General features: G+C 46.2%; 1 protein-coding gene across 1 annotated transcript; it reads left to right on the forward strand.

The window, feature by feature from the left end:
- The first annotated feature begins 13295 nt into the window (after positions 1 to 13295).
- Positions 13296 to 43138, forward strand: LOC144179982 (phospholipase A2-like). Its single transcript, XM_077708396.1, has 3 exons — positions 13296 to 13326; positions 40106 to 40283; positions 42976 to 43138. Exons 1-3 carry the CDS (start codon positions 13296 to 13298, stop codon positions 43136 to 43138), a joined length of 372 nt encoding a protein of 123 aa, XP_077564522.1.
- The last annotated feature ends 28951 nt before the right edge of the window (positions 43139 to 72089 follow it).

The following is a 72089-nucleotide window of genomic DNA, read 5'->3' on the forward strand; positions in this document are numbered from 1 at the left end:
TTACTATTACACTACAGACTTTAGAGTTGCTGCAAAAAAGAGTGTGGCACTGCGGAAAACAGAGAGGTATGTAAAAGCACGAGTGTACGCTATGGAAAAAAGAACGGAGCTACTATTTCTGAAATCTGAAAGAATTAACTGATAAACTATGTACGATAAACACGAAACGGAAAGTGAACAAAGAAATTCGAAAATGGTGTGCAAGTTTAATGAACACTGAATAGGTACTGCCACTTGACATGTGGGGATTTGTCTATCGCCTTGGGTCAATTTATATTAATTTCCTTTATGTCTGTAAGCTTTCGAAGTCGCATTGACTTGTACTCCTGTAAGTGAGTGGGCTATTGGTGTATTCCTTTGATAAGAGTTACTCGAACATTCAATTTCTTTCGATGATTCCCTGGGAGCAAGAAGACACCCCTATTGTGTGTGTGTTTTATGTTTTGTGTTGTTATGTACTGGGAAGTGTTCAGTGTATATACGCAAGTATTATTGCGTTACTTTTCATGAAATGTAAATAAAATGTGTTGTTTCACCAACTTCCTGGTCACTTTACAAGCACTACTTGCTTAGATTGACCACACAATTAATTCTGTGCAGAGGACGGATAAATACAGAGTAAATAATTGAAAAAAAAAACGGAAACTATTTCGCGTTAGGTTGGCACCTTCCGTAAAATTTCAATCATATGTTACGAAGTATCTTGCGAGGTGTGTTGTTCTTCTTTATGATATTTAAGAGTATAGAAACGAGCTGACGGTATTTTCTACACCAGAATGAATGAAAATCAGTCGGCATCATAAGCTAACAAGGTTACTCTGCTGTTGTCATTCTAGGTTTTCAGTTTTGTTGCGGCGCTGCAAAAAGTACGGGCTGGATCGGACACGACCAAAGCGGTGGCAAATTTTAAAACCGAGAAACTTCCGAAAGGATTTCTTCAAGCGGAAGTTGAAAATGTTAATATCATAAATTCCAATTTTCCTTCGCCTGTCGACGCTTTCAAGGTATTCAGGGAAGAGGCCATACAGCGACTCCTGACTGTTTATTATCTCTGTTTTTATTGCAATGAAAATAAAAGCGTCGTGTAGAGATATCTTGTCCTTCACACTCTCTGGCTTAAAACTTCTAGATTATAGCGGCTGCGAATAAACTGCCGTGTCTTATCTCTGCCTGCGACGTCTATTGTGGCAGTATTTTTCGAGGTTACCGGTGAGTGCTGCTTGTGACATTTGTGCGAATTCAGCGCGTCGACTCGTTGAACTATGCTTTAACGGAAGGGTTATCAAAGAGAACTATTTAGGTAATTTAGATTAGCTCTATTAAAGTAGTTGAGGTTTTTCGGCGAACATTTTCCTTAATATCCGGACAAGATTTGCTCGCGCGTAAATAACCTGGCTCCGAAACCAGTCTTGTCTGGATATTACGGACAATTTTCGGCCAAAAAACCTAAACTACTTTGCTAGAGCTAAGAACACACAGCCAAGTTTCACTCCCAGGTGGTTAACGTGCGAACAAATCTGCAAGAAACGCAGACCAAGCGTTCCATTAACAACAAGATTTCTTGAAAGCAAGGAGACTCATTGCATACCGCCGAATAGTAAAACTCGAGAACGTGCGCGCAGTTACATAATTCCCAGTAAATTGTACAAGAATAAAACAATTTAAGAATAATTTGGTGCGAGTTTGGAGCTAATACTCACGATATGCTGCGCAGAACAGGCTTGAAATAGACTACGGAGGACCGCACAACCAGAAAGGTCTACTCGTCTTCCCTCAGAGTGTATGACAAAGCTTTGCAGCTCCTATATTCTCTTTATCAACCACAATCATGACATGCAATCTCTGTACTATGTGATACAAGTGGTTGGGGTGATTTTAGATAAGATCGAACAAACGATGGCTTGTCGACCTCTTCAGTTTGCTTGAAAAGTTTAATATCGTTCCCTGTATATTTTAATGTATAGATTCACCGATTTTTCCTTTGAAAAAAATATGTTTAAAAATTTTTAGGACACTACAAGTGGACCCCCTCACCCCCCTCCCCCCTTTCTGGACGGCTACATGCCCGGGCGCCTAGAATTCAGCCGTGTCTATCTGCGAAAATATTCATTAGGGACAATTCGTAAACTTTAAGCTCATCTACGCCTGAGGTACGTTTCTCAGAAGTTTTGTTGCTGGAAAGAATATAAAAGCTTCGCAATTTGAGTGCATCTCCAGTTTTATAGGCACAGTGAACCTTATTGGCATCAACAAACGCAAAAGATCCGTGCAAACACAGAAAAATGAAAGAGCGATTACCTATCAATGCTTGCTTGCGCAATGGTGTGCAACTTTTGTTTGTTTGCAAACTGTGGTACGTCAAGCAGGTGTCGCATAGTTCACGCGCAAACATGAAAAAGGTGCATCGCATGTTTACTATTTTTGTGTGGGCCTCAAACAGGGACACGCACAGCCACGCAAACCTGCTCACGGGTGTAATGAAGCGGGGACTGCGATATTTTTGTGCGGCCGCTGTTTGATACATTTCTTTTTCAGGGGATGTAAGAGCTCCTAGTCTTCGAACAGTGTGCTAATTAAGCATGGGCATTGTTTTTTCTGACTTTATTACTACCCAGTGTATGCCTGGGGGTAATTTTGTTTGTTTTTAAAGTCTTTGATAGTGTAGTTCGTGAGAGAAGGTCTTCGGAAAAGCATCTAAGTGCGGTTATGCGCAAAAAGCTGTATCATGTAATTGTTCATGTTCTGTTCCCTGTGGACATGCACAGAGCTATATACTAAGGTTGGCCCTGTGCTGATGTGTTTTAAAAAGTTAAAATATAGCAGATTCAGTCAGTGGTTAAGTTTGTTGTTTACGTACATACAGGACATTATATACATGGACTAATCGCTTTAGCTGTAAATAACCACAAACGGTAGATCACGTTTTTTTCCATTGTGGGAGCGGGTATATTTTTGGGACGCGCTACGGAGGAAACCTTCCAAGAGTTGTGCATAAATTCTTACGCTGTACATTTCCCTAAGGTGAACAATGACGTTGCAGTGCCTTACGATTTTCTCACGGCAGTGAGCCTCCCCAGTATATAGCGCTCGCGCACAGGAAGGCTGTACAGCGATGTTGATGCGCTTTATGCAAGGCAATACTTTAAAGAGCCTTGCGCGATTCACTGCAGATAATAAATAGCAGGAGGTATTGTCCTCCACGTATGTGACCAACTCGTATGTGCTCAATTTTACGCTTCTCAAGGGTAATGTCTTTTCCAGACAAAAGAAAAGTGTCAGAATGGCGCAATAGAATAGACGTCGGCTTCGTAACGCGAGCGACCCAGGTTCAATTCCGAATAGACGAAGCACGTTTTTCCTTTCTTGACCCATCATGATCAGAGAAAGTTGGCTTGCCTGCGGTGAGTTTATAGTGCGCAGGGACGCCATCAGTGTGACATTGGAGTCTCTGTTTTAAAGTTCCGAATGCCGCCTTTGCCCAGTCCTGGTACTTCGTTAATTGATCGTCAACACAACGAAACAAAAGAATTGAGGAATGCCATAATTTGGTATTTTTTTTCTGAGCAAATTATGCATTGTACGAGTCGTAAAGAAGCTGGAAACTTTTAGGAAATCTGCTACTTCCGAATAATAAAAAAAGAGAGATTCAGCCTTTACCGTTTCCTTAGTACAAACTAGATACAAGAGTTTTTTAGTTGCAAGTATGTAATTTTTCTTGCAACCACAGAGATTATCTTTACCCAGTGAGGGTGAGACGGTGGCCGTAACAGCGAAGCGAGCATAGATTACTGCAATTATATGTTCCCCAGGCAAGAACTCCAGCAAGGAATTATATTCCAAGGCTGCAACTTTTTTCAACTTAGCCGCATACATTCAGCTGCCTCGAAGAACCCTGTGGACGAAATTTCGTTTTGGTCTCCCATTTAAAATTTTTGTTGCCCTGGAAGACTACGCCCCTATAATTGCGTCTTCACCCTATAAAAAACAAATCCGTACGCTCGTGGATATATCATAGTGCCAGCTGCATTGGATTTATTGGGGCTCCTTTTTCGACATGCGTATGTTGCCATTTCTGTTTCGCGGTTCGTAGACCGACGGTATCATAACGTGCGCGCCGCAGGGGTATGAAAACAAGAACGAGAAAACAAATGCTTTCGCCTGTTCGGATGTTCTCACTATAAAATCCAGGCTACTTTGCTTCTAAATTCGGGATCATAACCACCAAGGTACGATGATTGGTCGTGAAGATTTAATGGCTGGTTTCGAATTCAAGCTTTCTGTAGTGTCGGAAATGCCATGATGCATAAAAAATCACAGTGACTTGCAAATAGCAGCTTTACAATGTATGTAGCTACGTCTCTATACCGTGATTACACTTTACATTTTATATCCGCACCCGGGGACTGACAACATTTTTTGTGGTCGATTGAAGAATAACTAGCCTCTTGGCAATGCAACATATTGATACGGTACAAATACCTGCAATTTGGTATTGTTGTTTTAAACCAAGAATATTCTGGCATCCAGCATAAAATAATACCTTTGGAGGTCCATCATTAACGGGTCGCAAGTCAAGTGCTGCTGCTGTACACCGTATGAGGTTGGGGCGAATGTACGCGAGAGTTTTTCTTGTTCTGTTCACAATGAACCACTACAGTTTCCTAACAGCAAAATATTGTTACGTGGCGGCAGAAGAAATAAGACCAGCTGTGAAATATGGACGATCTATTTATAGTACGTGCACGGCAGCCATGAAAGAGCTCGCGGAGCCTGCACTCCAGCGACTTCGTCGTCGTCGTCGTCGTGGATGGTGCGCCATGGCGCCGTGGGGCATTGTCCACGTATGTCCCGTGACCTCCCCCCTCCTCCCAGGCTGAGGACGACCGTCAAGGTCGACGCCGCAATACAAGGGTGACAGCGGGGACACTGAAAGGTGAGAGGAGAATAAACAGTGAATAACTCCTTGCCGTCAGAGATGAAGGTGAGTAGGTGGACGAACCACAGCCCCAGAGCAGCGATGCCCACAAGTGCAGCTCGAAGCTTTGAAAACCCTTGGAGACACGCGGGAATACTGAGCGGAGGTGAAGGGGCGTTGTCATCTGGTCTGGCAGCGGGGGTAACGCCACGGCTGGTATCATTGGGTAATCGGCAGGGGACAGGAGTCTGGGAAGATGGGAACGGCCATGGAATAACAGTGCTGGGGAGAGCCGGCGCGTAACAAGCACCTACAGAAGAACGCTACAGGAGCCTTGATGGGGAGAGGCTGGACGTCCCCAGAACGCTCCACCAAAACATTGCGTGGCAACAGAACAAACAGGACGAAATCTGGGAGATGTGGGCGATTTATTTACAGTAGGTACAAGGCGACCATGAGATAGCTCACGCCAGCTGTACGCTAGTCACTCTCCGTCATCATGGATGGTGAATCATGCCCTGGGCTAATATTAGATTTCAGTGGGGCGCCAACTGCTTCTGGGACGGAAGATAACACTACGACATTTACGTAATGCAGTCTCTGCGTATATATTTCTTCATACCTCTCCGATTTTGCAAATCAACCCGACAACGTCAGCCCTGAAGCCGGGAATTCCTCTCAGACTCATATAAAATTTTGAAAAATAAAGTGTTCGCGAATGTGCGAACGCAAACATTCAGCGTGATTTCGCTGCGATGTTTCTAAAAAACGTTGCCATTGAAAACCAAATATAGAGGACAACAAGTAGCTTCATCAAAACAGGGGGTATTACGAAACTTTACAATCAAGAATTGCGACCTTTCAATATTTTTTTATTCCTCATCCAGGGCATCGATTGCTAACTCTTCTGATTACGTTCAGGGAACTTTCTCGGAGTATCGTAAGTATGTAATTCTATTTGACAAATTACAGCAGCAAAAAACTTTCAAGAGGGTACCCTGTTTTCAGTTGACCTGGCGACGCGCTGAAAGGCTCTTTTAAAATCATTGCACAGCCGAGCTATTATAAGTTGGGAACTTTTTGCATGGTTGAGAGTAAGTAAACTGGTGCGGAAACTCGAGAACTGGTTGAAAGTGCGGAAGCTTGGCGGAACCTTAGCACTGTTGCTGCGCACACAAAAAAGTCATTCCAGTATTCATTGACTTTCGCGTACTGTGCATTAGGATTTGCTTTTTCTTAGAATTACCATACAGTCATGTAAAGAGCATAGATATCATGAATGGGTCGAACAAAAAAAAAAAAAACAGTGGCGAAATTACGGTTCATGTTACGGTGATTTTGCGTCGTCCCGGTTCAGTTCGCGTGTGACTAAATCTCGCACCGAACCTGCTTAAAAAACTGGTGAAAACTATTAGGCCAGATATTGGGTAAAACAAGATGAATTAGTGATGATTCACCAGCCACATTTATGCCCAGCCGTCCGGTCGTCCTTGCGGGGTGCTTGAGATTGTTTGACGAGATGGGACAGCTCTGTCCTGTCGACATTTTCAATTTGAACAAAAAATATAGCTCCTTGTACACAAGGAACAAAATAGCTGATGTTAACTGGCAAGAAAAAACTTTATTTTTCTAGAAACACCAATACGAGCGCCGGCTCGGGGGACAGGTGAGTAGACCGATCGCGCGAAATTTGAAACCCGTACTTGTGTATCGAAACTTTTACCTGTGTAAAACAAAAGCTTTTACACATGTCATAGGAGATTTATTTTCTAGACTTTTACTACCCTTCAGTGAATAGTCGTTAACGTATCTATATTTGGTCTGCGGAAGGAATTATTTCCAAAAAAATACAATTATGACGGAGTTTGAAAAATTGCCAAAATGTCGCGTACCGTTTATCGCACTTAGCAAGAGAAAAAGTTTATTTTTTAGTATGAGTTGTCTATCACTTTCTATTCTCCGCCCCAGTTCAAATATGTTGCAAAATGCTTCAAGCTAAAAAAATCAAGTGCACTGCTGATAATTCATTCGCGAATTTTGTTCTAGTTTTGATAGCCGGCATGAAAGAGGGTCATATTAGTTTGTTTTTCAAATGTGAACAAATCGAAGCCACTGTTGTCCTTTTTACTTTCTTGACAAACATATGGCATTATTTGTGTAGTTTTGTAGCCTGGGAGCCCCAGCTATGACCTTAGTGGCCTCACTGCGGTGACATACTAGAGGGGTTCGGAACAAACTTCTGACGTTAACGCGAGGCGACAAATACACGGTACACACTTGTCTGCTATACACCTCCTGAGAAACTAGCAATTTTACCAGGCATTATGGCAGTGATCACAAATTGGGTATCTCAAAGGCAGGCAAAGAAATGAACGTCTAGGGAAAACTACGTCTTTTCTTTTTTTTTTGCTTAGTAAATGGGTGGAGGCAGCGACAAAAACCACAAACTATTCTTGTATGAACCCTGCACGAAATGACTGAAAGTCAGGTGATGAGCTGTTTTTTTTGTTTTTCCGCGGAATTACTGTTCTAAAAAAAATATAGCCGCATTTTATTCTTTGAAGGTATGACTTTGCTATGGGACGCGCCCTGTATTGCAAGGCGAGAGAAAAATTTTGACTGCCTGGGATTGTTTAACGGATGTGGCGAAATATCCACCGATAGGCGTTTTGGTTTTTCGGTTGCGTAATAAAAACGGCTGTTTTAGAGGTGATCGAATAACAAACTTGTCAGTGGTTCTTTATCTGAACTACTCCTTCGTATAACACTTGGCAGGTACTTAAACATTCAACATATGTAAACTTTTTAAGCAAAGTACCAAATGCAACAAGGAGGCGCATTTTGGGGTGTGGGCCTTGGCCGTTGCGCAGAGCAGCAATCACGTGGCCTGACTGCTCCTACATAAAGTCGCAGGGAACGAAGGGCAAAGTCTATCTCTTATATCGCCAGCAGAATACCGAAAGTGTGTCATTTCTTTCGTTCAGCCTTGAACTCGGCACGCGCGACTACCACCAACATACCATTGGAACATTGCGGAGCATACCTCTTCCCATTTTTCACGGTGAAGCGGTAACCGTTATTTATTTTTTTGAGTTCCAATTCCGATTCAAATTACTTTTCGGGTTCGGGCTCAGATTCAGCAGAAATACCGGTGCGGTTACGGCTTTTGGTTTTGACCTTTGGTTTTGCTTTTGGCTTTTGGTTTATGGCATTCGTGGTAGTCATCACCACCAAAATGATCTTCTTCATCATCATAATCTTCAACGCCATTAGTAATGATCATCGCCATCATAATTATCCAAGAAGGTTCCTCGGCGAAAGCTTGTGCAATAGGCAACTAACAACTGCGGCGCTCTGCAAATTCACCATTGCACCAGATTACCTTGTCTAATGTCTGCATCGAGTTATGTGTTTTAATGTACTGATAATCTTGAGTCTTCGTAGCCGTTCTGCAGCCATCATGCTCCACCAGATATCCGTTCGCAGCAATAAAAAACGGGCAGAACTTCACTCCTTTGTCTTAGTTTTGAAGTTACCATTGTGTTCCGTCGATCAGTGAATGGCGTTTGCATGCACATAATTTCCCCATCTTATTCGCAGGGCAGCGTCGCTATGAACCACAGCATTTTACTTTCGTTTTTAATATTTTTATCATTGTGTAAACCGCCTTAACGCTCTCATCACCCACTTTTTCGTAATTATGGATACTGACCACGCCGAAAGGTACGACAAACGGTGTCCGAAAAATAGAGTCTCGTCTTGCCAAGCCTGAATGCATTTTGAAAGTGCTTCTCTTGTGAGGAGCAAGAACTGTACTGCCCTACTTTTTATCGGCAACTGTATCTACTTCCTCACACTCCAGGGACATCACAGGTGGCATGACGTTTTCGCTGAACTGGTTTTGATGTCCTTCGCACTGTCTAATATAGCACGCCACCTGGCAACCTGGAAAGCACGACCAACTTTGTAGATAGCGATCTGCCCATGCACGCTGATTCCGTTTGCCGAAGTTGTTATCGCTTGTTTCGCCTTTTTTAGTTCTTTTCACGGCACTGCAATGGCTTGCGCTGCATTTATTACCCTATTCTCCGCTCCTTACGCGTTTGCTCGGGATGCCATCGTTGCTATTTTTGTCTTTCTCTCCGTCCCTTGTTCTCATTCTTTGTACATTCGCACTGGGGGAAGCCGCACACCTTCTGTGGGCTCGACAATGTGCCCAAATAAGTATTTTTTCACGCGGAATTGTTACTTGGCTAGACCAGTGAAAGCACGCACCTGGCCGGCGTCCACAGAACGCGCGCCGACCCTGATATCGTCCGCAAACAACTGCTAGCTCTTTGCTAGCGCGTTCTATGGCGTTCCACGCCTTCGAAAGCGCACGTCCTTCCAAAGGAATAAAACCCCCCAAAAATTCAGCGTTGTTCAACAGAAAAAAATTCAGCAGAAAACGCGAACATTAAGAAGCACTTGCGTGCACTGTTTAATATAGTGCATCAAAAGAAATAGGATAAACAGAAAGAAACACTCGGAGCGCGATCAATTCTCATTGTTTCATAACGCATAGCAAAGCTGTAGGAAAAAAAGAATACCAGCGTGCATCAGAAGTTTCCCACGGCGACTTGGTTGGCCCTCAGCTTATGTGGAGGACATGTAGCAGTAGCATGAGTAGTGATTCTTGAAAAGGTAGCGACAGTAAGTCTGATGCCGAGGTTGCAGGCTATAGTCGACTTATGCAGGAGCCTCTGCGACAAACCTATCAAAAAGAAGTGAAATAATATGCTGAAAGATCCTGGAATACTTTTGCATCGTACTTTCAGTGAACATAGCATGCGCGATCACATTTGTTGCTTTCACCTGAGCCATCCCGGCAGGCGCAAGGTAAACGCGATTTGTTTTTACCAAATCCCGACCGCTTCGTTACGGAGGCAGTGGCTCAACAAGGTATCCCAAGGATAACTGTGGTTCTCCCCGCAAGCATTGACCGGGACGGCTGATGTACCTAACTTTGTCAAGCGATTACGACGGGGCACCCACACACGTGGCCCAATGGTGCAAACACCGCAGCCGCTGAACAGGTTGCCGTCAATTAGTGCTCCCTTCTCCGGAAAAAAAAACATTATGATTTCCCGCAAGAATGGCGGTGCTTCCACGCACAGAAAACCTTTGTTGAGGTGTTTATACGAATTGGAGCCTTCCCTGTGAACTTTTGCACTTGCATACACGCGCTTCATGTCATAAGAAAGCTCGCCGACGTTAAGCGAAAGTCGGCAAAGCTTTAACTTGTATATATGAACACAAAAACTAAAAAAACAAACAAGGCTAGTTACGCAGGTGGATATAGCCAGAAGTAGGGTTTACGTGTGTACGTCGGCGTTAGCATACGTAAGAAACAGGTCTAGACTTAAGCTATTAATTTTCGTTGCTGGCCGGTGGTGATTAGAACAATCGGCATTGATTAGTCCGACCGCTAGGTTTTATGCGAGCATTCGCAGCACGCTGCGATCGAAGCGAAGCGAAGTGAAGCCTGCGAGTTTGGGAATTAAACTGAGCCCTTTGTTTTGGAGCACACCGTTCCTACTCGGCATTTTTTTGGCAAGCTGGATCCCATTCGCGCCAGCTGCCTTGGGCAGGTCACTATCTATAAACCTGTTGCGCTGTAAGGTACTGTTTTTATTATTTTTTATGTTTCAAAAAAAAAAACGTTGATGCATATGTTTCCGATGCAAAACATACAACTGAAACGAGGTCGTGAGTCTCGTGCTCTGAAAGAGAAGTTTTAGTGAGATTTTTCTCGACATGTGGTGGAGCTTTTATTACGCTGACCCCGATTTTCACACAGCCAAATCTCTATGTAAGAACGCATCGTTTCACGCTTTTTATATAGGGTCCGTTACGTACGCGCCGAAGAGCAGGGTGCGCATGCCCACGTTTGTGCGCACATTACAGCTAGCAGCTCGGATGTAAGCATGGCTGCGGAACGCGGCAGCACAAACCGATAGCTGAACGAGATGAGGTTGCAAGAAACACCCATTAGCTTCGTTGAGGGAACCTCAGATGTAAGTTTCACGACGGCAAGAAAGTACACCATCTAAAAAGGAAACAGCCCAGGTTTGGTAAGTGGCAGATGCTTCCAGTATTTATCCTAGGTTCAGCTCGCAGAAGTGCTCAATTATCACTACAGGAGTCGCGCAGAGCTTTGAAGTAAGTTAACAAGAACGATCCGGTGGTACCTGATGCAATCAAAATATATTATTGTTTGAACATGTATGGTGATATGGTCGAAAGTACATTACTAGGCCGTCATCTGGCATCAGTTCTTTTCAAATAATATAGTTGCAACCCAACTTTTTTTTTATTTTTTATTCGAAAGCTTGCCCTGCGGCATAACGGTGCACGATTCACAGGTACACGAACAAGTTTGCTTTTCGTATAAAGTGCAGAAGGTGCCGATGAAATGGTCCATTAACCCAGCGCTGCAGGTCTGGAGGGCGGCCAGGGTGGAGGCCGGTTGCACGAAGGTGCCGTAATCGGATCTGGTGTAGTCCGGGGCAGGTCCACAGCAGATGCTGCACATTCACATTCTGTAGGGCGGATTCAAAGAATGGGCAGGTAGAGTTGTATGGGCCGCGGTACTGCGATGGCCAAGAGGCTCACAGACGGCATAAGAGCCATCCCAACACGTATTCTCCGCAGCGCAACCTCCTCTCGGCGAGTTAAGTCACCAGGGAGGTTTGAACCACACGTGGGTATGATGGTTCGCGTGGTGCGCCGGAGAATTTCATTCTGTTGTGCCAGGTTTCCACTTGGATCTTCGGGGAAAAGTGGTAGTGGTCACATCAAGGTATGCGGGTGACTAGCCGTGTCTGCCTCCCTACTGCCGGGTACAGCTGAACGGGGTACCCATTCTATGCGGATATGCAGTACAGTGCTTCGTGATAAGTGGTGAATGGCATCCGCGAACGCTGTAGCTTGTGTTACGCGGCGGATGTCGTAGATGGCTTGCGTAGAGCCTGTGCGTATTATTAGTCGAAAGTGTGGCCCTGCCTGGACAATAGGCAGTATTGCGGCCATACCATCGTGTATCGCTGTTAGTTCAACAAGATACGCTGGTGGCATCGGGTTAGCCTCATAAGAGCAACATTGGTCCACATATGAGTGCAGTGTGCACCATGCCGTTTTTGACGCTGGCGTCTACATATGCAATTGCCGTTTCGGCGTCTGGGCTATGTAGGACTTGGGCCATCGCCTGGCGAGGCACCGGGTGACGGAGGCGACCGATTGGTTTGTTGTCTGTTAACTGTGCTCGCTGCCACGGAGGAATGTTTAGACCTTTCATAGTGGTACTTGGTACATCGTGCGCCATGTTCCGGGCTAGCACAGCGGCGGCACCGGTCACCGAGGCTTTACAGGCCCGGGCAGATGGCGTTGGTGCACCAGCTCATGAATCGTATTGAGTTGGGCCTCCCCCTGCTGAACTGGTGTCGGGGTCATTCGGGGTAGTCCAGTAATGGCCCGCATGGAATCCCGGTTGATGGCTTCGAGGCGATGCCAGTCCCTCATCGTGAGATGGTGGAATGAGCCTGGTACACGAGTCTGGGTTGCAACACCGACCGCACAAAGAGGCGAGCAACGCTGGTGCGCGACCCGCCAGCCTTTGTCGCCATTCGACGTATCAAGTGTATTATTCGTGCGGCGCGATCCTTCGCACTCTTCGCCCATGGAGCCACGGACCCAGACGAGGCAACATCAAGGCCCAGCACACGAATAGTTGGGACCTCCTGTAGAGGTTGTTGATGAATAAACAACTGTACAGGGCGTTTCTAAAGTCGGCGTCGCCCACGTTTGTTAGTCACTGACATGTATGACGTTTTTTCTTCCGATAGTTCAAGTCCTACTTGGGCGCACGAGAAATCAGTCATGTTTAACGCCGTTTGTAGCGCATTTTCTCGGACAGAGATGTCAGGATGCACGGACCACACAGTAATGTCGTCAGCATACATGATGTATTACGCGTCAGGTATCTCCGCCAACCGCCAAACTAGGGGAAGCAAGGCGATATTGAACAATACCGGCGCTAACACAGAGCCCTGTGGAACACCACGGTGCGATGTGAAGTGCCCTGTAGCCTTCCCGGCCAAGCGAAGGGTGAAGGTGCGGTCCCGAAGAAAGGCGTTCACAAATGTGGAGACACGGCTGGGCAGTTTAATCCACTCTAGGATCCGAACAATGGCTTAGCGGCTGACATTGTCGTAGGTCTTCTTAATATCCATTGCAAGGACGGTCGAATCCTGCGAGAGCAACCTCCGATCAGGATCATATCAGAAAAGTGCTGCAGTCCGTCTTAGACGCCCCACTGGGGTCGGAATCCAATTTGGGCGGGATGGTACCAGGAATATCCCCCAAGTCACCAAGTAAGACGTGTAGCTAGCATGCGCTCCATCAGCTTAGAAATCGTTGATGTCAGAGCTATTGGCCGAAGTTGAGAAATCCGGCCTGGTGTTTTGCCGGGCTTCGGGATAGCAACGATATCCGCGTGACGCCAGGAATCAGGAATCGCGGCTGAAGTCAACGCTGCATTTATGGCTTCAAGTATGGCGTCAAGTGTACTGCCTTCCATGTTCTTAAATAGCTCATAAGGGATGCCATCAGGTCCCGGTGCAGTGCGCGGCCTGGCATGGTCGATGGCTGTCAAGAATTCCGCCATTGTAAAGGGGTCCTGAATCCCTTAAATGTCGTTGCATGTGGGCAATGGACCGGCAAATGCCGGTAGGCAGTTTGGAATCGTAAAGACAGCTGGTGGAGTGTCGGCTTCCTGCCACAGTGTGCACCATCGCGCCAAGTCTATGTGGGTTTGGGGAAAGATTGACCGGGCATATACGGCTACCGTTCCTGGAGGGACATCAGACATTGTGGTTCGACGATCCAGAATGGACGGAGATTAATAAGCTTCATATCCAGGAAGGGAAGAGAGGCCACTTGTTTCCTGGAGTAGTAGTGCCCATACATGTAGCTTTCCGTACAGAATGCGTTGTCTAAGCTCTCCAACCTTGCCCGATATACCCCGGCAGTTCCATTGCAGAACAGCTTGTGACGAGCCTACAGACACAGGTACCATCACAGGTGGAGGTTAGCCAACAATACCGAGGTGAGAGTCTGGATTTGTTTCGCGACGAAACACAGCAGTTCTTGAGGTGATATGATTGTCGACGTGGAACTCTGGATAACTGGAGGCACAGGCAGGGTCGCGGATTGGGTTTTGGTGGAGCGGTTGTTCACCCGCTGACGCTGAAGAATGGCACGGCGTTGCTTAAGACGCTGAATTTTCTTTCGTAACGTAGCCAGTGTGTTATCAATTTCAAATTCTTCCTCCATATCATAAGCAGGTGATTGTTGTAGGGGTGATGAACGTGGACGGCCAGCACGGGGCGTTTTAACCGCTGCACTATACGTTATCGTCTCTGTCGCTGGAGGTTCAGCTGCGGCCGCGTCTTCCTCCAAGGGAGCCAAAACAGCGTATCGATTGGATGTCGGCACCTGATCTGGCGGTGGAGATTCACGGCGAATTTCGTTTCTCTTTGAACGGCGCTCACGAACTTTCTTGTTTGCCTCCAACTTCGTAGGGCACTTCCAGGAAGTAATCTCATGGTCATCTGGCTTACACAGGCCGCATCGGAAAGCATGTGGAGCCGTGGCCTCCATAGGGTCTTCTTTCGGCGGATAAGGGCAGGAAGATTTCATGTGCCCTTGTCTGTAACATGCGCAGCAGTACACAACTGATGGCTTAAACGGCCGAGGGCGCAAGATGCAACCATAGTAGATGATACGGTCAGGAGGAGTAGGCGGGCCTTGCTGGGTCACGAGACAGGTGCGGCTTTTGCCCATGTATCGGACCGCGACCACTTCGGAGTACGGCAGTAGAGCTCCTGGCGAAGCTGTTCAGGTGCCTCACCGGAGTCTACGTCAGACACCACATAGTGTCTTAAGTCCGTTCCAGCTGCCAGCTATGCTTGAGGCTGTATGTAGTCAGACTGCGACACTTGTATGCTGTTTAACGACTGGAGCACAGTGGCTTGATCCAAAGAGGGCATCCATACTGATATGGTATTGGTAGGTTTGTGCACGGCAGAACCACAAAAGCCTGGGATGTTGAGACAGGTGGCCACTGCCGCTTGAATCAGCCGATTGGGTATTGGGGACATGCCGAAGCTAGTTCGGGGTTTGATGACAACATTATACGAAGAGGCCTCAGGTGCCAGCGAAGCTGTTTTTGACATAGCCGACGGGCGGGATCGTTTTGACTCGTCCTGCGTTGCATTTCGTTCCGGGCCTGTAGACTCGGGCGGCCTCTTAACCGCGCTTGACGGCGGTATCGGAGTACTCACTTGCGGTTGAGATGTGTCCATTTTCACGTCGTTGCCATGGCAGGGCTCGCGACGCTCGGCACGACGATGGAGCTGCCTTGACTGCTCCGCTGGATCCACGTGTGTGGTAGCAGGGCAGCGGTAGCGCGCTACCGCCGCCATTCTTTCCGGCGAGCTAGGCCTACTTGCTGGACCGAAGAAGAAGATCGGCCAGGCGACGAGGCAGGAGGATGCAGGAGACGACGAACCTTATAGGTCGGCGCCAGGGGTGGTTCTTGACTGTTTGCAACAGCCCATAACCGGCAGGATGCCTGCTATAATATAACATACGGTGTCAAGGCAGAGCGATGCAAAACGTGTGCGTTCGCAGCCTTGGCTTGGCTTGCTAATCGGGCCAACCCAACTCGAGCCAGCTATTTCGTACAACTTGATGAAAGAGCGTGTGACCGGTTTCGATGCCGTATTTTAGCCGCCAGTGCTCTAGAAACCTTAAAAAAAGTGGCCAGTCTTCCTCCAATGCTAACGCCTAAAGTGCAACTTTCCTTCCTTTACTGACGTGTGAACACCCAGTGCCCCTCGTTCATGTCGTGATCTTCGAGAGCTCTCTAAGGGCGTCTCAGCAATCTAGATGTGTTGACGGCATTTACTCGGTGAGTAAGACAATTCTTTCCATAAGTATTAGGCTTGCAGGCTTGGACAATCCTGTCAAGATGAGAGAAAAATCTTTCTGCCCCGGCCAAAAGTCAGTTTGTTCCGGTGTATTCGCCGGCGATGAGAACCATGTCTCCTGTCTGCCGCTGGGTGGCATTAGACGGATCGAGTGGTGTAAAGATAAAAGGTATAGAAAATAATCCTTACGCCATCGGTTTCAAATATTATTGGTGAGGCTTTGCAGCTAGTACCACATCCTGGTGAGGTCATATGCAGGTAAAAAACTTCTCAGATGCCTTGTGATGGTTCTGAAGCAAAAACAGTAATCTCACAAACTATCAGCAGGTTTAATTAAGAGGTTGTAGCTCACCCGGACTCCGATGAGGGTGAACTATAGATGTGGAATTTGGGACTTCAATTGTTTCTCCAAGACGTCTCCAGAAGCGGTTCGAAGTGTACGTCTGAGATTTTTATAAAGTTTTTCGTTTTGTGAAGTTACTCGCTTAGGAGCAATTTACGCCGCAGTTAGGAACCAGATTGTGCCACGACGAAACATTATTGGCTGAAAAACGCGAGACTACTTCATTCATCATCATTCATTATCAACGTATTCGGGTCCACTGCAGGCCGAAGGCCTCCAACTGTTCCGGTCCTGCGCTGCTCGAGTATACAGTGTGCCCCCGAATTCACTTATTTCATCTCTCCATCGGATTAATGGCCCTCCCCTTCTTCTAGACCCATCTCTTGGGATCTACCCTTGGTCTCCTCGATTCGGCTACACTTTCTGCACTAGTTCACAAAAGTGCCGTGCAAGTGCAGCGCCAGTTCTTTCGCAAGCTACACCTTGCACGAGACGAGAACTCGCACAGGGGCTAGTGCAGAAGTGTAGAAGAACTGGTGCAGCACGGCGTCAAATCGAGGGCCGAAGTGCAGGTGGCGCAAGCTGCACTGGTAAATCGAGTGCGCGAGTGCTGCACCGCCTGAACTGGTGCAGAAAGTGTAGCCAAATCGAGGAGACCACCTGTTACTAATTGTGCAACGGTTGCAGGTTTGTCGTCTCGCGACATAACCAGCCCAAGCCCATTTCTCTTTCTTTGTTTGAACTATGATATCGTCAACTCTAGTTAGTTGTCTGATCCAGGTAGCTCGTTTTTTGTCCCTGAGTGTTAGTCCTAACATTATCCGTTCCATAGAGTCTTGAACCGACCGAAGTGTACTTTCTAGTTGTTTAGTAAGGGCAAGAGTTTCAGCTTCGTATGTCATAGCAGAGAGTATGCTATGGTTGTTGATTTTTCTTTTCAGTCACACAGGTAACTTACTTTTCATTATCAGGGAGTGCATGCCGAACGCTCCTAAACGCATACCTATTCGGCGCTGGATTTCTCTGCCGTAGTTGGGGTCAGCACTAACCATTTGTCCGAAGTTGTGTTCTTTTACTTCTGCTAGAGTTTCGTTTTCTTTACTGAAACGGATGCTTTTGGCTTGTATATTTCTCATTACTTTACATTATTTTATACAGTTTCAGCCCCATGGCCATGCTTTTTTATTGTAGTTCCTCAGGCATTTCTTTCGAGTGTTCTGCTGTCTCACTCAACACTACTATATCGTCCGCAAACCTCAGATGGCTCAAGTATTCCCGTTTATCTTTAATCCTGTGTTTTCCCAGTCAAGCTTTCTGTACACCCATCCAGACATGCTTTGAATAGTTTTCAGTGATATGGCGTCTCCCTGTCTCAATCCCTTTCGCATCGGGCATTTATCGCTTTTCTTGCGGAGGGTTATCCTACCCCTGCATTCATTATACATGTCTCCTCCTGCTCCTCCTGCTCTCCTGTCCCCTCTATTTCCTGGTCTTTTAGTGCTTCTAGCATGGCTGTGGTGAGTAGGGAATCATACCTTTTCCCGTAGCATATAAACGTTATGTAGAGTGGTTTAGTGTATTCTGCGGATTTTTCTATCACTCTATTGACAACATGGATGTGATCCATGGTCGAGTACCCTTTCCAAAGTGCAGCCTGCTCTCTGAGTTGTTGGAAATTCAGACTGTCACCTATGCGGCTAACTATAGCTTTGGTGAAAAGCTTCTACACAACAGAGAGCAGCTGATGGGCCTGTAACACTCCAGGCCCTTGAGATCTTCATTCTGATGAATCAGAATAATGTTGCCGTTTTTCCAGGATAGGGGAACCTTCTGAGTATTCAAGCATTCCGAAAATAGTACAGCAAGCGTTTCTAGAACAATATCTCTCCCTCCTTCGAATGCTCCAAGATTATTCCGTCGCCACCTGCAGCTCTCCCTCTTTTCCTCCCTTTGAGAGCATTTTGTACCTCATTTTTTGTTACTAGTGGGACATCGCAAGTTGAGCTTGTACTTTCACTAGTTTCCCCTGATATAACGTCGCTGGCATACATCCTCATGTAGAATTGTTCCGCTACCTTTATTTTCTCCTCTCAGTTGTCAGGTATGTTACCCTTCTTGTCTCTGAGTGCGTACATCCAGTATTTATCGATGGCTAGCCTTCTTTAGTTACTTTCAAGCTTCCCCCTATTTGCAGTGTTTTCTCGAAGAAACGTGACACTACTCAAAAGCTGAAATTGGTGAAAAGTAACCCCCGTTTCCTATTCAATAGTGGAAATACTTGCGCACGTTCTTACGGATTAAAAAGAAGCATAGGTCCTCAAGAACGTTTTGTCCATAAGAAGGCGTTGATGTGCGCTTTGTAAGCAGTTGTTATATATGGACATTGTAGTCGTTTCGTAGAATATAAGCAGGTAAGTAACACATCTGAATCCAGGTATGTGAAATTAAGAATATGAGAAATGGTTCACTATATTTTCCAATAAATCTCTGAAAACGTACACAGCAGTTTGGAGCCATATTGCGTCAAAATAAAACATTTTGACTTCGAACTCGCGGTGAAAAAGTGCGAGACTGCTTAAAAGCTAAAATTCGCTTGAGGTAATCACCATTTTTGCCTCAAAATGTGCTGAAGAACTTTTTCCCAGTAGAAGAATGCGTTTAAGTGCGCTTTGGAAGCTGTTACTTGTTATATATCGACGTTGTAGTTTCTTCGTAATTTTATAAGCAGGTAAGTAACACACCTGAATCTAGATATATGAAAATAAGAATATGCCAAATTGTTCACTGTATTTTGCAAATAATCGAAATGTACGGTGAAAACCAAAACGCCGGGGAAATGGGTCTGTATAAGATATATCTGAATTAGTTAAATTGAGAAATTTTTGAGTTCAATGTAACCGGGTTCAACAGGAGCTACACTTGAGCTACACAGTGAATTAGTTTCTGAGGAAGGCCCATTTTTGTACGTACCTGCCTCGCTACCCTCCGTGTGTTCTGGCCCTAGGTACTTCTCGCCTGCAGCGCCAGCTGCTTCAAGACATCGCTAGAAGGACGCAAGAAGAGCGGCCATTTCCGCGCATGCACCGGAAATAGAGAACAACGGTGGTACCGACACCATCGAGTGGCATCTTGGGCACTTCTACTCAAGCATATCCAGGTTTTAAAATGAATAAGGGCAGCCGTTAATTGTTTAAACCACACTGGCTGTTTTAACGACTGTATTACCAGGGCTCGCGTTCCACAACATCCTCCTGTCAGTTTTAAGTACCACCAATTAGTGAAAAGCATTTTATTGCTGAAATAAAGGTGTGAAGGCAGTACCCCTTTCTCAGCAACTATTAATGATAGGTCTGTGTGCGGGAGAATAAGTTGCGGGTATTACTGTTCTCGTTGCGACGATTATACGCTAGCCTTAAGCAATGTACTCGATTGTATAAGTTCCTTGAAACTTGTGAGAATGATCGCGGCTGTCAATTAACTTTTACTTCATACAAAGCGTACACTTTCACTTAAGAAAATTAGGACCAGATCAGGGTATCATGCTTAGCGCTCAGTAAAGTGTAGTCCTCACACAGTTGCCCTATGAAATTATCAAATGTTTTACGACGAACCAATGTGTGCCTTCGTAAATTTTCCCAAAAAGTACACCAATTGAATTCAATTATATTTTGCAACTCCCTCAAGAAATATATTTGCCCATACTTGATCACTGGACGCAGGATAAACGTGCAACTGGATTTGCTTACAATCACAAAATCCGATGTAAAACGTGTGTTTTTACAAGGCATGCACCTCAACTAGCAACGTAGTCGTGCTGTGTCATGGATTGACTGAAATAGATCATCGAGTATTGGAAGTTTTTTGCTAAAAATATGAGGACTAAAGAACGCCAACAGCTGTTCCCAGCAACATGATTACAAATGGCTATATGAATCTCCAAAATCTCAGGAAAGAGCTCGCAGCAGAAAGATCACAGGTAGCTAGCTAAGAGCTGTGTTGAAGGCCTAAGAAAAGTTTCAGAAAATCGCTTTGAGATATTTTAAGTTTCATTAACCTGTTTCCGCAATCTGAATAACCGTGCGAGGCTTGACATAAAAACAAGAATAAACATAACATTTCCCAAACATTCTGTTGCTCCGAACATATTAAGTTCAACAAAGGTAAAAACTTGCGAGTACGGCGTATATTGTTGGGAATGCCCGAACAACAAACTGGCAAAATGAAAAAAATTCAGTGAATTTTGTGAAATTCCACATTTTAATATTAGCCTTCACCGGAAAGTGGGGGGTACTTCAGACAATCTCTGGCAGTATAGCATAGTTTTTTGGCACAGTTGAAGAACTTACTTGAACAACTGTTAGCGAGTCTTTTTTAGGGCCGAAGCCCCGTAAGGGCTCGGGCTGTTGGTGTGTCATGTTGTCGTCGCAACCGTGCTCCCATGTAGGCACGGTACTAAAAACCAGAACACTCGTTTACGCCTCGCAGTAGAACGTAACGCGTACGAAAATAACACAGGGACACTCATTTACGGCTCGTGGTAGAACTGTTCGTAACGCGTACTAAAAAAACACCGGGCCACAGTTCACGCCTCGCGCTAGAGGGCTTCGTTCTTGAGACACACGAGACTTTTACAGCATAAATGTATAGCCCAACCCCCCAACGGTTTCATCTCCGTTGAAAAACGCCAAGGCGCGTAGAATAGTCTTACACACTGCATGCTTCTCCCCTCCCAGGGTTTCACGTTAGTGGAGAGACCCCGGGATTTTTTTAATTAGTCCGATAAAGAATGCACTTAAAAGTCTTGGAGGTACTATTTTGGCGGCGTAATATTTTCCCCTAAACTTTTTTTGTATTTTCAGAGCACTATGTCATGTTGACGATACTGCTTCTACTGCCACTTCTGCTGTCAACTTCGGTTGGAAAAGATCAGGCGCTCTGGGAGGAGAGGCAAAAAATTATTCAGTAAGCCCTGAAAGCAAAATATTGCAATGCAACCATGCGTAGTTTGCATATATATATAAATATATATAAAGATATATATATAGAGAGAGATAAGATAGGGTAAGCAGTCATGAAAGCCAAGGTAAGTAAAGCGCAAAAATTTCCCCTTTGCTTTCCTTGGTTTTCTTAACTGCCTGCCCTTATTTCTGTCTGTATTTCAAGAGCTCCTCATTTACCATTCTAATTTATATATATATATATATATATATATATATATATATATATATATATATATATATATATATATATATATATATATATATATATATATATACATATATATATATATTGAAAGGCGAAGATTCGAGGAAGCCTTTTATTCAGGCGATCGGGGCCGAAGAACACCAGATCACACAATGATGATGATAATCTACAAAATGAAGAAGTGGCGGAGGCCACTGTGTGATGATGGGGATTTACAGGTGATGCATAGAAATGCGCCCTTGTGAGGGGATTGGCCCTCACACTAGTTCGTCCCTCCAAGCGATGCAGCCACCTGACTCAATCCGTCCCCACACTATTTCCTCCCTCTTCGCGAAGGCAGGCGCCCGTCGCCATCAGTCCTCAAACTATTTCCTCCCTCTTCGCGAAGGCAGGCGCCCGTCTGCCCACTACGGTGTAACGCGGCGAACGAAGGGTTTCAAACGAGAAACGTGCACGATTTCAGTGCCACGGCAGCGGCGGTCCGTGGAGGCACAGTTAGGAGTGATGCGGTAGTTGACGGGCGAAGTTTCTTCTAGAACGGTGTACGGGCCGAGAAAGCGATGAAGGAATTTTTCGCAGCGTCCGGGGACCCGAACAGGAGTCCATAGCAAGACCTCGTCACCGGGGTGAAAGCGAAGCTCTCTGTGGGAAGCATCATAGCGATGCTTGCGGTCTTCTTGGCAAGCTTGGGTGCGCAGACGAGCTTGGTGACGGCAGTGATCCACACGGGCGACGAACTGTTCAGGTAACGAGTTTGAAGCAGGGGGGGACGCCAGGAAGAAGCTTGAATCGAGTATGAGTGACGGTTGGCGGCCGAATACAAGGAAAAATGGAGAGTAACCGGTGGTGCTTTGAATAGCAGTATTATAGGCAAACGTTACGAATGGCAGAATGGTATCCCAATTGCTGTGGTCAGGTTGAATGTACATAGAAAGCATGTCTGATAGGGTGCGATGAAAGCGCTCGGTGAGACCGTTTGTTTGCGGATGATAGCTAGAGGTCGTCTTGTGAACGGTACTGGCGGCTTTTAGGACGTCGGCGACAATTTGGGCGAGAAATGTCTTCCCCCGATCACTTAAAAGGTTACGAGGGGCGCCATGACGCAGAAGGACCGCCTGTAAAAAGAATTCTGCTATCTCTGAAGCGCAGCCGGTACGGACAGGTGCCGTTTCCGCATATCGCGTCAAGTGATCCACGGCAGTAGCAATCCAACGGTACCCTCGGGAGGTAGCAGGGAGGGGTCCATACAAATCAATTCCGACTGTATGAAAAGGGGCTTCAGGGCAGGCACGCGGCTGCAGAGGTCCAACAGGGGGCAACGTAGAACGTTTTCGCTGCTGGCAAGGGACGCATGAAGCGACGTATCGAGCGACAGCAGTAGACAGGCCAGGCCAGAAGAAACGCGTGCGGACACGATCGTAAGTCTTCTGGAAGCCCAAGTGACCGGCGGTAGCATCATCGTGCAGAGCAGCCAAAATCTGCGAGCGAAGTGATCGGGGCACGACGGGAACCCATTTTGGACCATATGGTTGATGAGTGGACCGGTATAATGCGCCATCGATCAGCTTAAAGTGGCTCAGCTGGCGGCGCAAGCGACTGTTGGGAGGATGTGAGGTTCCGGTGATGCGGTCCATTAGTGTGCGGCAGTAGGTGTCTGAGCGCTGACGGTCCACAAAATTGGAGCGGCTCTGGACATCCACGGCGTCGATGGCTGCTATGGTGGGATGTGCGCGCAGCGAAGACACGCTTCCGGAACATGGGAGCAATGGGCAGCGTGAAAGGGCATCTGCGTCTAGGTGCTTCTTTCCGGACTTGTACGTGATCGTAAAGTCATACTCTTGTAAGCGAAGAATCCAGCGGCCGAGACGCCCGGAGAGGTTCTTCAGGGACGACAACCAGCAGAGTGCATGGTGATCCGTCACAATACTGAAAGGGCGGCCGTATAGGTACGGCCGAAATTTCTGTATTGACCAAACAACGGCAAGACACTCCTGCTCAGTGATAGAATAGTTTTTCTCAGCAGGCGTCAGTGAGCGACTGGCATATGCGACTACCCGTTCTCGATTTTGGGAATCGGGTTGCAAAAGTACAGCCCCAATTCCATGCCCACTGGCGTCTGTGTGAAGAATGCAGGGTTTTTGCTCGTTGAAGTGGCTGAGGACCGGTCCAGAAGTGAGAGCGGCTTTGAGCCGTCCAAATGCCTCTTCGCATTCGTCGGACCACTTGAAAGGGGTGCCACATTTTAAAAGCTTGTTGAGGGGAAAGGCGATGGTCGCGAAGTCCCTAACAAAGCGACGAAAATATGACGCCAGTCCAAGAAAACTCCGGAGTGCTTTCTGATGTAAAGGGCGGGGAAAGTTAAGTACAGCAGCAATCTTGTCCGGGTCGGGCCGAATACCATCCTTGTTGACCACGTGGCCCAAAACTTTGATACTTTTGCAAGCGAAATGACATTTCTTCGTGTTGAGCTGCAGACCTGCCGTCGCAAGGCATGCGAGGACTTGGTCGAGGCGCTTAAGATGTTCACTAAAACTCGTAGAAAAAATGATGATATCGTCCAGATAGCACAAGCATGTTTTCCATTTTAAACCACGGAGCACGTTGTCTATCATTCGCTCGAATGTGGCAGGAGCGTTACACAATCCAAAGGGCATCACGTTAAACTCATACAGGCCATCCGGAGTTGCAAATGCTGTCTTCTCTTTGTCGTCATCATGCATGGGAATCTGCCAATAACCGGAGCGGAGATCAAGGCTGGAAAAATACTCCGCTCCCTGCAAACAGTCCAACGCGTCGTCGATTCGGGGCATCGGATAGACGTCCTTGCGGGTGATCTTGTTGAGGGCATGATAGTCTACGCAAAAACGCACCGATCCATCTTTCTTGCGCACCAAAACGACTGGGGAGGACCAGGGGCTAGAAGACGGGCGAATTATATCGCGGCTGAGCATGTCCTTAACTTGTTCACTGATAACCTGACGTTCAGAGGAGGACACACGGTAGGGACGACGGTGGACAATGCTGTTGCCATCTGTGTGGATCCGGTGAGTGGCTGTTGAAGTAGTTCCCAGCGAAGTAGCATAGCAATCAAAGGACAATTTGTGTTTGCTCAATAGGTCGAGTAAAGAGTTCTTCTCCGTTGGTAAGAGATCGGAGCTGATTGTGGCTTCAAGAGCGTCGAGAGGCGCTACTGTACTGCCAGGACGGGACCCTGATGGTAGGCAGGAGAGTGGGACAACAGAGAGAGCAGCCGTGTCCACAACAGTCGCTACAGTGGCGCCTTCGGGAATGAGGATTGCCTCGGGAGAGGTATTGGTTGCAGCTAGTAGGGCCGTCCCGTGTGAGAAGCGGACGAGACAAGTAGGAATGAGGACACCCTTGGGAAGAAACCTTGCGCTTGGACTAGTAAGGACGTCCCCTTCACGGATGGTGTCGGAACGAACCGAAAAAATTTTCTCTTCACCAGGGGCGATGTCAATTGCAACACTAGCAACAAGGCGATGCGGCGTGATCTCCTCAACGCTGGAATACCCTGTCTCTGAAAGATGTATTTCCGGTCGATGACACGATATTACAGCACCCGCTGAGCTGAGAAAGTCCCATCCTAAAATAAGTTCGTGGGCGCAGGGAAAGATAACTGCACACTGAATGTGATGCCAAATACCGTCTATAAAAACACGCACAGTGCAGGTCCCAGATGGCTGAATCATATCGTCGTTGGCCCCACACAATAAAGGTCCGGTGTACGGAGTTCGAACTTTTCGGAGACGCGCACACAAATCTTCGTTTATAACTGACACAGCAGCTCCGGTATCGACGAGGGCAGTGACATTAATACCTTCTACAACCACTGACAACATGTTCCATGGACGTTGCGGGGAATTTTCAAATTTTCCGTGTAAAGCAGTTTTCCCCCGAAAAACTGCAGGGCTTAGTTTTCCGGCGGGTGGTTGGGATCATGCGATACCGGGCGAAGGGGTGACACTGCCCGGCGGAATGGTGATGGGGAACGGCGCCGCGGGTTTCGAGAGTTGCGCGTAGGGTCAGCCGAGTCAGGTGGAGACGACGGACGACGTGTTGGCGGCGAATAATCGCGTTGGCGGTACCCATAACTAAAACGCGTGTTGTCGCGCTCATAAGTGTCATATCCACGTCGTTCGTCTTGTTGACGCCTGCGGCAGAAGCGGGAGATATGGCCGCGGATGCCGCAGTAATAGCAAACCTGGCGACCAAAAGGTGCGTCTTGGCGCGGTGATCGCCACATGGGGTAGGGAGAGCGCGGTCCCAGCACCGGAGGAACGGCTGCGACGCAGCCAGCAGCATGTGGAGACATGACCGGCGCCAGAGGCAGGGGTGGTCGAGCCGCTACGTCAGAGTACGATGGCATCATTACTGGAGCAGGAGCAGGAGGAGAAGAGGGAACAGGCATTGCCGCAAGTTTTTCCCTAACGATATCTCGGAGGCAGGTCGCAGGTGGACCGGAATGGACACCAGGGGCACAAGCAGCACCATAATCGCGGAGCTCTTCCCGGATAATAGCGCGTATAAGAGTCCGCAGGTTATCTTCTCCAAGGTATTGCGGTATAGCTGTCTCCTGCTGGAGACGGATAGACTGCATCTCATCCAGCCTCCGGCAAATTGTTGTCACATCAGCCACGGTGGACGGGTTTTGAAGCGCCAATGCCGTGAAAGCGAAATGGTCGATGCCCTTAATGATGTGACGCACCTGATCCGCTTCCGTCATGTCGTTGTCAACCCGGCGGCATAAGGCAATGACATCCTGGATATACGCGGTGTACGTTTCCTGAGCCTGTTGGACGCGGGTCTCCAGTGCCTTCTTTGCGCCGTCGGAGCGAGCTGCGGGAGTGCCGAAACTGCGGCGCAGCTGTGCGGTGAAATCAGCAAAGTCGGTGATCGAGGCTTTGTTGTTAAAAAACCACTTTTTGGCCACTTTATCCAGATAGAAATTCACATTTGCCAGCTTGGCGATGTCGTCCCAGCGATTAAACGTGCTAACTCGGTTGTAATCATCCAGCCATTCCTCGACGTCCTCGCCGCGAAGCCCGGTAAAGAAGGGGGGGTCGCGCTGGCGGATGGCCACGAAGCACAGTGGAACGGCCGAACCCGCAGCGTTGGATGGTTCCGCTGTCATTGGCATGGCCTTCTGCTGTAGGCGACGTCCCGAACGGAGCTCCAGGGGTGCACTCAGAGAGGTAGCCCAAGGGATCCAGTCGCACGCTCCACCACTTGAAAGGCGAAGATTCGAGGAAGCCTTTTATTCAGGCGATCGGGGCCGAAGAACACCAGATCACACAATGATGATGATAATCTACAAAATGAAGAAGTGGCGGAGGCCACTGTGTGATGATGGGGATTTACAGGTGATGCATAGAAATGCGCCCTTGTGAGGGGATTGGCCCTCACACTAGTTCGTCCCTCCAAGCGATGCAGCCACCTGACTCAATCCGTCCCCACACTATTTCCTCCCTCTTCGCGAAGGCAGGCGCCCGTCGCCATCAGTCCTATATATATATATATATATATATATATATATATATATATATATATATATATATATATATATATATATATATATATATATATATATATATATATACATACATACATACATACATACATACATACATACATACATACATACATACATACATACATACATACATACATACATACAGTGGAACCCCGCTGATACGTCCCCGCAGGTACGACGACCCGTTTCTTACGACGGATCACCGCGCTCCCGCAAGCTCAGCATAGAACCACTGTTAAAACCCGATGATATGGCGCTCGGGTGCACGCAGTGCGCTTCTTACGACGGGCCCTAGCGCGGTTAAGGCGACGCTTTTTCCCATATTTTACACCGATTCGCAACCTCGTCCCGACCTTCTCATTCTTAACCCCCGTTTGAATTTGCTTGATGTGCAAAGAATCGCATGCGGGCCAGACCACTTGCTGAGCATACGTAAGAAAGCAGGCGGGTATTCGCGAGCGGGGGTTAAACTGCGACGGCCCCACGCCGCAGCAGTGCGCCAACGCGCCAACCGCAATAAGTCGAAGTTCAGGTGGCAGGCGGACCGTAAATTTAAAGTTCCCGTCGAGCCAACGACGAACACAAAAGCACATACCACTCAACCCCACGGCGAAGACAGAACACCCGCTTGCCCAGCCCGCTCGACCAAGTTTTATTCTTTCACGACGCTCTCTTTCCCTATATCTCCGCTCTCTGATTATCACTGTCTTTCAAACTCGATTGTCAGTCCACCCCTTTCTTTGCTAGAATGCCTCAATTCACACGCGTTTGCCGCGAGGGTGGAGACAGGTACCCGTTGGAACTGCCATTTCTGGTCACTCGCTGGCCAGTGCAGCAAGTCACTGTAGCAACACTGCGCTATAATTATTGTGCAACACAGTTTACTCCCGATGTTTGAATCAACTTATCTCTTTCGCGTTGCTGGGTCTTGTTGGAAAGGGAAACAGCTATGTGTTGAGCATTTGGACCAATAGGGACTGCACGGGACCGTTCAAAGGGTGTCTCCACTATGTATGGCAAGGTCGTTTTCCTTTCATCTCCGCCTTGTACTATGGTTCGTTTCGCGTGGCCTTGGCAATTGCACACTCGCCTTTTCCTCAATTCGTTCGACCACGTCGGCCTTATTTCCCGCACGCAAGGCGTAGGGCTGGCGGGCTATACATAGCGCTGGACGGCACAGGTGTAGCGCGCAGCGCTTGGCTGGGGTGCTAGCTGGATGCCATGGAGATTAAGGGGGCACAACATAGGCGTTGGTTTTTTTAAACTTGGGATTTCAGCTAAAGGGTCGCAAATCATGCGAGAACGCGGAAAATATCGCAGTCTAAATAGGCTCTTAGTCTGCCTGTCTGGTGAAAACATATACTAGGCCACTATTTAATCGCACCCCGTTCGTGGATTGGTTTGGAAGTATGCAAGGGGAGATATTGATGGGGAAAGAAGGTTGTATAGTTTTTGCCGCGGAGTCGGTAAGAGGGAAGTCAGATGCAGTAACAAATTCCGGCTGTTTCGGTTAAGGCCGTTGAACAGCCTTCATTCCTAAACGGGCACGAACTTGCCTCTTCTTACCGCTACCAGAGTTGTTTGTTTAATTAAGCGAACTTACAGGTGTCAAGCGTCCTCCTTGGGAGTTACTCCCAGAGTTAGTCAATATTTGAACTTAGAAATTCCTCATAGACCCTTGTATCAAAAAACTCACAGCGGTTGGTCTCCAGCGCTAGTGTAACTCTATTAGTAAAGAGGTGAAACTGTTTTGGCCTACCTTCTAAAGGCATAAGATGAAATAGTACTAATCTGCATGCCCGTGCTTCAACTAGGGATAGACAAAATGCCAATAAAACATTATTCAGTTTAACACATTTGCTTCCGAAGTTGGAAACGCAAGTTTTGTTTATAATTATTGTTTTAATGTTCACAAATACGGTTTTCGTTTCCTGGATGCCGCGCAAAATAGACTTACCTTTTTTTGCAACAAAGCAGGGGAGCTCGCATGTTCCAGACCCTGCGGAAGAGTTTTGGTATTGGTGCATATCAAAGAATTCTTGATACTGTAGCAGTAAAGAAAGTGGAGCTAGTTGGTACAGTTGCATTCTTCTAACCGCGCTAAAATGACGGGGATCTCGCCTGTGTTTCCCTCTCTTTCTTTGTCCCCCTCATTTTAACGCTCTCGGAAGAATTCTTGATACGTCATTCGGCCTTCAGCCATAGTGAAAGCTCAGTGATCGTGAGCTACATTTTAGCTCCCACATATTGAAGTAAGAAGAAAAACCTTGCTGCCAGCGTTTTCAAGGAACCGCGAAATAAAAGAATGTGATTCGACAAGACGCATAATATGGATCAAAGATTAGCTAAGAAGACAGTAAGGGGATATGAATCAATTCCATTGTAGTGTACTTGGTACTTTTCTTTAAATTAGGGCATGTAAAATGGGCACATTGTTGAACTAATTTGAAGGCAGGCACTTTATAATTTAACGCCACGGATGAAGGGAGAGATGCTGTGATGATATCAAACGGAGTAGTAAGTGCCTTTCACAAAAACTGGCCGCGTATCTTCTTGCTTCACTCCAAAGGTTGTCGAAAAACCATAGGCTTCTGCCGCCCCTGCTTCATCAGTTTTCGTCTCGCCACCATCCCCCCTCCAGCCCCGCCCCGCGATGCTTTTCCCCTACTATGGCCGCCCTGGCATGATAACTGCAGTACAGGATTACTTAAGAATATTTCGTTCCTACCGCGTTGTCGCCGAAGGTTCGAAAAACAGACAATTCGCGCGTCGCGTGCCAGGCGTATGCGTGCTGCCTCCGGGTGCGCTTAGCCTCACGCGCTTTCGCTTGCCACTCTGCACGATGCTTGGACGTTTCCTGTGAATGCATGAGATGACGGGCGTCGGCACGGCTGCAATTCTCCGGCGCAATGCCGTCCTCGGTGTTTTCCTTGCGTTTTGTGGGTATGTCTTCGCGTCTGGACTTGCACTTCACCACGACTGCTATGATACCTGAAGGATTGAGCATCGCCCATCTGGTGCCGTCCGTTTCACAGCTACGTGCACACAGCCCACAATGAAATTCAACGCTGCGTAATGGAGACAAGAAACACAAACTGAAACACATAATTCGTTTACACCCGTGGCGCCACATGGCACTGACTTTGAGAAAGACAGAATCACGCACTCTCAGGGCCACGGCCAGATGGCGTGTGTTTCTAAGTCAATTTTTTTTCTTCAATATTTGTGTGATGCAGGTGAGCCCCCGAGGGGTTCAATATCCCCAGTGCACTTCCTTTCCCTTTTCCCAACTGAATCACTTAGTAGTGACTAGTAGTAGTGGCTGTAATTTGCCATTTGCTATCGCAAAAAAAATCCAGCATCCACGTGTTGTTAAGAAAGAAACACTGCAAGAAAATCGTGCATTTATCTGTCTAACGACGACGATGGTTGAACGCGAAGCTTCCTCGTGATGGATTCTTTAATTGAGCAATCCCACAGTGCGAGTATGTACTCGACTGGATGTAAGCACCACTTTTCTAGAATATTCATCGCAACTCTCGGATATGCACTCCATAGGCGTAACGTTTGGGTTTCGGGTTTAAGGCGGTAATCGGTACCTGTGGCTTCGCGTTCGTTTCGACAATGCCGAAAGAGAGCAATCGGATAGACGCCAGCTTCAAAGCGCGAGGCACCCAGGTTAAATTCCGGCCAAAATAAGCGTTTTTTCTCTCACTTCACCAATGATCATTCATCATCATCATCACAGAAAGTTAGCTTCCCTAGCGCGCGTAATGGCGTAGAAGGGCGTCAGTGACGACAATGAAACTTCGTTTTAATATCACGTCTGCGTTGATGATTCGCCGCGGTAACGGGTAATGTTTTGTTTTGGCTAAACTATGTTAAGAAGTATGAAACTGCAACTGGACTCTCATGGTTAGACTTGGCTGTGCCTATATAAACGTCTCGTTCAACTTCTGCATTAACGTTATTCGGCAAGGTGGCTGAATAGAGGGACCGAGAGACAGACAGGGAAACAGACATTGAGACAGAAAAAATCTTTCCCTGTGGTAGTAACCAAAGGAAGACTATCGTCCTTAAACATCTAACTTCTTGTTTCCATTCTATTACTTCTGCTAATTCAGCAGTGACCTATTCTAAACCCGTGATATACCCGTGGAATGGGCTTGTTTTTGTATTGTCGATTACGCGCGTGCACGTCAAATTCAATTAGACACCTCGTAATGAGAACCTAAGGAAAGAATTGAATACGGGCAAAAGAGCCGCCGGAAATGCGTCGTACGCCGTTTTTTTGTGATTACAAAAAATGTCCATAACATCCCAAATATCACATGATAGTTTATTACCTAATAATATATCGTGCTCTACATGAACAATATTCTTAATTCTTTGGAACGAGTATCGCGTTTATGGCTAATTACGGAACCAAATTTCTTTTTGGCAAAAAGGCTTTGCAAATGATGGCATTGTATAACAGCTGGTCAGCTCCCCGTAAATGAAGCGTTGTTTAACGAGGTGCATAGGCCGTCCTTAAGGATTTTATTGCAGTGGTATAGCTGGTTTTGGGGAAAAGATACTGACTGTCAACTTTCATTTCGCCTGTGGCTTGCCCATCGTCATTACCTTTTTTTTTGAAATTTCACTCCGCGGAGGCAATTTTTCGAAGAGATCAGACAAAAGGTGCCTGGAAATCTTCTTCAATAAAAAAATGCTAATGAGTTATAACGTTACTTCAACATTGTCTGCGTTAGGATACGGTTCTGTTGACCATATGCGCCGAAGGTGTACCGCACATTCGAGGCGCGCATTCCTACAACCAGTTACTGGATTCAACGACTTGTAGCTCCCTAAAGCAGTGGCTGAAGTGGAATTTTGAGAAATAATTATTTCAGATGTTAAGCCCATGACGAACAAAGCGCGCAGTCTGTGCATCAATACCAGCGTTAAACAAAGGAAGCTCTTGGCTTTGTCAGGATGTAGTTCGAATATATATACTACACGGTTCTCTCGAGGTGCACGTAGGGCGATCGTGCGAACAGGTGCGAGAATACTACGCTTAAATTCGAAGAAAGACATATGGCATAATTGTTGTTGTCGAGCGTCACAAAAACGGATGCGCGCATAATTCAACCAGCAGGAAATTTCTTGTTGCATTAGGAAATTTTAGCAATTTTCAAAAGACCACGAAGAGCTTTCTGGTATGAAACGCCACGCTCAGTTCTTCGGTCTTCTTTACAGTGGGTAAGCGGGACTTTTATTCCGATATTCTGTATTTTTCTCTGTTTTTATACTTAAAAGGCTTCAACGAGCGGTTTGGATAAGGTGGCAAGAGAATAAGGGCTATTTGTACTGTGCCTTTCCGGCTGTGTTTGAGTCATAAGGACATGCAAACTGTCCGCTGCATTTCGTCGACTTCTAAGTGCAGAATGTTTTTGTGCGCAGCCAAAGAGTACGCCTCAGCTCAGGTGAATGAACATGCGCAAGAATGTGTCGTTGATCCATGAAGCTAAATGATGTTTGACAGTAGGACACATGGTCGGCGGTATATAGTGTGAGCTTACACACACCCAAAGGGGTTAGAAATGGGCAAGTGCATCTCAAAATACAGTAAGGAAAACCATTTAGGACACACAAACAATGTGTTTTGACAGGTCCTATAAATGCCTTCTTTGGGGTTTTGTGCGTAAGCGCTTATAAATGCCTATAAATGCCTATTTTCAGTAGTCGGCACCTACTTCAACACTATTGATCCGCAAGTGTCCTTTTCGAGAGCAGCTATTAATGTCACTGGACAACATTGGCTGTTCTGAACTTCACGGGCTTTAGCTTCCTCCTCTTGTTCAACATAGTCCCCTAATTCAACCAACTTTAGCAAAACAACACGAAGCAGCAGTGAAATGGACGATTATTCGCAGCGACAAGAGCCACAGTTTTTAATAGACACCTGGAGATGGTGTAGTTTGCTACAGCTTCCAGAATTTCCTCAATGAGTCTCATAGTATGGCCCGGATACTGTTTAAACAGATTTCTTCAAACATGTGCAGTCGCACTCTTGTTTCTAGAAGCATAGTGCAATTTAACTTAATTTTCAATGCCGCGGTTGAATATTGAACATGAGTTTGTTAACGGATGTTGAAGAGCCAATGGGGAAGCGTAAATGCGGAGCTGCATTTCCTTAGATCGTAGAATTCATACGTACGACGGGCTCTAAAACACAATTGTTCATACAATGCTTTTTGAAAAATGCGCTTCTGATGTGTAGAAGTGTGTTTGGTAGGGTTGGGATGTTTTGCTTGTACAAGTCAGGTAATGCGTTTGAGAAAATTGCCTGAGTATTACATAACTGTTTTCGTGTAAAGACGTTAATTATAATAAATGGTCATCTTTCGTGCGTTTATTATTTGTGTTTGTCCTTGTCGTGTCGTAATTTATTCGCGTCAGAGTAAATGCGAGGTAGCGCTTTGATTAATTGGTATTGCCGGCTTTCACGTGTTCTTTTTCATGTTTTTTTTCACATATGCAATGCTAGAGCAAGCGACCCTGGCCATTGACGATGAATGCGAGCACTGCACGTGTTTAATTAGGTCAATGAATCGTCATTATTTTATCAATTTTATGCGACAATTGAATGGCTAAGTTTAACTGTTGACGCCTTTGTGCCGTCATAAGCAGTAACATTTTCGGTTTCCGTGTTGTAGATACAGTACGCGCAAGTCTTGGTTCGAAATAATAGGCACGATACATATGAAAATGTACCGTGCCTAAATTGTGACGTTGGGACATAAAACATTGTTCCGCCTGCTATTATAGGCGCCTAAAACGCGGACATTTTGCCTCAAAAATTCTGCCTGCCCTAATCAACGATGCCATCGTTGCTAAGGCTCCCTCTCACATCTGCAAAATGCAGCGAATTGAAGTGCAGGGCTACACCATGCGATGTTGTAAACTTGTAACTCAGAGAATCTGTTGAAAATGAAAAAATGAGAAAGATTAACAGGAATGAACTTGTGTACATTACCTGTCGTGCCGAGCCGCGGCCATGGGGAACTACAAACGGTTTACACCCACGTCCCCCGAAGATCTTGCAGTCAAAACACCCGTACACAAAACTTTCTCCTCTCTTCCCACCCACTTCTCAGCCTTATCTTCACACGAATGCCACGGAAACAGGCGCACATTTTGAACCTGCAATGCGCGAAGTGCCTCTTTCTAGTTTCCATTTGTTATATCCATTATGGGAGACATGTTTCCAGCAAGGACAGCATCAAACGCGTTTTCCCAAGCGCTCGGTGTGTGTGTGTGTGTGTGTGTGTGTGTGTGTGTGTGTGTGTGTGTGTATGTGTGTGTATGTGTGTGCGTGTGTGTGTGTGTGCGTGTGTTCATGTGTACGTGCGTGCGTGTGTGCGTGTGTGCGTGTGTCCATGTGCGCGTGTGCGCGTGCGTGCGTGCGTGCGGGCCCTGCCCATCAGAATTAGTATTTGATTTGATTTTATTTTATTTCTGGGCAAAAACCAAGGGGAGGCTGAGACTAAAGGTGAACGTGGCCCGACAGAGGCCTCAGCCACCCGACTTACAGTGTACATAACAACACGTCTGTTCACAAATTTAAGCATGATAGCACAATCGAAATAGAGAAATAGCACAAAGCAAAGTCATTACTACACTTCTTATGTATTATACAAAGCATAGGTCTCAAATTCACAAAGGGATCACAATGTACACATAAACGGAGTAATTCGTACGCATCAACTTTCATCAGTTACACTACTATGTCACTATTACGTATTAATATATTTTTGTTTGTAATTGTTTTTAATTTCTACCTTTAGGGGAACATGTAGACATATAGTTCAAACCCTTAATTATACATCAGTATTGCGAGCGTTTTGCTTATGTAACACTTCTTTGACCTATTTTGAAACGTAAGTTCACTGGCATCGAAGTTTAATTTTTCTCCTAATTTATTTAATATTTCAGTTGACTGTACAGGAAAGATTGCTCACCATAGTTCGTTCTTAACTTTGGAGTGTGCCGTATTGTATGCCTAAGATGGTAGCCAGAAGATTTATTGTTAAATTGATTGTGGGTCTTTTGCTTATAAATGGTGTGCAGAACCTTCATGTAATAGATTTGGTCAGCTCGAAGCATTGAATATTCAGTAAATAAAGGACTTGTCCTTAAATCTGCGTAACAGCCACGATAATGTAAATATAGGCGCAAAATTCTTTTTTTGCAATACAATGAGCCTGTTATAATTAGTTTTAGTTGTGGTCCCCCACACCGAAAACCCGTAGCATAGTTTCGAATAAATGAGAGCATTGTATAAGTTTTGTTTCAACCATACTGGTATCGAATGGCCGATTCTATGTATGAGACCTATACCTTTAGAGAGTTCGGAGGACAGGTGAGCAATATGCGTATTCCACGAAAGTTGTTCTTGAAACCAAACACCTAAGAACTTCTGTTCTGTCCCTCGGTTTAACTTGGTTCCATTGAATATAACGGGGATTTTTTTCTCGATATTTTTATTGTAGGGCCTAAATATCATGTAAGTTGTCTTTGTAGCGTAAAGTTGCAATTTATTATCTAATAACCAATTTGATAATTGTTCCAAGTAAGCATTTACCATTGAGTGAAGTTTAATTATATTATCAGATGTGAAGAAAACGTTAGTGTCATCCGCATACATTACAAGTTCTTGCGGACCTTCTATATTTATGATGTCATTTACATAAACTATAAACAGTAACGAGCCTAACTTGGAGCCTTCTGGCACACCTTGTTTTAGCTCTAATATGTCTGATGCAATGGAGTTTAGTTGAACAAACTGAACAAATAACGCCTGCTTTGGCTAGTGACAAGATGATGGCAGAAATCAAAAATGTTTCTGTGTTGGACAGTGCGGCGGTGTAATTACAAGGGGTCACAAAAGATTTCTTATCAACCAAAACTAAGCACCTTATAGGCAACGTGTAAAACCGGTGGATAAAACCTAACATTATTGAAGTCTCTGAGAAGGAGCTTATATGGTAACTGCAAGTGCACAGCCTCACGGACAAACAGATGTACCGCATCAGCGCGTGAGTGGGTGTGCGCATCAGCGCGTGCGTGCGTGCGTGTGTGTGTGTGTGCGTGCGTGCGTGCGTGCGTGTGTGTGTGTGTGTGTCTGTGTGTGTTCGTGCGTGCGTGTGTGTGTGTGTGTGTGTGTGTGTGTGTGCGTGCGTGCGTGTGTGCGTCCATCAATTATGAGGTTTAACGCGCGGACGCTACACAGATGAGGCCCGCCGTACTGGGGGGCTCCGGATTAATTTTGTCCACCTGGTGATCTTTGACGGCCGGTGAAATCTCGAACACACTGGCGTTTTCGCTTTTCGGCTCCATCAGAAAAGCAGCCGGCGCGGCCGGAAATCCAACCTGCGTCCTTGGGCTCAAAATCACAACGCCCTACTGAGCCATCACTGAGCCATCACTTACTGAGCCATCATCACTGACCCATCGCGGTGCGGTGTGTCAGTGTGCGAGTGTGTGTGCTTGCGTGCATGTGCCTGTGCGAATGTGTGGGTGTGCATATGTCTGTGCGTGCGTGTGCGTGTGCGGGTGCGTGAGAGAGAGAGCGAGACAGAGTGAGAGAAAGAACTCATCACGCCCTGTTGAGTGTGGGAGCAAACACCCTTACTTTGTCTCAGGTGGGGATTGCAGAAAAAGTAGGCGGATGCCTCTTCTGTAGCCCCCCTCCCCCCTCACACGATGGCCAGGAGTCCTTGGGCCCTGGCAGCCCCTTCCGCCATTTGGATGGCCCAGAGTTGAATTTCCTCGTCTCAACCGAGCATTACGGTCTCCCACCGCTCTGAAGAAGGGATTGAAAAATCAGGGATAAAATGGTTCGGCACTAGAAAGCAGTACCTGCTATCCTAGAAGCCAGCAGAGAGTGCGCCTGTTTGTTTGTATTGTCGAGGCACCTGCCGAATAGGTGGGTTGGTAGCACGCGCATGCGCATACCGCTACTGCTGAGAAAAAGCTCCATTGAGTCCTTTCTCGGCCTATTTTCTTCTAACGAGACAAAAAAGGTGGTCTTATTTTTGTAGCTATATTAAGGTTCAAGGTATTTATGTAATAGCGATTTGGGAACACTATTACTCTTAATATTAAGAAATCTTTAGCAGAAGCACAGCCCAGAGTTGGGGCAGTTCTTCTAGTACTGGGGATGCTGTCCGCTCACCCTGAACGTCTCAATTAGCACAGAATTGTACGAGGGGGGGACTAACTGTGTTTTCCAAAGCCCAGTATTTGGTAAGTGACCTACTGCGTTGACATCGATTTGGCTCGTGAACCGCTTGAAAAGCTTCCTAACGTTTCCGTATCCATATGGAATGGACACGGACACGGGGGGCTGGTTCTGCAGTGCTATGTCGTAGAAATATTTTAGCCTACGCTTTCAATTCTCAACCCTAGGCAAAACCTACAAGCACCTGCCACGCTGGCCTACCGGCGCGCCATAACAAACGAATGTTGGCAGGCGTCCACGCAGTTTAGCCGGCCCATAATAATATCGAGCGTTCACAAAAACCATTGTGCACCTGGAATAACCATAATAAATATCATCTTTCTAGTCACCGCCATCAGCCCCGCCACTGTCTCCATAATTACCACTGCTTTTGTCATTGCTGTTGTTGTGATAGCCATAGTGCGCTTCCTCATTGGTTGTCCTGTGACCGTATGAAAATAAGCTTTGGCCGCTGTGAGTTCACTCTATCTTTAAAGCCAGCACAACGAAAATACCGTCTTTCAGGTTCATCATGCTGTCTGCGGGTGACGAGAGGTGGGTCGACAGGACACGCGAAGAAGTGGACGCCATCGTCACTGCCTCGAAAAACGTTACTAACTCGGATAAAAGCCTTCGTCAGCAAGATCCCCTGAAGCACAGGAAAAGTTCCTCCATGCGCCAACGGCTGAAGCTCTTTTCGTATTGTGCTGCTATACTTCAGAGCAAACTCTTTAACGTAAAGGCACTGCTGCACACGGACAGCCTTTTATTATTTCCAGGTAAGCCGAATACATTGGTTCGAAAACCGGGAAAACTTTCGAGGATTACTACTTTTCTGAAGACCCATTGCAGCCTAAAATAGTATTTAATGCAAGTGAAAATCACAATCAGGATCAGAAAAAGTGTTTATTTCCTAATTGATAATGTATACAGGAGTGACTATACGGGGGGAGGTCCCAGAGCCAAGGGGTGAAAGGGGACCTCCTGTGAGTGAGCGCATACACAATGATACATGAAATAAGGGTCAAATACATCAAAAAATTATCAAATGATCAAATAAATCAACAAAATTAACCCATAGTGAAGGGTAACCGAAACAGGCAGTGGAATATTGACTTTAAAATGTGCAAATGGGGTTAAGGTTGTACAAAAAATTTAAGACGTGTTGTAAATACATGCAACGACGAAGAGAGTTTAACGTCAGTTGGCAGAGAATTTCAAATCCCGAGAGCTGCAAGGTAGGTAGTTTGCTTTCAATAACTAGAGTGTGCGATAGGTAAGGGCAAATTATGATTAGAGGCAAGCGCAGGGAAAGTTAAGTTTACATAACTTGACGGAGGGAAAACATTAAATGGTACGATATTATGTAATAACACAGACAAGATTGTCAGGTTATATGGAAATAATTCATTTATTGATAATATAATCAACTGCTGAAGCAGTGAAGAAGCTTGGGTGCGGAATAACTAAAATTTAATTTGCGAATAGCCTGATTTTTTAAATGTTGTAATGGCTAAAGTGGGGCTAAAGAACTGATCTTGGGGTATACTTTCCTGAAAGCAATATTTCGTTAAAATTGGAGATATTGTGAACGTCCGTCAATGATTTGGTCAATCAACAATCGACTGCAAATGCAGTGACACACGGCAAGCTCACAGCCTTGAAATGGAAAAAGGAAACCTTAAACCACGTCTTAAGGAAAACGAGTCAAATACGGGGACAGACGTAAGCTCAGAGCCTTAAAACGAAAAAAGTAAAACTTGAACCAAGGATTCAGAAAAATATTAAGAAATTTTAGTCTTACTGTTACACAACACTAAGCAACGGCTAAATAAAAAAGAAGCGAAATATGCGGCGGTACGCAAAAAAGCAAGGGTGTTGGATACGTGAAGCTCGTAAGAAAATATTTTGTTTCCACAAAACTAACTCGCGAAAATGTTAGTAAAAATTTCGCAGGAAATCGTGCCGCTGTGCTTTGGCGATTCTCGTAGAGTTGGTCTAACCAGAAACAAAGGCCTAAACAAGTGTAATAAAGAAAGAAAAAAAGCTGGAGATGCGCAAATAGATAGTAAGGCAAGTTTGGCGAGGGGTCCAATTAGAATGCAGGCGACACCTTGATTGGCCACAACCTGGAACGAGAATATTAGCTATAAGCGCCTCGTGGTGCGCTGAGGACAATTTTTCTGAACTATATTGAGCCTTTGTCTGTTTTTACTAGCTCTACGCACTAGTACAGAAAATTCTCTCTTGTTATAAGTCCGCATCTAACGACGTTCGAACGAAGGTCATTTCCAAACCTTCCCTCTCAAGCTTTTCAACTCTGCATACTGCCTCCGAACATGCTTCTTTTGTCTGGGGCATCACTTAATAAATTCTTTAATACAACACGGATAGTAGATTTACATAACAGTGCCACTTGATAGTCTTCAAACACTATTCATTGTTCGAAAATGTCGATTTTTGGGCATTTAATGTAGCGAATATTTTGTACCGCCAGCATGTGCGTCCTAATCTTTAATCTTTCTGTTTCTTAATTACACCGAAAAAGGGATCCGGATAAGTCACCCAATTCAGTTGGGAGGTTGCTGTAATATTTTGCTCACTGCAGGTATAACTGATATTTCTTTATAAAAGGCGGTCGTCAGAGTTTCATCCTTGCCGGAGCTTTAAGGATGCAAAAGCCTTCCTTATTTTTTTTTTTTACGGTGCCTGCTTAAGTTGCTTCCCCTTTGGAGTGAGGCCGTGCGATAATGCTGTGTTTTATGTCTGAGGAAAAACTGCACTGTATTCACTGCAGGAACGAAATGGTGCGGAAAAGGCAATATATCAAGTCCCCAAGAAGAGCTTGGAAGTTTTCGGGGAACCGACAAGTGCTGCCGGGAGCACGATCATGCCGTCGATTTTATCGAACCACGATCGACGAAGTACGGGATCGACAACACGCACGTATGGCCCATGTACGCTAGAAGACGCACGCAGAATTCTGTGGAAAGAAAAGCCACTCTTGCATTAATAATATATTTTGGTGCTTTCAACAATCTAGTCTAAATTCTTGCACAAGTCCTTATTGACTGAGCCTTTTTAGTGCGATCGTAAGATGTCCGCAAAGCGTAGTTGAATACGCGACAGTGAGAGTGAAAAAAAGACGAAAGCAATTTAGAGGTTTCTGTATTTGGTTACTAGATTTTCCGCCGTTGTCGCCTATTTAAATTTGTACTATTTGGCAGTCACTCCATACAGGCACACAGATGGGCAAAAATGTTGTCACTTGTAGGGCAAGACAATAAAATTGGCACAGCTTGTCATTTGAGAAACTACCACGGCAAAGGGTGACACAGGTATCGAAAACTTACCCACTTGAACCTTAAAGTGTGTAAAATGACAGAAATAACAGAGATTTTGGTAATACATTGTTCTTAAAGCTGTTCCACGTCCTTTTCACAAGTTGCAGCAACAGAGCGCGTAAAGTGATAATACACTCAGAGGACAGGTTGCCCTTTACACGTAAATTGGTGGGAAGGAAAGCAAGAGGAAAGTTTGGGCAGATAGGTATACTGTAAACGTAGTGTCCATGGCGGGAAATTTAGGTCACAGAGAAGGTGACATCACACGTAGAACAATAATGATATAGAAATATAGATATCTGTATCGTAAGGCCGTGAATATTGGGTTATTTTGTTTCTTTGACACCTATATTTTAGTCCGGGCGGACGTAATTGTCATTAGGTATACTGCTCACCCACTCACCCCCAGAACCATAAACACAAATATACCTCTACATGCAGCAGTATTGAAATTACCGCGGAGAATTCTAAACGTGGCCAAGCGGACATTCCGCCAAAACGTTTTTTGGTTTCGTAACCTCTGAGCTTTAACGTGCGGCCAGTTCAACGGGATTGGGGAAGCCTGCCAAACTGGCTTCTAATTTTTACCTTCCGCTTACCCCTTTTTTACTTGTTGCAATTTGTCGAAGTAGACATTTCAAGAAGCACAGCTTCTCTAAAGGCTCTTTACTAACTGCAGGCTTTGTGTCAGTCTAAATTTCGGTGAACTGGTTTGAGTTTCCGCGCAAGTGAAGTTAAACGGGAGAATTATCATCCTTACTTGCCAGTGTATTTAGCCTCCGGAACCAGCGCAATATTATCGGCACTCTGTGCAATTCCGAGTGTAGTGTAGGGATGATTGCTTCAGGAGCAGCTTCGCATGGGAGGTGTTTGTGGGGGGCGGGGCAGGGAGAGGTTGGCTTGCTTTGGTCACTTTAAGAGGAGCTATTTTATACGAGAATAGCAGAAAAATACAACGGAAATGTGGTAATATGTGGGTTGTCTGTATGTTATAAGTAAACTAAACAACGTAAAATGGTAATATGTGGGCTGTCTCTATGTTATAAGTAAACTAAGCAACGCTTCTAGCTGAGCGAAATCCAGTAGTACCAAAGTATTTACTTTTTACCTAAGACAAACACTTTAGGCCGTATTTCCTGTGTAGTGCTGCCGTCTGAAATAGGAGAGCTAAGTTGATCGTTCCTTCGCGGTAATGTGCACGGTTCTGTTGACTGAGAACATTTTTTACCTTGTAGCAATAAACCCCCTTGAAAACTAGAGGCAAAGAAGTTTGTTTAAAAGGACAGGGGAATCGATCTCTAAGGAAAGCGATCGATGCCGAGATACCCTTTATCGGAGTCACGTTGAGCTTCACATACAGGGTGATCAATGTTAAGTCAACAGGTTTTTTTTTTAAATAGGCGCTTAGATTTACGCGAAGACCACCTCTACAGTGACGTTATGCGCCCAGGGGGACACATAAATAGGAGGTAATTATTAATTTCAAAGGCTTAATTAACTAAAATTAATACTTAACTTTTTAGTGGCTACAGTAACCAGGGATATTTGTATTAGAAAGTTGTACGGAATCGTGTTTCTACGCAGTTTAAATTGGCAGAATTATTCTAGCGCAACCGTACTCCGAGATATTGAACTGCGAAGTTTAATTGCCACTCGCATGATTACGCATGCTAGAAGTCAAGACCGGCGCATAGCTCCTCCCTTTTGTTCTGGTTTTCGATAGCAGTTCCGAGTATTGCAGATTGCGATAACGCCAGCAAAGAATGAATGGTTGCCAGTTATCACTTTTGGCTATGACTTCACCCCTTTTGTCGAACTAAACACAGTACACAGCAGGCACGTCACAGAAGGGACGAACTTTGAGCCGGTACAGACTGTCTTGCATGCGTAATCCAGCTAACTGCAATTAAACTGCGGCGTTTGATATCTCGGACTACGGATGCGCCAGAGGAATTCTGCCAACTGAAACTGCGGAGAGACATGATTGCGCCTAACTTTCCAATACAAACATGCCTGGTTACTGTAGCCACTAAAAAGTTAATTAAGAAATTTTACTTAATTACGTCTCCAAATTAAAAATTACATCCTATTTGTGTGTCCCCCTGGGCGCATACTTTACTGTAGAGGTGGTCTTCGCGTAAATCTAAGGGCCTATTTTTTTGAAAACCTGTCGACTTAACTTTGACCACCCTGTATTTACGGTGCTGAAAGCGCATGCCTCATCGCTAGAAATCATTGGCTACCTAGTATGGATTGTTTTGTGGTATTTTGCTCTTGACTGTTCTATGTCAACGAACTGTGTTTACTTTTATTGCACGTACAGAGCAAACTGTGAAGACGACAATGTCTTTTTTCACTGCCTGTTGAATGATCAAAGTCCCAGCAGAATGGCATCAGCATGCGTTGGCTTTATATATTTCAACGTAATTAAACTGAAATGCTTCAAGCAAACCTACAATATAACATGCGCCGATAGCAAAGAGTAAGTCCACAAGCTTTGCCACGCAGCGTACCCAAACAAATGTCGTAAAACCACATTTTCTATGGAGCTTGAGGTCCGAAGCGTAGGCATATGCGCCGCATGAGGTAAAATTAAGACTACCCTAAACCTATAAAATATTTGGGGCGCAAACAATGTAAGTTTGTAGATATGGCATGATTAAACCCACGCTTTTTCGCTACTTATGCATGATATCATTGCTTCGGTATTAACTACATCGACGGTTGTGTTCCAACAAGCAGTGTATAAAATACAGCTGAAACTTGGTAGCTATCACAGCGGTGTCTTTGCACTCTGCTTTTAAATATCGTAAGGACGAGGTAAAACACACCGTCGTATTTACGAGCACAGCGCTCTGTTTCACCAAAAACGGGGGAGACGTGTGTAGGTTGTTCGTTTTCTTTATTTTAGTGGTGGTGTACTGTTCTGTATAACAATAAATAAACTAAACGCAGATACGAATACACTACCGTTATAACTGCAAAAAACCAAATAACACCGTAGCATGCAACAAGGGCTGTGCCTGGGGGTTGCGCACATGCCGCTATCAGAGAATGTATACGGCAGTAGCCACAGCGGTAATGTGTATATTGACGTGGAAATATCGCCGCTTTTGCGTTCTCCTGCAACTTAACGCCGGATTCTATTTATAAATAAACCGGCACTTTGCGTTGGGAACGTAACGACGTGATCGAAACACTCGTATGAGCATCGAAGTGTACAAAAAAACAATTTACAGAGAAAGTTAGCTTTTGTGGGAGCATAGCAACATAACCGTATATCCATTTTACATAATGTATCCGTTGCACCCAAATTTCAGGTGTGTTAACGAAGCTTCAACGGAGACTGTGCTTGAGCAAGCCCACATTAAATGTTGTTCGCACGGATTGCGCAGCTGTGTCAGGAACGTGGGCAGTAACGTCCTTCTGAAGTAATCCGTAATGACTCTCAAATTGAAAGTATGACTAGTTTCTAACGGGAGCTGCTTGTTAGGCTCATGGCAAACACACAAATGCATAGACTTGCCGAAGGCGTAATACCCACATAAAAAAAAACAATTGAAACATAACGTTGGTTGGTTTATTCTAGAGGGGACGAATCAAGAGGTAGCCAACACCAACAAGAATAGAAACTATTTGTGTCTCAACTTTGCAACGTTGAATTTGAAGCCGAATGATTGCAAGGCATAAGCACATCGCCGTTTTTATAAGGAGTAAGCAGATACAGTGAGTTTGAAGCGGTTTGTGAAATCCGGTATCCTATATTCTCCACGCTTGTTAGGACCCTTTATTATTTTAAGCACGATGTGAATATTAACCCTGCAAGTTAGGGCGCGTAATACGGCGCTCTAAAGCTACTTCACGGGCGTGTAATCAGGCGCTAATCATAACCTGGCTTTTATGCAGTGGTTCTTTTGAAGAATTACTCGTTGTGGGACGCCAGTACAGTCAGCAAAAGAGATAAAGAATTTGGAAAGAAAGAAAGAAAGTGGAGAAAAAATGCCCGCGAGGTGGGATCCGAACCCACGACCTCCAGAATACCGGTCTGGTGCGATAACCTGCCACATGTCGTAGACACTCGAGTCACGGCCTTGGGGTTAAAAAGAAGGTCCCCTTCACCCCGAGTAGTCTGAGTGGCGCTGGCTACCACCCCCAAGCACAGGAAACGAAAACGAAAAAGGGGAAAATCGCCCCGCCGGTAGCGTAGTGGTTATCGCACTAGACCGGTATACTGGAGGTCGTGGGTTCGGATCCCACCTGGCGGGCATTTTTTCCACATTCTTTCTTTCTTTCCGAATTCTTAATCTGTTTCAATGACCTACCACATCTTCCCCTTTGCTTTCCGAGGTTTTCTGGACTGCCAACTATTATTTCTGTCTTATTTTCAACGAGCCCCTCATTTCCCATTCTGATTCGCTATTTATATATATATATATACACCAGGTACGCCTAGATATAATGGAGTTGACAAAAATTGGCAATTTTTCGCCACATCTAGGTTTTCGTTACCTGCAGGTATCCAGTTAAAGGGGCACTGACACAAAATTTTGAAGGCGAGAGTAATGTCTCGTTCTTCTCCAATTCGCCTCCTTGCTAGGCGGGCGTTGGTGACCCTTGGAGTTCCTGCCAGCCCTGCGCTGCGTTTAGTGCAGCGCTGCGGCTGTGATGAAGGCGACGACCCGTTGAGACGAAACGAAAACTTGTATTTACACATTTTACAGTTGGTTACAAAGAGGATACATTGAGGCCGTTGGTCGCTATGTGCCCGCGGCACCCCGTCAGAGACGAGCCACAACTCAACCCGGTCTGCCCGATGAGCGCATGCTTGCAATCGAAGAAACCTCGCATCCGGGGGAGGAGGGCGCGCTCGCTCCGACCGCGCTCCCACGCACCTGCACTGTTGCGGGCCCTTATTCAAGGGCGCGCAACCATACGCGCCACTCAAACCAAACGCACGTGCACAACGATATCCGACGCCTCAACCTAGCGCTAGCTTCCCAGCCGCGCATTATGTTAGGAGGGAGCATGACGTCAGGCGGCACAGCTTTGGCAAGCCAACCTCCTCTGACGCCGCATTCTCCTCTCCTCGGGCTCCTCCCGCGCAATGCATTATGGAAAAAGCACCACTCTCAGGCCCGCGGTAGCATTTAGTGGCTCCGGCTGGCTGCCGGTGGTGGAGGAGGCGAGTGGCGTTGCCGAAGGCGCCGTACGCGATTTTCCGCCAGCGTTGCGCTCCCACCCTCGTATCGTGGAATTACTGTCGCTGTTCAAAGCGACACGATACGTAGATCCCATGCTCACGGAGCACCTTCACGAGCTGCGAGCCGAATTTGACGCTTACCGCTGGAACCACGACCGGCTTTGCTCGAACGCGCCGCTCACATTCACAAGCACGGAGCGGCCTACGGGTGCGTGGTGTTTGCCAGGTGTGCTTTGACGATTGCGTTTCCAATTTTGCGGGGAGTTATCGCGCTACCTTTCCTTTACATCATAGCGCTGTAACGAGTGTCCCATCAGCTGAGAGGTTGTGCGAGAAGCTTTGGTTTCGCTGGCGTGCGCATTTGCATACATTCGCCTTATCGGTGCTCCGGCATGGTGGCACGTTGCACATGCCACAATTGTCGTGACGATGTCTGTTTTGCGTTGCTGTCTCCTTCAGTGCATTAGAAAAGAAAAAGGTGCAGAACCACTGACGTTAGGTGCGGGCGCGGGAAGAACAAATCATTTTCCGCCTCGCGTCGCAGCTGCGCGGGCTGGTTGTCCGAGTACATGCTCAATTCGTGCGATAGGTATATGGGTAACGAACGCTAAATTACGCCTGGGAGGTGAAAATATAAAATGACCAGAACCAAGGAAGTGAGGTGTGTTTGTGAAATAAAATGTGAGGCACGGATGTCGTACTCTGACATCTCCGCTTTTGCACTGCGGCGGAACACGACACTTCGACTGCGGCGCACTTCGACGGATACCAGAGCTCAATAAATAAAGATTCTTTCCGTCTCTCCCGTCCGAACACTTTGCCGGCACGATCAGCCCGCTGCTCGTTTAGGGTTGCAGGCAGCGCTGCGCGCAACGCCCGGACGGGGACTCGTCGCCGCAACCCGAATACCCGGACGGCCCGGCAACCAAACGGAACGACGCAGCATAGCTGGCATAGCGCGGGCAGGCGGGCGGCCGCGTGAGGCGCAAAGAACTACCGTTGCCTATCACGTGAGGCAGGGCATCTCCCATCAGTCTTTCCTTTTTATTTTTTATGACTAGGCTTCACGATAGTCACGTGACGCTCCCTCCTAAACTTTTCTTTCCTCCATGATTGCAGCCGCCGCGCGAAATACAAAGCGCGGTCATCCACCCAGCAGCTCCCTCGATTGCCTCCATCTGGCACGCAAGGCCGAAACATGGCACACAAGGGGGGGAGGGGGGACTCTACGCCCGCGAGGCCGTTGCCCTATTGCCTGCCTGGGCATGAAATTATGGCAGTAATGACGGGATCACCCGACCCTTACAGCGAGATAACTTCGAAGATAGATTGGTGGGAACACATATACATCATCTGCAAAATATCAGCGGAGAATACAGCCTACAACATATTTAAAATCAATTTTGAAGTGTGCGAAACGCAACCGTGCAGCCAGCAGAGGACCACGCGCAATTGTAAATAAGCAACATCCAAACAGGTCACGCGTTTGTGTTTGCCGCTTCCGCACTACGGGCGTTTTTCGCCGGCTCGCCCGGGTCGCCGCTCCAATCGGAGGGCCGGAGGGCGGAGCTTCTGCTCTCGAGAACGAACGACCCGATCGTTGGCGGCGGAGGCGCCGTGATTTCGTCAGCTAATCGGGCAGCTGGCCGCGACCAAAGTTCTACAGCGATTCCAGGCAGTCTGTTTCTATTACTGTTTATTACCATTGGATGCGAAAACTCGCCGGAGGCACGAAAAGCCCACTGAGCTAGCCGCACGGTCGCTGTGATGGCGGCGGCCACGGCCGCGAAGTGGCCCAGGCCGGCGCAGGTAGCTCGAGTGATAGCTTGTTACCGCTGCACGAAATTGTCCCCAAGTCCCGACCATGGTGGCTTACATGAGAAAGGAGTTAATGATGCGATGGCGGGTTGCATTAAAAATTGTCATCTGCACCGCTTACGAGAGCCGCACTCGAATATCCGCCGCAGTGCTAAGCCGAACACATCTGTAGGCGGACCTGTAGGCAGACCGGCCGGCTGCTCCCAGCGCGCGTCTTGCCACCCACCGTCTCGAGCGTCGCGCGTCGTTCTTTAGCCGCGGTAGCATTTGCACTCGCAGCGCCTGCGTCACATCCACGGTCGCTTTTTAATTAAGCGCCTCACGAGATCAGTACGTGGGGGCATTCGCAGAAACTGCCTTCGATGCGGATTCGACAGTGCTACGGCGGCTCTGCTCTGTGATATCCCTCCGACGGTCACGTTGTCAGCTTTGTTCACAAAATCCACAAAATCCATCGTTTCGCGGCACTCGCTGAAACCGAAACTGCGACTGGCCGCATTGAAAATGCCTCTAATTAAACAACCGTCGCACGCTGAAGCAAATGAGGTTTCTACAGGTTATAAGTAGGTCACTAGCTACTTATCGCAACAAAAAAAAAACAAGATGCAAAATTTTTGTGTCAGTGCCCCTTTAAGGCGCGCGTGATTGAAGCAGAAACGAAACCAAGATTCCAGACAACAGTTACCGTGAACTCCCGCTTCGAGGATTTATTCCACATTCCAGGCTGCGTGATTTGCGCCCACTGCTTTCACACATACTTAGTCATTACACAGACATCAAAGCAGTAAGGTCCTTATTATCCCCGTAGTGACAAACGTAACTTCGTATCACTTGTGTCTTTTTACACTTTCGGTGGCTTAACTCGTTTCAAGGACCCAACTTATTCTGAAAGGGCGCCTTTTCGCTACGTTAATGCTCTTTTCCGCACTCAGAATGTTTGAGAAGGTGCTATCTTGGCTACTGTACTGAGCGGCGATGTTCTTCTGCTTCTCCGGTGGTGACGGCATTTAAAACTGCGAGCTTGTTTAAAAAAGGCAATTTTGTTTCGTTTTCTGACAGCAGAACTCATCCCCGACGTAGCGGCATCACAGATAGCAGTGGAGACTCGCGCAAATATGCCGACAGGCAGGCCTAGCATTTAACCGACACCGCACTGACTCTGGAAACGCACAGTAGTCTTCAATACCGCGAATTTCGCTAGGTTAGTGCATTTTCCCAGCCGATTTTTCAAGAAAAAGCGCAAAAAAGAATGGCACATCAGCGTGCCGAATTCGTTACACCAAGGTTAACCTTCGCCACTCCTTCGTTACATAGAGATCGCAAACACGTGGTGGGAACCTCCCTAGCCGGAGCTAGCTAACTTGGCAAGACACCTACCCTGCACAGCCCTCTTGGAAATCCAAATCTCTGACCATTAGACCCTGGGTACAGCAGTTGCGTACAGCGGTGGGTGGATGTTTACCAAAAAAAATATCGACGCGGGCGACAGACCCGTCTCATTCGACGTCGCCTCGCTCTTCACCAGCTTTTCGGTTTCCCTGGCCGCCGCAACTGCCACAACTGGACTCGTGAACGATCATAAACTGAACTCGAGGCCCTGCCTCAGCATCAGCGAAATAGCGCAACTTATGCAGTTCTCCCTGCAGAGCACATATGACTGCTACAACCAAGAATATTTCAAGCAAGCGAGTTGAACGGCGATAGGGGTTGCTATTTCCGTAAGCGCATTGAATATGGCAACAGACGAGAATGGAAGGACCGCTCTGGAAAAGTTCTCCGGGAAGCCCAAGGTGTTTCTCCGCTACGTGGACGACTGTTTTTGTAGCATCATAGAAACAACAGTATACAACTATCTTTTGCACCTACATTAGTCCAAACCTGGAATCCAGTCTACAATGGATAGGGAAACGGACAACACCTTGCCATCCTTAGGCGTTTTCACAAGAAGACAGCCAGATTGACTCAAATTCATAGTATGCAGGAAACCTACCAATCCCGGACGATACCCACTATTCGTTTCTTGAGCAACATCACAGGAACAACATCACACGGCGCGTGAAACGCTTTCCGCACCGGTCGGGCGGCAATTAAGAAAATTCTGCTCTTTCGACGCCTCTGGTCAACAACCCTTCCCCGTCTTCCGCAATTTCCCCCCTACCCCGTCCCGTCGATAACCTACCCGCATGTACCTTCCATATGTTACAAAATGGCGAGTGAAATATTGTCCCCGCATTTTACGGAAGGAAAGAATAATCGTCACCCACACACCGGTATCAACACTTGCATGGTTGATGCCCTGACCAATACTGCGCTCGCCAAAGGAAAGAAGCATAATGGGTCATTTACAAAATGACTTGTGCACAATGCCCCGATAAATACATTGTTGAAATCCGAAATCTCAAGAACGCCTCCGACAACACAAGAACGGGGTCCGGAAGCCTAAAATTCAGTGCCCTGCATGTGCGGAAAACTGTGAGAACCCGTACACAGAATTAACTTCACCGGCACGCAGGTGATTGGTACCGAAGCAAATTACCAACTAAGAATACTCCTCAATATGCAAGGGACTCGGGGAACGCTGAATAGATCCTGAGGTGATCTTCTCGCCATTTACGCCCGTGGCCTACGACTCGCAACAGTAAGGAACGAGCAAAACGAAAAAAAGAAGCTAGCGTATACAACTGCTGCTTGGGGACGAAAACGGTCGCCTCTGATGAAGGAGCGCAGTAGTCCTCAAAACGCTGGCACAACTTTTAATAAGAGCCCTTTGTTGGTATATTTACCTCGTCATCGGTTTCCAGATTGCGCCGATGGGCCTTCATAATTGATTCGTGTGCAAGATTAATTTCTACTTTTTTTATTGCACGAACAAATATTTTAATAACTTCCGCGTTCATCTTTTCAGGATGCTCCGACACACAAGATGCCAAAATCTCAAAATTGACACTTCAGCTGGTGGGTGGAAAGTTCAGCCCCCCAAGAACTTTTTGGATGCCTACTTAAGAAATATCTAAACGTAAAAATGACTGAGCCCAATAAAAAATTTAAAAAGTGGCATGCGTTTTTGTCCTTCTCCAACATGCACACAAATGTTCTTCTTTGTTTCAGACATCCCATTGCCAACTTAAGCAAGTATGGGCGGGAGGTGCGTACGTATTTAGTTCAGCAGTCAGTTTTGAAGTCTACAATTGTCGTGCACGGCCACGAAAACAACATACCCGTCTACTTCCTTACGCATCTCAGAATGTGTAGGTTTAACGGATGCAGACATGTGAAGTCGTTTATCAGCGAATTATGGCTGAGTGTGCATGCGCTAGTAGATCTTTACAAACGAAATTCTAGAGCAGAAATGCATTTTATAAACAGGTGGATGTATTTGTGCGTGTTGCTTGTGAAAGTTGGTCGAGTCGCTACTGGTTCTGCAAGTATTAAATCTTTAGTGTCGAAGTACACTTCACGGCAAAGGTGATATTACAGCAGGTTAGAGGAGAGCTAAGCAGCCTACTTTTGACTGCGGTTCTGCTACTTATTTGTGTGGATGTAGATGTTCTAGCTTGTATTAATGCCTTTACCTTTGATAGCACTGCTGTGCTGTCGAAGTTTTTAAAATTTGCGTCGAAGACGTCAGAGAAAAAGAGAGTACGACCTATCTGCGGAAAGAGTTCTCTAACCACAATTCGCAGAACTCTTCCCTTGTGAATCATCTTCGTGCATCGGCCGCTGGTAAGAGATTCACATTACAAACAAACCACATTTTACCAAGCCCCTACAGCCAGCCTTGGCTTGAGTGCCAGCATAACGCTTTAATTCTGTGAAAGTAAAATGGACTAGACCACGGAAACAACAACAACGGTGATTTCTTATTAAACTGGACGATACCAAGCATGAAACCCTTTCACTGAAATGGTAAAAGAATAGTGAGGACAATGTAGATAAATTAAATAAAATGGACAGAAATAACGAGTTAATAATCCACACAAGCGATCAATATAAAACCTTATCGTCTTTTTGAAAATCTTTTTTTTTTCGTTTTTTTTTGGGGGGGGGTTCAACATTCGATTTGACCATTCACTCTATTGTAACGATTAAACGTTGTACTTCCCCCGTATCTGCATTTTTCTGGAAATACAGGACGTAACACGGTCCTGGCTGTTGGGGATTGCTACGCTTTCAAAAAAGTTGCTGCCGAGCTGTGTCAATAAGAGCTCATAAAATCTTTTTCTCCGTCAATCCATTTGACGTGCATACACCTGTTCCACGTTATGTAGTCTAGGACTCTCGCGCATGCACAACTCTGCTTCGGCGCCTTCCTCGCGTGCTCTACATTATTTCTTTATTGTTATTTGGAAGAATTAACTGAAAACAAGGTCTGTGCAAATGAGTTATATAGCACCGATTCATTGGTTCATACAGTGGCGCTGAACATATTTGTGCGTCTTATGTTGCTCTGAGGCGTGTTCTTTTTTTCGAAACCGTGGCTTATAGCTGTTCAAGAGATTTCAAATCTAAATGTCACGCCCTTCCGTTGAGATGACACACCCATAAATGAATTCACTGAAAGAACTTGCTGGCACTTCTCTCAACTGCTCTTATTCACGCTGTTTGGCACAACATTCAGAATACTTGAAGTCAAGATGTGACGCAAGCCCCTCTGGTGGGAATGCATTTTGATGAAAAAAGACATGGACGCCGACCACAACTATTCAGCTCAACTAACTTGTGGTCGGCGTCCTTGCCTTTCTTCATCAACATTCGATTGATTGTAGGGTTTAACGCGCCGACGAAACCCAGGCGATGAGGCGCGCCGTAGTGGAAGGCTCCGGATTAATTTTCACCACCTAGGGATCTTTAACGTGCGCCGAAATCTCGTACACTTGGGCGTTTTTGCTTTTCGCCTCCATCAGAAAAGCGGCCGCCGCGGCCGGGAATCGATCCCGCTTCCTCGTGCTCAGCAGCGTAACGCCATATATAACAGCTCCGTCCATTTCTTTCCGAAGATGAATGAATGTTTGGATAGGCCCAGTGGGATAGCTCGGTCCCAAGCACGTGGTCCCGAGTTTCCAGCTGCTCGAGTTAACAAAGCAATGATAGTACAGCATCTGACAAACCTCGAGCGACACCGGCGGAAACGCGTGGAGCACGCTTAGCATTGCTTAGCATTATCAGCGTGCCCAGTTGAGCCCGCTCAAGTTGAAAAATCACGGCTTGCACGAACATCTGCGTGCAGCGCCGTCTAGAATCGAGTTGCAGTATGCACTCCTTTATGTAAAGTAGATAACCCAGCTATTCATTTTACAACTACGGCCTGGCCCTAGCCTTCTTTTAAAGGTACAACCCCTAAAAGCGGCGTGGGCCGGTCCGATTTTCTCTGGGCTCTGTTCTTCCACTGAAATGTGTTTGCTACGTGGTTTGATGGTGGCTCCAGTGCAGCTCAGCGCAAGCCCAAACCAAGTAAGCTAAGCAGTCCACTGTAGCGAAGGGAATGCGCCCTTCTCCCGACTGTAAAACATGACCGGCTTTGTTTACGCACGGGCGGCGGGCGTAGTATCATACATCGCTCCAATTTACCGTGTCATGAGCGTGTTTCAACCTTTTACGAGTGTGTTTTAGACGTTGAAGGTGTGTCATCTGTCGGCGATAGGGTTTTTTCTGTGTATGAATACGGCTGCCGTGAGAAAATCTTGCCGTCTTGGCCACTGCTATCGTCCGAACTAGAGCGAGCACTTCCCTTCCCCTGCGACTGTGGCAGCATTTGACTGACGGTGGCATGGGGACTTCATTCGTTCATTGTTTTCTGAGCTGCAACGCTACTCCTAAGGCGATCTGGGCCCCATGGCAGCCATTGTTGGGTGGGGCTGCGGTCGCTACGCCGTGCCCACGCATGGGCTGGGTGTGTGTGATTGATACGAGAACTCGGAGGAAACTCGGGAGATATATTGCACGGCCGAGTTGAACTCGTGACGCTCGTGTTGGCGGCTGATGCGGCGAGATCCGCTGTTCACGGTCGCTGTAGCAGGAATATATCTATCCCGACGGAGTTTTGTATTAGCGTAGGAGGAATTTCAAACCCTTTTTTGTCCCTCAAAAATCCTATGCTTTGGCTGTGCAGCCATCTGGAGCCCGACCTCCTCTGCGACGACTTTGAGGCGGCTTTTGCTCCATGACTGCCGAGGAGCAAGTGTTGCGTGCGCTGCGGTTTTACGCGACGGACACCTTCCACGGAAGCGTTGGTAGTGACCGCACCAGCGACCGCCCTCAGGCGACAGTCTGCCGGTGTGTGCGCAATAGGATTACTGCAGACAAGTTTTTCGCGTTTTTTAGGTGGTTAGCCGGACATGGCTTCCGCAGGTTCTACGTTGCGTTTATCCGTCCGCAGCCAGAGCGTACGCTTCAGTCGCGACCACTCGATGAAAGGAAGGTTTCCGTCGAGTGGCCGTGCTTCAGTTATCGTCTGCTAGCCAAAAATTTCCAATGTGGCGCTGCATGACCGTGCGCTTCATTTATCGTCCGCGCGGCAGACGGTTTCTCTTGAGGCGTTTCGTGTCCCACCATTCTTGGAAAAACTTTACTCGCAGGATAGTATATATTCAACGGCGTGTGTATATTATCGGTGGCTATCTTTACGCATTTGAGCGGGTGTAGTCCAGCGTCTTTGTCGGCTGGTGAGAAGCGGAACATGTAAATCTTGCGAAGGGAAGATTGAGACCGAAAGAAGCAGCGTGACGCCAAAAGGATGTTGAATATGTAGAGTTCATAAAAAAAAACAAGGACTTTGGAGAGCTTAATCAAACAAGTGCTGTGAAGAGCAAAGTCAAATAAAGGAAACAAATGTTAAAAGCTGTGGTTGTTGCTATTCCTTTCTTCGTATCCCAATTGGGTGTCTTGCCCGCAATTGAGAGCTTTGAAGAGCGAATGGGCTCTGTTTTGAAAATTCACAAAACTGTGAATTTTAAAAGTAAAAGTTGTAGAAGAATGCGTGACACGTGAACGTGATGGCACATGAGGACAGGTGCACACCAGCCGCGCAGAATCCCGATTATAGGGAAGCTGTACTGTGAGTCAGCCTTCTTGCTGACGAGTTCACTACGAAATGAAAGAGAGAAAACTGACACAAGCACGGTAGAGCAGAAAAGACGCAGGTCGAATGCCAAAATTCATGCCGGAAGACAAAGAAATAAAAGCGAGTAAAAATACGCTAGTGCAATATATCAGTTAAAAGAATTATCGCAAGCATTATATACGAAGCTGCACAATCAAAATGAATCCCTAAGCAGTAGTATACCCTAAGACTATGTCCGATGCAATATGACTACCAATTTACACAATTACAGTTCAGGGGACTTGTCAAATTATTGTCATATCACTCAAATCAATCAAACTGCTTTCAAATCAATCTTGTCAAACCAATCACACATGATTCCCCCGTGAACTGTTCGTACTATAGAGTTGCACATTATCTATGGTAATTATTATCACAACGTATGCACTACAGTTTCACAACGTAGAAGTTTTCTCGCTTGTAGTCACCTTATGTTACTGCAAAACCGGCAGTGACCAGGCATATCGTTTCCTTTGGCAGATGAAATGCGAATATCCGGCTATCGGGAATGGCGCTAACCTACTTATGTGCTTCGTATTCTGCTGGTACCACTCGTGTTTATGTCAGCAATTTCCGTTGTGCTCTAGTTTATTATAGTCGTCAGCACACACGTGCCCCGGCACCTGCGTGACCATGGGTTCAATGCAAAGAGGACAGAGCGATCATATTCCACATCCTAAAGCCATCTGCCACCTCCACACTGAAAGAAACGAACTGCAGCGATTTGTCTGCATTCATTTCGGCGGAAACGCTTGGCCGAAGTAGCCGGACCTGTTTGTTTTGGTGATAGCTAAAAAACATTACCTTGTTTTTGTTCTATATTGTCGGAAGGTAATTCGGACAGAACGTTTATACCGAGGCAATTTTTGTGTGCCCTGAGTTGTAGGTGACACTCGGAGGTGAGCAGGACGTTTGGCTGCAGGGTGAGTGCAGAACCTATTTCTTTGTGGTTGTCCAACATTAATATCTTCGTTTGTTCAAGCTTCTAGTTGTTGAATTTATTTAGTGGGTAGGTGATGTCCTTTCTCAGAAAATATGATAGGAAAGATTCGACAAGTCATCGATGCTTACGGGCCCAAGGTACACGTGCAGTGATTCGTGCAGTGTTGGAGGAAAATAGATACGAGAACCCCAATTGGCGATATTTAACGTGTACCTCTGTGCCTACGTAAGTGGGTTATGTTTCTTGTTTCAACCAAAAAGCGAAAAAACGCATCTCAGAGGCCCACTACAACAACAAATATACTTACGAAAAAGCTATTTCGACGTGCCCGAATCATAACGTAACGCTATTATTGCGCGCCGGTAATTCAGATAGGGTGAGGTAAACACGATCCTACCTTTAGGCCCTAATCTAGACATACTGAGGGAAAACATCGGCCGCAATTGACATCAGCTATTCCTTGAATCTATGCGAATATGACACTAGCCATTGCTTGTTTTTTACTGGATTCATAGAAAGTCTTACTGGCTACACAATAAAATGTACTATGCAGTCAGTAAGACTACACTTGTCACTTACTGACTACACATTGCTATGTAGAATACGGCATGGCGTCTTGTTCTTGTGCATTTTGTTAGCGTATAGGTAGTAGCGAATAATATTCTTCTATAACAAAAGAACAAAAATGGCTATACCAGAATTCGTCCTTAATCGGCTTCCTGAAATGTTTTCGTACATGACGTGGGATACAATTGACGATGGTGAACTAACTTTTCAAACTTTCTTCTTATGGTCCTATTTACTTCCATTGTGCAAACTTCCTATGTATTTTTGTCCGCCCTTTACCCCGACCGACATTTTTTGAAGCAATGCGAAAGTACGAACTCAGCGTTTTCGCTTTCCTGCAATGAGGCCTCTGGGACCACCGGTTAGCATGTCGGTAATTAAAGATTCAAAGGTTCGAAGACTCAAATATATTTATTTCTTCAAAAGTACGAGAATGCAGGCTGGGACTAAAAGCTACAAAATCCTGACATTGGCCTAAGCCGCCTTTCTTACAGTTCAGTGAATACGCGAAATTGACAAGCTGTTAAATATACTCTATTAGTGATAAAAAATAAGCGACATGTAGCGGAGCAGGCAATAAAAAACAATAGAAGTGATGTGCAACAAAGTACATTAATGTACAGCTCATACAAGTCTAGGTATTGAACAGATGGGAGTGAAATTTGAAGTATTTTTTGTATTCAGCATTGTAGAGCTGGTGGCCTCAACAAAAAAAAAAAACTAAGTGTGAGTGTTGGAGGCACAACTGCAAAGTAAGTTTGAATGCATGCACCAAGAAAGGAGAAATGTCTAGGAAGCCTGATCTGTATTAGGCCAGTATGGATTTTGTGAAGCAGATATGGCACTAAGGGCGGACCAAAAAATGAGGCGAACAACAAACATTTAGAGATGTAATGTCTTACATCCGCCACAAAGCAGAACTGAGTATAAAAAGTTACGCTGCGGGTGAAACACGCGGCAGCTCAAACATTGCGTCTTGTGGCTGAATTCAAAAGTAATGTTGGCTGAGGACCCGAAACTATTATGCCGACCATGGCTTGGGGAGGTCACAAAGGTTGAGTTGAGAAAATGCTCTTCAGCAAGAAATTACATAAAGGACGGAACGAGTAGAAAGGGCACATGAAAAAGTGGTACAGCCATTGCACTGAACAGAAATTAAATTCCTTGTATCCCTTTTGAGATAAGGATGCTGGAATGCTATTCTGGACACAGCCAAAAACGCAACTGGAATGCTAGAATAAAAAAATGTCTGTGATTTAATGTTTTCAAGTTCAGAACATGATGATTTAATACTAGTTACCTCAGAAGGAAACAGTGATTGCACATTTTGAGAGAAAAATAAAATATGACTGAATACTGTCGGGCTCAGAAGAAAAGAACCGATGTACGGCTGCCAAACAATTGGTACTATCTGTAATTTTAACACCTCTAACTGTCACAACAAAACTGTTTGCCTTCTGCAATCATCAGATGAACATCCAACGCTGGCGCGACTGCTAACTCGTAATTGTGGCGAGCAAGGCAACTTCTTATACATGGAATTGCGCGACCTTTCTCAGGAGTATCTCATTACCACTTGTATCTTTGTTGCGGCTGCAGACTGATCCATTCTCGCGCTAAAGACGATGAGGGTACTCGGGAGCTGAGTTTTCAACGACTCCCCAACGCCCGTAGAAACCAAGAGTTTTTCTCTGCTAAGCAAAGCTATAAAACACCTTGCGTAGCTTTCCATTATCCGCCAATGCTGAATCTTTGCTATAACTGTACTTTACTTCAAGTAAGTTTTATAGGACTTTTTGACGCAAATACAGGGGCCAGTGTTTTGACATAAACACAAGGGCCATTAGGAAAAGGTTCGAAAAACGGACCTATTTATTTAATTTATTTATGTTGTTTTTGAATATTTCCAGCCATATTGACCTTGCTGGAGAGGAAAGGTGAAACATATAAAAATAGGTCGGTATCAGCAACCCTAAAAGATTAAAATAACTGTACATTTTAGAGGACATTAGCGCAAATGTTTAAGGTGGGAATTTACACTGCGTTTCCAGAAAGGTCTCAAACAATGAGGGTGCTCCTGTTTGTCACTCTTGGTTACTGTTGTATCAAAGAGTGCACATTGTCGGCGGAGTCGGAAACAAATGACTTAAAAGATCTGCAAGCAAAGTCACAGGCTGCACCAACAATGATGAATGAGACTGCGACTTCTAAAGCTCTGAGGTAAGTCGTAGTTGATAGAGCAAGACATTCCCAGTTTTTGTACGTGGTAAGCCTCTAGGTCAGTGTGGGCAACGGTAAAGGAAATTAAAAATGTTCATAAGGGGAACTTGGCATTTGCATCGAGAGGGCCTTGATAATTTCGTCGTTCTTCGGGTAAAACAGGGATTTTCAGGAATATAATCCAGATGTGGGACAAACGTAGTCGTCCGAAGCTGCCCTTTATGCAGGCCCTTATCCGGGGCTACGGGATGGTGCTGATTTGCCAAAATACAAATTAAACTAACAATGCTACAATAGTCAAGAAAGGTTTTTAAACCACAAAAAAGTGTACAGAAAACCGACTGATTTAAAAGTGATGTCAGCATCGGACTTTCCCAACTTGTGAGTAACATTAAAATTTTCTCTATGCATCCTTCTTTGTTGGATACATATTTGCATGTAGAGGTGCAGTTGAAAACGAAGTTTTTATTGTTACATCGCAGTTCTCTAATGAAACATGCCAATTCTCCGATCGTTGTTGCCATATAGTTATGATTGCTATTTGACTAAAAGTGTCGGAAATTTATTAAACAGTCATGACGTGCTGCTTATTTTGGGTCAAGATATGGATAGAACGGTTAAACAGGCGCCCGCGGTGCAAGGTGCAGGTGCAAGCGTATGACCCTTTGATATATGGGGGATGAGACCTTTCGTCCCAGCGACTACCTGACTCACCTGGGCCCGAAAGCTCCGTTTGGTCGCTGTGTACTGTCACGGAGCTCGTCTGCTTGAATCATAACCAGCAGTGATCACAATTCTCCCGTCTCCGCAGACATTCGCGGTTAAAAGGTTCAGGAGTTTCTTGATCACCACAGCGTCTTAGTAAGTTTATTAGGTTGGAAGACAATTCGGAGGTTCAGACTATGGTATTCTACCTATCCTGCGTTTCCGAGACTTGGTACGTTACTCAGAGGAACCGGTTAACAGATTCTTCTCCAGCAGCTACGCCAAACCTGCGACAAAATATACCGTCGCTCAGATAAAGAAAAAAATGGAAGGACTACTCGCAGCACCCTAGCCAACGTTCTCGTCGTATATACAGGACTCCCTAGCTCTATTCCCACGGATCAGCCGAAACATCTAGGTGCCTGGCAGGGTCAGTAGAATCCCCAAGCCCCAAGGGCATCACATGGCTTGCGCGTATTGCCCTTCAGTGTAAAAACTCCCCTTGCATAGATAATATACAGAAAACATGCCAGGTCCTTCACCAGCTTCCAGCTCTTATTTATCTTCAGCTCAAGTTGCGGATTTTATTAGACACTGTCATCTGCGAGGGACTCGAAAAGTTAATCCTTTGCTTATTATGACCGCTGCTCCCAGCTTGCAGCAGACTACGGAGAAATTATGATATATGGTTTGGTCTCAATAACGGGCACTGAGCGCGGCGCCTCTATATTTAGGTTCATTGTGATGTTTTTAAGGAATGCTGTTTCACGACTACTTGTCTAGATAGGTGCAGCCCCATCACCTCTGCCCATGCTGGGCCATTTTGCAGCGGGTTCTCACTGCCTTCGGCTCAGAGAACCTGTAAAAGCTGGCGGTTGAGTCTTTATCTTAGGGCTTCTGAACGCCCCGTAAGGTTTTACTATGGAATTGAAGGATAAAACTCAAGCTAATGTCGTTGGTTAAGGCAAGCGCAGATGCTACGGCTCCTACGAATGTGACGTCCGATGCAACAATTTCGAACACCTTATGGGAGCGCACTTCCACACGGACACTTGGAAAAGAGACGACAAAACATGACAATACAACAATGGCTCCAGACCAATGCATATGTCCCCCGACGAGTTCCTTACCTCTATGGATTTCGATTAAACTTACGCGCAGTTACCGTGGCCCAAGTTATCGTTCATCCTAGCCTTTAAGTCTTTCCCTTTCACCTCTTTACACCGTCTCGCGGGACACGAACAAAATCAGAAATCAAGAAGCAACAGTTTTAAGAAGCGAAACAGCCTGGTGCCGGTTAAATTAGAGCTGTCGGGCGGGCTACTTTCAAACGTCCCCAAAAGCTCGTTAATTCAACCCGCAAAAGGAGACCATCGGGGTTCGAAATGATGAAAGTATGATATTAATTATAGCTGAGTTCCACTGCAATCTTGAGTCCTGCTTCGGATACTGTCAAATATCCATACACACAGTTGACGAAGAAAAGACAGCCCCTTCAAAGCCGGATGGGGTATAATACGAGTTCAACGCCACGCCCTTCGTGCAATGTACTGCACCTGCGACATTCGAAAGGATGATTGACGCAGGGCTCCACGTACTGAAATTGAACATCTGCTTTTTCTCGATAAACTAAATTTTTTCAACTATGTTTTCCAACTGCAACGTTTTAAGGAAGTATAATAATGTCACTGACGTGTAGTTTTGCCAGGAAATGGATTCTATATTTGGACTCGGCCTAAGCAAAACGAGGTATGCCACCACAGCTTGAGGAGATTTTCGCGGTCTAAACTGTTTCGCGCTCTCTACAGCAAAATGACATACGCAACTTCATAAAGCTACCTGCCCACTCGCTTTGCTTCATACAAGTTTCGAAAAAGTTGATATCTACCTTTATGACTTTTTGCGGTCCGGCACTTTTTTTACTTTGAAAGATGATTGAGTAAGGGATTGCCAAGTGACCAACGATACCTTAATGTTTAGCCCGAAGATTAGCGTTTTGATGATTCTTCTCCAATTGTCCTACACATAGACGCTATGCATCAGCCGTTGGTGCAGCCCTGCTGAAACTTGGTTTGTACGTGTGGGAGTGTGTGGCCGCTTCTAAAACAAGTAGGGGAACAGCACAACAAAGACCAAACACAAGAAGAAGAAAGTGACAACCACGAGCGCTGAAGTTGGAAACTGGACTCTGAAAAATTGGACCCTCACGTCTGCTGAACAAAATTTATGCTATCACGATGCACACATGTGGCAAAGAAGTCGTTTCGCGCCAACCCGCGTTGTGGTTGTTATAGAACATAACGTTTTCTGATTTATTGGTAGTAGAAGGCTGCTGTGGTAGGAGGTGGTAGGAGGAGGTAGTAGGAGGCTACAATGGGTCTACAGCTACCATGAGCCTCCATAGGGAGAGCAGTAAAATACCTATAAGGAAGGGTGTCAGACAAGGAGACACAATCTCTCCAATGTTATTCACAGCATGCTTAGAAGAAGTATTCGGAACGTTGGATTGGGAACAGGTGGGAGTAAGGGTTAATGGAGAATACCTCAGTAACCTCAGATTTGCTGATGACGTTGCCTTGCTAAGTAACTCGGGGGACCAATTGCAAAGCATGCTTTCCGCACTGGGCAAACAGAGTAGAACCGTGGCCCTGAAAATTAATATGCAGAAAACTAAACTAATGATCAATAACCTCGGGACAGAACAGCAGTTTGAGATAGGTGGCGAGGCAGTGGAAGTGGTAAGCGAATATATCTACTTAGGCCAAGTTTTGACCCCGGATCCCAACCATGAGGCAGATATAATTAGAAGGATCAGAATGGGGTGGGGTGCATATGGCAGACATTCTCAGATAATGAATAGCAGCCTACCATTATCGCTGAAGAAGAAAGTGTATGACAGCTGCATCTTACCGGTACTCACCTACGGGGCAGAAACTTGGAGGCTTACTAAGAGGGTTCAACTTAAATTGAGAACGACTCAGCGGGCAATGGAGCGGAAAATGATAGGTGTAACATTAAGGGACAAGAATAGAGCGGAGTGGGTCAGGGAGCAAACTGGTGTTAAAGACATATTAGTAGAAATTAAGAAGAAGAAATGGACGTGGGCAGGGCATGTAATGCGAAGGCATGATAACCGCTGGTCATTAAGGGTAACAGAGTGGATCCCTAGAGAAGGCAAGCGTTGCAGGGGGCGGCAGAAAGTTAGATGGGCAGATGAGATCAAGAAGTTTGCGGGGATAAATTGGTCACAGTTGGCACAGGACCCAGGTAATTGGAGAATAATGGGAGGGGCCTTTGCCCTACAGTGGGCGTAGATAGGCTGGTGATGATGATGATGATGATGATGAGGAGGAGGAGGAGGAGGAGGAGGCTGCTGCTATAACCGTAAGTACTTACCCGTACTTAAACATCCTGACAAGAAGCTCTGCATTTCTAACGCTCTTCTCACTGCCGTTTGTCTCAATCTACACCGTCTGTAACGTTGGAAACAGAACCTTCTCTTCCGCGTCACCATTTACGAACAACCTCTAACCCAGACATTTGGATGGTACTGTTTAAGTTTATTGCAACGTTATTATGTGGGCAAATCCTCTTACCCGGCGCTTACGCGAACAAAAGAAAATATTGAGCAACGCAGCGCGAAAAAAGCGCTGTTTTGCTCATGGATTACCAACTAGCTGGAACCCTCACGCTTTTAGGTTTAAAAAATATTGGCCGCAAATAAACAAAAATGGCGCCAACGCACCACCCTTAAGCATCAAATGGGTCACAGTCGTGGGCGACATTCTGCGGGCAGCTTTGCTAGAGGGATTTCGGTGTGAATCGACTGCAAGACTTGTCATTTTTAAGAAAACCTTATCCGAATTCTTTGTACTGTGTCTGATTTGGAAACTTCAGATCCTTCTGAAGAAAATGTCGTCGTCCCCCACTTGCAAACTGCAAAAGCGCACACACTACCCTCCTATTGTTCTACTACAAGTGATTCCTTGTCCACATGTAACCTGTGAAACAGTATTGCTCCGACTTGTTGGGGCCGCTTCCTGCGCAGTAGAAAGCTGATTTCGAAGGCGGTTTCTAATTTTCTCAGGTGCGTCAATATATCCCCTTACCAATTTTGACGCCTGCTGCGAACCTTTGATTCATTAAAAAAAACATCATCTCGCCCCACGATGCACTACAGGTCTTTTCAGAAACAGCGGCAAAACGTTCCCGTTCCACCTTGTGGCGTAAGTGCATTGACTAGCGAATCTAGTTCCCAAAACAACAAAAGCTCCCACCCTGACATGAACGGCCACGCCAAACAAATTCACTGAAACTTGTCCGACCATATAGTCAAACGCGATTATAACGAACCCAGATACAGCGAATTATGCTAGATATCGAACAAAAGCAAATCCGTCACGAAAATGCTTGCGAAACATATTCCTTATAACGAAGTTCACATCGGATATATCGAACTCGGCGCCCCTAATTGCCACCGATATTCACGATCTCGGAGCGGTGATTGAGATGCGGATTAAGATGTTGGGCCTCGCATGGAGCCAAGTGACGCCCTCCACCTTCTGTAACTTTCCGACGCACGAGATTCACGACGGAGCCCATCCAGTCAGCGAGTCTGGACCAAGACGGGTGCATCGACGAACTGCGCAAATAGCGCTCCAACGTTCCAGATGCTGTAGCGAAAGAAGTGTCTTTCGAGGACTTCCTGAATGTCAATGACGACTTTGCCGTCACTGTGAGCGACCCAGGCACAGACAGCGTCGCTGATGTCATGGCACCTGGTGCAGCTGAAAGCACCGAAGAGAGAGTGGATGCCACTACGTAAAGCCATCCGATACTTTATGAAACGCTTTTGTCAGTCGATATGCTCCGCCAGTATTGCTTCGATATTGAATGGCACGTGCTTGAACTGGTGCAAAAGATGCCTCGTGTAGACAACGTGGTACTGGTTGGTGCCGCCACAAGGAAAGTGAAAACAAAAATCCCCGCTTTTTTGCAAAGTGGGCAGATAAGGCGGAAAGTAGCTTTATTGCATGCAAAATATGGATTGTTTTGTGTAAGGTAATGGGATACTTCACGTGTTCGTTTGTCTATGTTGCAATAGCAGGAGGGGGGGGGGGGGGATCCTGCGTATTGTGAACTCGTAACGAAAAATTCGTTATAGACGGGTTCTACTATATCAAACTATTGGATATATCGAACTAATCACGGTGCATATTAAAGTTCGCTGTAACCGGGTTTGACTGTGTATCCACGTGCAGTATTCCCTCGTTATACCGAAGTCAACGGGACGGCGAAGAATTTCATTAAGAGCGGTATTTTGATATAAGCGACGAATCGATAAATACTAAAAAAGTTGATCTGTAATTGTGCCACAACTCCGAGGAACCAAAACACAATGTATTTAGTGATCCCAAATTTTAGTTGAGATGAAAAATGGCGGTGAGTAATGGCTGTTTATTGTTCTCGCCGGGTGCGAGCAACCCATCCTCCAATTTGACCAAGCGCTGCATGAGGCTGTGGCCATGCATTCAACTTTATTTCACAGTACTTGTAGGAACTCCTGCGTCTGCACCATAGTTGCCACTTCACGTGGCTCTTCGTCCTCGTCAGGGCCACCAACAAGTGTAAATTATCTCCCCATGCGTCGCCGGTGCGACCACGGGAGCTGCAGCGTCCGACAACGCAAACGTCTTGAACTCACCTTTTACCTCTTGGCCAGCAATTTTATGAACAGCCTCGTGTAGATCACTGCCAGTCCGGTCATCGTCAGGGTCGCTGACAATGGTGCGGAAGGAGCCGGCGTGCGCAAAGCAGTTGGCGACCTTTGAAGGTCAGGTGCGAGTTCTTTTCATGAAAAGTTGAGGTAATGGATCGCACTGAGCAAATCAATGTTGTACCTCTTACTGGCGTCATACGCTGTGCGCATGCACTGCATAAGAGCCTTGCGTTACAGCTTTCGGGTGGTTTCAATGATGTCCTGATCCATCAGTTGCAGTAAAGCGAGCTCCTTGAGGTTGTCAATCTTCCCGTGGCTGGGACAATTGTTAATTAGTAAAAGAACTTTCCGATTGTTCGCGTCACTAATCACTTTTTTCTCGATGTGTGAAGCCTTGAAACTTGAAAAACAACAGTTTGTCGGTGCCGCATTGTTGACGGCACTGCTATTTCTACGGTTCGAGTGGTGTTCACACAACGTCGCGTCCACGCCATTGACCAATGTCTAGGAACAAAATTCAATTACCATACCACGGATTTGCGTCGTTTTTTATAGTAGGATAGCGCGAATGGAGCATGAGTGGCTCGAGAAAATTGCCGGGGAGACACCAGCATGCGTGAACCCGCCCTGATGACAGCCTTACTCGTCGCTGGGTCACCGCCGCTCGACAACTCCTCCGCTTTCCACTTCGCTCTAAGCGGGTCAACCTGTTCGCGCGCTTCCAGTAATTCGGCCAAAAATGCATGCGTTTGGGTTGAGACCAGAAGAAATTTCGAATACAGCGATATTTTGAGTTAAGCGGTTTCGTTACAACGAGAGGTTACTGTATATCGAAGCAGGCTTCACCAAATGTTCCCACACCACCACATCCCGGACTTATATGTTCTCTGGACCACAGAACACGCGGAACTGGAGAAGAAAGAGGCGGCCCACGCCGCCGGCCAAGCGCCTGCATACCAGTATATCACTCACAGCTGTGCCATCTCCCGAGGAAGAGAACGCCGTTTCTTACGCCCATCACGACATGCGCTCCAATTATATCTTTCCCGGCGCACTCCTTTGCTGGTCGATGACAAGTTCACCATAAGAGAGGGTACAGAAGTAGGGCATATTCAAGCGAATACGTTAGCCTACAGCACTCACGTCAACTTATAACTTACTTCGTACCTGGCAACTTCTCGCTGTTTTTTTTTTCGATGCATATTTTACCGTAATATTTGGCCGAGCACCAATGCCCCTCGTTTCTTTCTATTTCCTGTTAGTGACGGTGCGGTTGGCTAGCATGCCGACCACTGATGGGCCGCTAGACTAGTGGGCCGCTGGCATGCTGGCCAGCACGCACTCACCCGAAGAGATGCAGGCAGCCCAGAGGCTCCAGCGAAAGGGAGTCCTCCCACTGCCTGAGACGAAGAACTAAGACAATACTAGTTTTAAAATCTATGAGAATGATGTTTATTCCTCTCTTTCGCCGAAAAAGAGCAATGAAAAGTTCTTTAAATGCTGTAACGGGTATAGTCGCCCAGCGCTGTGACAGAGAAGATTTGTAAGTTGGGCGAGCGGGTGTTGGCTTTTTAAAGGCCAAAAAAGGTTCCAGAGGACACCTAAGCTAGCGAGGTTTGAGCACCATCATCATACTGCCTTCTTTTTTTGGTTTTCGGCTCTCTGTTACTATTTTGAGGACCTTAAGCAATCGCCCCGTTTCGCCCCAGGTTTTGACCTACGTTTGGTAGGAAATCTTTAGTTTACTGACGCCCCAGGCAACGTGTAACTCAATGTAAGTCAATATAGTGTTTGGGCAGACGACTTCAAAACTTCGCGAAGTATATAGCAGGGCGCCAAAGCGACACTTGCTGCTGTGGATTGTTTTTCGCGTTTTTCCTAGTCTCCCTGTTACTTTGAGAGGGTTGACCGACCTAGCCTGTCCAGCCAACGTCAATGCTGAACTCTTCCTCTCCCTGACGTTAAGCTTAGCAACGTGCAAGCTACATCAACCTCATTTTAGTTCAAGCAAAGGTGCCCGTTTACGACGCATCGCTTGACAGTGAGCCATAAATCCTGGTGTAGGGTACTAATCCTTAGTGGCTGCTTGGGGCATTTCTTTGTTTTTGTGAAATCAGTTTTGAGCGCAGCTGGCAGCCACGGTACGCGGCCACTCCAGGAGAACACGTCAGAAATCAGAGATTGCTTGGTCAATAGCGCTTTTCTGAAAAATCACAAACGAAACGACCGAAGGGAGCACTACGCGCATAACTGAACAGTTATTGCCGAGAGAAACAAAATTTATATCAACTTGAATACCGGAAACAAATGAGAGCTGCACTAACATTTCCGCCGCTGGTATCCGGTACCTCAGCGCAGTTCTCGTGCGTAGGCCTATCCGGCCGTGCTTTCTAGAGAATGAATCCTCTCTCTTTAAACTTGCAAAGGATGGACAGGCATAGTGGGTATTTTTAAAATGTAAAACACATACCCAATTTATCGCGACACTGGTTTTAAATCTTCAAAATCAGCCGCGGTGACACCGATAAGAGGAGCACTGAAAAGCGTGCTCGGTTGCACGCGTCGCCACTGATGGTGTTCTAGGGTTACAAATTACGCAGCCGACGGCCATACATATATTGCCGCGAACCACGTATGGGTTTGTTTATTTATTGTTTGTTTTTACTGCCCTGCCACGCCCGGCTCTGTTATCTGTGTCCCAAGGCGAAGAGCGTCTTTCATTCTTTATTTTTTATGCCGCAAGGGCTATCTCATTCAGATAAGCAGACTGTTTCCTCTTAACGTCACTAGCCCAGTATAATCTTCTCTGATCTACAATGTTCCGGATGTAAATCAGCGGTTCGAGAAACACTGACGCCGAAAGATAAAAGCCTGCAGAGCAGACGTCGCGGCATTCCTTTCTGCGCAAGTCAATTTGTCACGTGGCTAAATACGACGTTGCAAAAAAGAAACCAGCGGCAAGCACACGCAGGACAAGAGAAGGAGGGACACGAACACAACGCTGGACTACCAACTGATTTAATCGGGAAACTACGATACACTTATATGCAAAACCACGCGCACGCGCACACCTTGACAGCATGAAGAGACAACTTTATACATCTAGGAAGTGAAATTCTTTATCTGTTAGAACAACCGAAGGAACGCTGACACATGTCTTCTTGTTTTTTCTTATAAAAAACGCCTCAAGCAACTCACGCTCACGTCTTGATTTGCCCCTCCCCACAGTTACGGCATGGTGAAATTTTGGAACACAATCCTGGCAGCTTTTTGTATGTAAAGCTAGATTGCTACCCGTGCCCGAACTCAAAGTTGCTCGGTGCTGCCTCAAACGTTCATTAATGCACCCGCCCGTTTGTCCAATGTAAATTTTCCAACAGGACAGTGGGACTGAGTAAACAACACCCACCGCACATGACGTAAACTTTGTTTGGTGGTTAGTCTTGCAGGGGTCGCCTTTCCGATGGCCCCCAGTAATTTGGGAACACAGCCCAGAAAGTTTTCGTGGTGCTGAAAATACCATGGTGACACCAAATCTTTGGGCAACTTTTTTCAGTCCATGCGATGTCCTGTGCACCACGAAGCACCACGAAAACTTTCTGGGCTGTGTTCCCAAATTACTGGGGGCCATCGGAAAGGCGACCCCTGCAAGACTAACCACCAAACAAAGTTTACGTCATGCGCGGTGGCTGTTGTTTACTCAGTCCCACTGTCCTGTGGGAAAATTTATATTGGACAAACGGGCGGGTGCATTAATGAACGTTTCAGGCAGCACCGAGCAACTTTGAGTTCGGGCACGGGTAGCAATCTAGCTTTACATACAAAAAGCTGCCAGGATTGTGTTCCAAAATTTCACCATGCCGTAACCGTGGGGAGGGGCAAATCAAGACGTGAGCGTGAGTTACTTGAGGCGTTTTTTATAAGAAAAAACAAGAAGACATGTGTCAGCGTTCCTTCGGTTGTTCTAACAGATAAAGAATTTCACTTCCTAGATGTATAAAGTTGTCTCTTCATGCTGTCAAGGTGTGCGCGTGCGCGTGGTTTTGCATATAAGTGTATCGTAGTTTCCCGATTAAATCAGTTGGTAGTCCAGCTTTGTGTTTGTGTCCCTCCTTCTCTTGTCCTGCGTGTGCTTGCCGCTGGTTTCTTTTTTGCAACAGTATGAACCAACAAGCCCAGCATTTCACTCTCTTGAACTAAATACGACGCTGTTGCCTTCAAGGAAAGCAGGTTTATTGGAGTGAACTTGTGCTCCCCTAACAACTGAGAAGAATACAGAGGCAGCGAAGCAGTGGTCAACAAATTGACTTGCGCAGGCGAGGATCGTCGATAGGAATGCCGCGACATCTGCTCTGCAGGGTTTTATCTTTCGGTGCGAGTGTTTCTGGAACCGTCGATTTAGATCCGGAACATTGTAGACCAGAGAAGATTATTCTGGGCTAGTGACGTTAAGATGAAACAGTCTGCTTATCTGAGTGACAGAGCCCTTGCGGCATAAAAGATAAAGAATGAAAGACGCACTTCGCTTGGGACACAGATAACAGAGCTGGGCGTGGCCGGGCAGTAAGAACAAACAATAAATAAACAAACCCATACGTGGTTCGGGGCATCACGACGACGCACGCGGCCAGAAGTCATCCACGTGGTTCGCTTGAAACCTTACTATGCAAGATGACAGACTTTGTTGTTGTTTGTTTGTATTGTATTTTGTTTTATCATCGGGTAGATGCACTCTTAAAGGGGGGGTAATGCCGCGAACCACGTATGGGTTTGATTATTTATTGTTTGTTTTTACTGCCCGGCCACGCCCGGCTCTGTTATTTGTGTCCCAAGCGAAGTGCGTCTTTCATCCTTTATTTTTTATGCCGCAAGGGCTATCTCATTCAGATAAGCAGACTGTTTCATCCTAACGTCACTAGCCCAGAATAATCCTCTCTGATCTAGAATGTTCTGGATGTAAATAGGCAGTACCAGAAGCAGTTGCGCCGAAAGATAAAAGCCTGCAGACGTCGCGGCATTCCTTTCGACGATCCTCGCCTGCGCAAGTCAATTTGTTGACCGCTGCTTCGCCGCCTCTGTATTCTTTTGAGTTGTTAGGGGAGCACAAGTTCGCTCCAATAAACTTGTTTTCCTTAAAGACAACTGCGTCGTCTTTGGCCACGTGACAATATAGAGATACTCTCGCCGAAGTGATATCGATAGACGACAACTAACCCTCATAGAACAATACAAATATTACCATCATTCTCACCAACATCACAATCATTATTATCAGCCTGTTTGCATCCACAACAGATTAAACCCTCTCGCGAAGAATTCCCGATGGCTATATAAACGGCTTGTTGCTTTCGTTCCAGTCATTGTCAGCATTCACAGATCAATGTAGCACCCATTTTGCTTACCCTTTTGCGGCATTTTTTACCCATTACAAGAGAAACACAAGTTTACGCCAGTCCACCGACTTTAATGGCGGGACAGGCTCGCCGCTGACCTAAAGGATTGGTGACACGCAGTCTCCTCCATACAATGCGGCAGTAGTGGCAAGCCACACAGGGATGTCATATCACCCCTAATTTTTAACATAGCTATGATAGGACTTTACACCCAATTAGACGAAATCCGCAGAATATCACGGTTGTATTGGGATTATATAAAAATCTGGATCGCCAACCATCATCCGGCGTCACGCACGACAGCCTAAAAATGGCGGCGGACACCGTCTACTGCTGTGCCAAGGAATGTGGTTTAGCTCGTGCCCCGCAAAAGTAAGAACTGATCATAGCACAAAATGCCGCCAGAAATCTTCACATAACATCCAGGTATTGCTTTAAGCGATACACAATAAATCTAAATCCTCAATCAAGATTTTAGGAATGACGTGCCACAAAAACTGAAAAAAACTTCCGCTCCGCAATAGGCTTCCCGAAACCACGACACAAATGTTCGGATTCCGCGCAGAAATGCGAACATACCAGATTTGAAAGAAAGCGACATCATCCATCTTTTGGGGCCTTTGTCTCCTTCCGAATAACTTACGTGGCGTGTTATACCTTCTTGGGATATCCCAGCACCAAAAGGCACGCACGTTATGAGAAAGCCGTACCAACAAGCCCCGGCCCTTCCCACGAGCACCTCTCCGGTTCCTTTCGGGGTGTTGGGCCAGCATAACATCAGAAAAGAACTGAAAGACCCCCATCAACGGCGCAGAACGTGATATTGCATGCAGGACTAAAGCGACGCGCCCCGGTGTCTCAGTGCCTAAGGCGTTCTGCTGCTGAGGGCAAGGACTCGGGTTCGATTACCGGCCGCGGCCGCCGCTTATATGATAGAGGCGAATAGCGAAAGCGCCCATGTGTTGGTCATTTCGGCGCACATCAAAGATTCCCAGGGGGTCCAAAGTAATGCGGAGGTCTAAAGTAATCCACTTCCGGGCGCCTCATCGCTTTTGTAGCGTTGGCGCGTTAAACCCCATAATAAACTAGGGACCGAAGCGAAGGTAAACGCTATTGAAGCTTGGGAACCGCTCAACACATGACTGAAAACGGAGTGTGGTTCCGCGCGACTGCGCTTGCGTAACATGTTCTTTCTTTTTCGTTTTTCTGCGACCAACATGGCCCAGAATGTGTCCGACCAATGCCCCAAAATGTGTCCCTCAACATCATAAGGGAAGACCTATAGTAAGAGTTGCTGCCTGAGGAAAACGGCCTGGAGGCCTACAGCACGTCGTCTATACAGACGTAGTAGAATTTTCTAGATACAGGGTAATGTCGGCTGTAGTTGCCAAGAGAACAGACCTCAATACCAGTCTGACGCTTGAGTCGCCTTGCACAGAACGTGCTGAAGAAACGGCTATCACCCCGTCCGTGTCGTGGGCAAAGGCTAAAGTTATCTTTGCGGACGGTCGAATGAGCTGAGACACATACCAAGCACTTTCAAGTTAAACCTTTGGGGTTTTCTACCAATAACCCCCACTGAAGCAAGTCAGAATCACATCGACACAGGCCCACTCTGTTGTTCCCGCCCGCCAGACAGCAGACGACATGCCCCCAGAACTTGGCCGCCGGCCACCCCATGAAGGGTTGGGGCGGATCTGGCGAATATTCTTCACATAGGCGGACATTGCTAAACACTACTGACTAACCAGACAACTATTACCCCCTACCCTA

The sequence above is a fragment of the Haemaphysalis longicornis genome, unplaced genomic scaffold, assembly GCF_048455015.1.
Source record: "Haemaphysalis longicornis isolate Haplotype H1 unplaced genomic scaffold, Haemaphysalis longicornis Haplotype H1 scaffold_4, whole genome shotgun sequence".
Classification (NCBI taxonomy): Eukaryota; Metazoa; Arthropoda; class Arachnida; order Ixodida; family Ixodidae; genus Haemaphysalis; species Haemaphysalis longicornis.

Excerpts from the sequence above, each read along its gene's own strand:
- LOC144179982 (XM_077708396.1), top strand. The coding sequence starts at position 13,296 with ATGGTACCAGGAATATCCCCCAAGTCACCAA. Across the intron at positions 13,327-40,105 it reads AATATCCCCCAAGTCACCAA|GAACGAAATGGTGCGGAAAA; the intron begins GTAAGACGTGTA and ends TATTCACTGCAG. Across the intron at positions 40,284-42,975 it reads ATGTACGCTAGAAGACGCAC|AGCAAACTGTGAAGACGACA; the intron begins GCAGAATTCTGT and ends TTGCACGTACAG.